The sequence below is a fragment of the Bos indicus genome, chromosome 15, assembly GCF_029378745.1.
Source record: "Bos indicus isolate NIAB-ARS_2022 breed Sahiwal x Tharparkar chromosome 15, NIAB-ARS_B.indTharparkar_mat_pri_1.0, whole genome shotgun sequence".
In the NCBI taxonomy this organism is placed as follows: domain Eukaryota; kingdom Metazoa; phylum Chordata; class Mammalia; order Artiodactyla; family Bovidae; genus Bos; species Bos indicus.
Window position 1 is genome coordinate 25,373,108 of NC_091774.1, and position 72,089 is coordinate 25,445,196.

General features: G+C 39.8%; 1 pseudogene; it reads right to left on the bottom strand.

Moving 5' to 3' along the window:
* Positions 1 to 42,542: 42,542 nt before the first annotated feature.
* Positions 42,543 to 53,357, bottom strand: LOC109568797 (NXPE family member 1-like; annotated as a pseudogene).
* Positions 53,358 to 72,089: the final 18,732 nt, after the last annotated feature.

Consider the following 72,089-nt stretch of genomic DNA (forward strand, 5'->3'; position numbering starts at 1 on the left):
GCTAGGCCAAAGGGAGATAAATGCAAGCATTAAAGAGAGGAGCTATTATAGTAATACGAACCTAAATAAAATTTAAGATAAGATGACTTATAAGGAGGATGTATATATTTTTTTTTCTTAAGGAAAAGTATAATCCCCAGTGAAAATATTTTAGTTATGAAACTTTGGATGTCAAATAATAGAACCCTGAAACATATAGAGCAACAGTAAAACTGTTGGACATGTAGGAAGTAATTGAAATATAGTGGTAGTTTTTTTTGTAAACAGCCTTATTAAAGTATAACTGCAAGGAGATCCAACCAGTCCATTCTGAAGATCAGCCCTGGGATTTCTTTGGAAGGAATAATGCTAAAGCTGAAACTCCAGTACTTTGGCCACCTCATGCGAAGAGTTGACTCATTGGAAAAGACTCTGATGCTGGGAGGGATTGGGGGCAGGAGGAGAAGGGGACGACAGAGGATGAGATGGCTGGATGGCATCACTGACTCGATGGACGTGAGTCTGAGTGAACTCCGGAAGTTGGTGATGGACAGGGAGGCCTGGCGTGCTGCGATTCATGGGGTCGCAAAGAGTCGGACACGACTGAGTGACTGAACTGACTGACATATAATAGACTGCACAAATTAAAAAATATAATTTCATAAGTTTTGATATATGTCTATACCTCTGAAGTCTTTACCACAATCAAGATAATGAACGCATTTATCACTCCAAGATTTCTCCTTGCTTTATAATGTGTAGTTTTTCCTTTCGCTCACTTGCTGGTCCTTTTACCAATCTTTGTCAACTTTTGATCTACTTTCTATTATTATAGATTAGATTGCATATTCTGGAGTTTTTTTTGTAAGTGAACTCATACAGTAATTACTTTTTTGGAGGGATATGTTTTCTATCATTGTTTATTTCATGAATCATCCTTGTCATTGCATATATCAGCTGTTTATTTCTTTTTATTGATAGATGGTATTCCATTATGTAGATACACAATTTGTTTATCCCATTCACCTTTTGATGGACATTTGGTTATTTCCAGTTTGGGGCTATTACAAATAAAGATGCTATAAACATTCATGAACAAGTCTTTGTATGAACAGTTGCTTTTGTCTCTCGGGTAAATATCTAGGAATGAAATGGCTGGATCATATGGTAAGAATATGTTTAATATTTAAAAAAACTGCCAAACAGTTTTTCAAAGTTATTGTTCCATTTTACATTCCCACTAGCTTTGTTAGAGAGTTCCAGTTGCTCCACTCCCTCTCCAGTATTTGTTTATGGTGTGTCTTTATAAAAATTTCAGACATTCTAATAGGTGTGTAGTTATCAGTGTGTTTGGGCTGCTGTAACAAAATACCATAGACTGGGTAGCTTATAAACAGAAGAAATTTTGCTTGTCACAGTTCTGGAGGCTGGCAAGTCTAAGATCACATCCTGGGCTCTGGTGAGGACGTGATTCCTGGTTCATAGACGACTGTATTTTCACTGTAACTTCACATGCTGAAAGGGGTGAGGGAGTTCTCTGGGGCCTCAGAGCCCTATTGCCATTCGTGAGGACTCTACCCTCATGACCTGAGTACCCAAAAAGTCCCTACTATCTAAAATCTTTACCTAAGGGTTAGGATTTCAACATCTGAATACTGAGAGAACACAAACATTCAGACCATACCAGGAGTGGTATCTTGTATTCTCTAATGTAAGTAACTGGTGATGTTGAATATCTTTTCCTATGCTAATTTATCATTGATATATCTTGTTTCATACAATGCCTGTTCAAATCTTTTACTTATTTTCAAATATATAGATGTATTTTTGTTGTTATTTAGACAGTTGTGTCCGACTCTTATGACCCCTTATTCTCAGAGAGATTGAGATTGATATAGGGAACTGGTTCAAGCAGTTTTGGAGACTGAAAAATCCTATGATCTGAAAGCTAGAGACCCAGGAAAGTCAGTGGTGTAGTTCCAGTACAGGCCCAAAGTCTTGAGAACTAGGGAGTCAGTGGTATATTTCCCAGTTGAAGTCTGGAGGCCAAGAACCAGGGCAAGTGATGATGTAAGTCCAGTAAGTTCTGAGTGCAGAGAAGACCAATGCCCCAGTTCAGCTAGTCAGGCAGAGAGCCAATTGTATCTTCCTCTGCCTTTTCATTTTATTCAGGTCCTCAATAGATTGGATGATGCCTACTCACATTGAAGAGGGCAACGTGCTTTACTCAGGCTACTGATTCAAATGCTAATCTCATCCAAAGAAACCCAGAAATAATGGGTCAGTGACTAAATCAGATTAAATCAGGTGTATCTCATTTTCTTGCTTCCTTACTGAGCAATTTTAGCTTTTCATTTTCTCAACATTTCCTTTTTCAGAATAGGCTCTTTGCCCCACCTTTGCAAAACCAGAATGTTTTTGTCAAAACAACCAGTGTGTTAAAAGTGAAGTAATCCACTATTTCTGGAGAAATGGAAAAAGTTCTCACAGTTTTAAAATGGCAAATTTTCTTAATCCCAGTCCTTAGGATTTCCTAAAAAATTGAAGTTTGATTTTACTGAGGGCACTTTATTATGATGGGTAAAACATTTCAATACATTTGAATTAAGAAAGCAAATTCAAAAAAGAGAAAAGATATTCTAATTTTTAAAAATTATATATACCAACACAAAGTTTATAAAAGCGAAAGGGAAATTCCATTACAGACTGTTAAAGCTGTCTTTTGGCCTATAAAGCTATGTTTGGGTTTACAAAACTATGTCTTATGTTGGGTGTACATTTGTTTTCTGAATTGCCTAGTTGGAAGAAACTGCTAGAAAATGATGATTTTTGTCTTTATCAAAACACTCTTGAAATTAGACACCAGGTTTTTTTTTTTTTTTTGGAAATCTTGATGTCTAGAGGTGAGGAAACTTCCCATTTTAAAACTCTTAAAGCTAGCCTGCTGGTGGTGATTTAGTCACTCGGTTGTGTCAGTGTTGTTGGGACCCCATGGACTGTCACCCGCCAGGCTCCTCTGTCCATGGGATTTTCCAGGCAAGAACACTGAAGCGGGTAGCCATTCCCTTCTTCAGGGGATCTTCCCAACCCAGGGATCGAACCTGGGTCTCCTGCATTGCAGACTGATTCTTTACCAACTGAGTCACTAGGGAAGCCTACCTGGGTATAATCCCATTTCTACAACTAATTAATTGCATGGCTTTGGAGAAGTACATAACTTTTCTGTGGCTCAGTTTCTTCATCTGTAAAACAAGGATAATTCATTCTAATGGTTGGAAGGTACTAGGTTGACAGAATATGCTGATGGCTTTGAGAAGGAGTGTGAGTGTGTGAGTGTGTGTGTGTGTATGTGTGTGTGTGTGAGAGAGAGAGAATGCTAGCAAAGGAAATCAGTCTGCATGGTAGGAGGAAACCAGTAGAGTATGGCCTTTAGAAATTAGTTTGTGATTAATTGAATTAAATGCTGCTGTTTAGTATATTAAGATTTAGTATATTAACATTTAGTATATTAAGATTTACAACTGCTGTTGGGTTTAGCCATTCAGCCGTGATTGGTGACTTTGAGGACAGTGATTTTAGTGGAGGGGTGTGGACAAAAGCTTGGTTGGAATGGTTCAAGAGATAAGGAGAGAAATAGGATCAACAAATACAGACATTAAAATGTTTTATATTAAAAGTGATAAACAGAATGTAATGTCTTTGAAATAATAGGTTGCATTTATTGAGTACTTCTGTGTGACAGATGGTATTTTAGGCACTTGTACTAACTTGTTTGAAAAGTGGAAGTGAAAGTGTTAGTCAAGTCACTCAGTTGTGTCGACTCTTTGCAACCCCACGGGTCTGTGGGATTTTTCCAGACAAGAATACTGGAGTGGGTTGCCATTTCCTTCCCCAGGGGATCTTCCTGACCCAGGGATTGAACCTGGGTTTCCTGCATTGTAGGCAGACTCTTTACCATATGAGCCACTGGAGAAGCCCAACTTGTTTAATGAGAAACAACAAATATAGCAGGTCTTTGGTTTGCATGATAATATAATACCACACCCGCTAAAACCATGTAAAGCAATCTTGAAAATCAATGGGAAAGATTATGATGTTCTGTGACCTTTAAAGTTTTTGTCAAAACATTCAACATTTTAACTAGCTCTTTTAGTTATTAATGTATTGGGAAATGAAATAAATGAGTGAAGCTAATATTTATAGTACACTGTAATTAGAAACATTAAAGATGAAAGTGTTTGCTAGTTTCTCTATAACGTACCAAGATTAGTTTGAACAGTGCTTGCCTTCTTCTCTACATTTGTGAATCAGCTTCCAACCTTCCAGCCTTTCCTCTTTCTATGTTGTGAAATAGTTCTGAGGGTTCATTTAATGTGAAGTTTTTGTGGTTATCAGTCCCTCTGGGACATCTTATCCTTTTCATCATAACCACTTCCTTCACTAAGTCCCTCAGGCTGCTTATCTGCTCCTCTGTGGATCTGGGTCTGAGTGCGCCCTGCCTGTTATTATATGCCAAAGTTTAAAAAAAAATTTTTTTTTTTTTCTGAGACCAGGAGGGAGAAGTCAGTGGAACAGGAGTATAGTGAGCAAGTAACCTGCAAGTGGAAAAGACTGGTTCCTAAGGGCAGGCTATCTCACCTGAACTCAGCTCTGTAGGGCCCTCTGGGTGCACAAGATCTGAAGAAACTCATAAGCAGCTTCAGTTTGCTTTCTCTGCTGGTATACAGTTTTTCAGACACAAATTCCCCATCTTTCATTTGGTCAGTCTTGCTGGTGGTTGGTACTGTTGGGAAAATAAGAGTTGAAAACAAAATCTCGTGCCACACCAGGAAACAGTTCCACAAAACTGTTCCACAAAGGCTGAAGATGAAAAAGTTTTATTATTTTATTTTTTAATTAATTTTTTAATTGAAGTCTAATTGCTTTACAATGTCGTGTTAGTTTCTGCTGTGTGACAATGTGAGTCAGCCATGAAAGTGTTAGTGGATCAGTTGTGTTCAGCTCTTTGTGAACCTCATAGACCGTAGCCTACCAGGCTGCTCTGTCCTTGGAATTTTCCAGGCAAGAATACAGAAGTGGGTGGTCATTTCCTTCCCTAGGGAATCTTCCTTACCCAGGGCTCGAACTAAGGTCTCCTACATTGCAGGCAGATTCTTTATCGTCTGAGCCACTAGGGTAGCTGATGTTAGTCAGTGATCAATAAACATATATCCACTCCCTCGTGAGCCTCCCTTCCACTCTGCACCCCCATCCCACCCTTCTGCTGCTGCTGCTGCTAAGTCGCTTCAGTCGTGTCTGACTCTGTGCGACCCACCCCACAGACGGCAGCCCATGAGGCTCCCCCGTCCCTGGGATTCTCCAGGCAAGAACACTGGAATGGGTTGCCATTTCCTTCTCCAATGCATGAAAGTGAAAAGTGAAAGTGAAGTCACTCACTCGTGTCCGACTCTTAGCGACCCCATGGACTGCAGCCTACCAGGCTCCTCTGTCCATGGGATTTTCCAGGCAAAAGTACTGGAGTGGGGTGCCATTGCCTTCTCCCTCTATTCCTACCCCCAGTTTATTATTGAATGAGGGTTTAAGCAGAATCGAATGCACATCACAGGCAGTCAGCTAAAGAGAAAGTATAGGCAGAAGGAAGTCTCCCCCTCTCATCTAGCCAGGCAGATACAACCCTCCACATCCATGTTCTCAAGATAAATGGTAAGCAGTCCTCAGGTTAGAGGACATGCCAGCACCATTGATCACCAACCGTTCTTCCTAGATTCACTTGTTAATTGGGGTGACCACCTGTGTTTGTTAATTATCTTCATCTGGAAGAATAATGAAGTTTCTCTTCTCTCTCTGACAGGTAGGTAGGTAGAATTTGGAGCCAGAGGGCTAAATTGAACTCTCATGGAGACTGGGAGATGGGGGCCCCTCTTTCCCTTGATGTTTACACTTTAAAAAGGTGGCTCCTAGGTCCTTGAGAAAGACATTCCAGAGTTGTAAAACCGGCAAGAAGCTTATTTAGCTTTTAAAAGGATTTACATATATCTCAAAAGGACAGAGAAAGAATTTATGATTACAAGTTTTCTGAAAGGGAACTGGAGGGGGGGATGTGTCTTCCCCTATGTGCCGTTACAGTACTTAGGATCAGAAAGTCTTTGAACATAGTCCAAAGCTTCTTTCTTTTCATTTGATCTCACTGGAGACAGGAGGAGAGCTTGTTATCAACCTCCAAATAATTACTTTGATTTCGAAGATTAAACTTTCTCCTTTAGGCCACTAATTAATTACTCCAGTCATTGTTATCTGAGCCCTTTCTTTTCTTGGTCTGTGCACTAGATCAACAAATGAAGATGTTTTCAGGCATGTTTAACTAACCATGCTTAAGGAGAAAGTCCTTTACACTAAATTCTCTTTGATTCTGAGTGGCAATGAATATTAAATGGCAGATGCTGTGCCCCCACTGTCCTGGGCACTAGGGATAAATGGTAAACACAGCAACCACAGTATTTTCCCTCCTGGAACTTACTCTCTGGCAGGGCCTCAGTTTAACACGTAGGAATCAATGCCCTTGAGTACAGGTCTAGAAGTATTGGGGTAGTCGGTGAATAAAGTATGTATCTTAGCCTGATACCTCAAGGGGTCTGATTACAGAGGGCCTGTAAACTTTAGTGAGGATTTGGGATTAAGAATTCAGTGTCTTGGACCTATCCCTAGAGATTTTGAAAATTTTATTTGTTTATTTTTGGCTGTGCTGGGTCTTTGTTGCTCTGTAGGCTTTTCTCTAGTTGCGGTGAGAAAACTCTAGTTGTGGTGTGCAGGCTCCTCATCGTGATGGCTTCTCTTATTGCAGAGCACAGGCTCTCAGGAGCATGGGCTCAGTAGTTATGCATGTGGGCTTAGTTGCTCCATGGCATGTGGGATCTTCCTGGACCAGGAATCGAGCCCATATCTCCTTCATTGGCAGGCGGATTCTTTAACACTGAGCCACCAGGAAAGCCCCCCTCGAAATTTTGATTTTTGGGGGGTTTGATGCAACTCAAGTACCAGTGTTTTAACAAGCTCTTCTATAGGACTCTGGGGCCCTGAATCCCTTTCTTTCCTTTTTCTCTCACGCCCATGCACACGCACATGCACACGCACACGTGCCGTCTCTCACGTACACACGTACATGCACGCACTCACACACACAGTCACCAGCTCAGCTTTTCATGGGTTCCAGGCAAGTGTCAGAGGAGGGAAAACTGCTGGGGTCCGAAGTAGGCCGCCGTCCCCACCCCACCCCACCTCACCCCACCGCAGTGAACCTCCATGCCCTGTGGAGTGTTTTGGATTCAAGTGACTTAAGAGCTGGCCAGCGCCAGAGGAACGCTCTGCCCTTCCCTCCTTTTCTGTCTCTCTGAAGGCAGGCAGGAATGAAAACCTCCTCCTACGGAGGGGAAGATGTCAAGGGACGGTGGCTGCTTCGACGCACATCCGTGATCCTCACATGCATGAGCGGGGTTTCCTGGGTTACAAAAAGGAGGAGACTCCTTTGGCCTGACACGAGGCGAGTTTGTCCCTTGGCCTCCCTCCCCACCCCCCAGCCCCCTTCCTCTGCGTGGTCTGGGGCCGTGAATCCCAACACATGCCTTTGAGACTCTCTGGACTTCATTACCTTTGAAAAATTTTAAAGGCAGAGATTGATATAACTGGATTTGATATAACTGGAGGGAGGGGACAAGAAAGGTTGTAGGGTATTTAGGTGGCTACTGCAGTAGTTAAGGAAAGAATGATGGTGGCTTGGGTAGAGAAGTGGATGGTTTTGAGAAATTTACAAGATGGAATAGGATTTTGTAATGTTTGAATGTGAAAGGAGATGCTGGAGAAGAAGGAGGTATCAAGGATGACTCCCAGATTTCATATCCCGGCAATGGGCTGGAAGGTCATATCATTACTTGAGGTAATGAACATTGGAGGAAGAGCATATTGGAGTTGAGGGGTAGTGTTGAGAAGTTTATATTTGGACCCAGAGACAGGCGCAGGGAGATGTTTAGAAGGCAGTTGGACACAGTAGTCTGGAACTCAGGATCTCTTGGCAATTCTTTGGGGGTTTGAGTGTGGTCAGGTCAAGGGTATGGTCTTCCCAGCAGTCATTATGGTTGTGAGAGCTGGACTGTAAAGAAGGCAGATGCCTTTGAACTGTGGTGCTGGAGAAGCCTCCTAAAAGTCCCTTGGACAGCAAGGAGATCAATCCAGTCACTCTTAAGAGAGATAAACCTTGAATGTTCACTGGAAGGACTGATGCTAAAGCCCTTAGCTCCAGTATTTTGGTCATCTGATGCTAACAGATGGCTCATTGGAAAAGTGCCTGATGGAAAGATTGAGGGTAGAAGGAGAAGAGGACATCAGAGGATGAGATGGCTGGATGGCATCACTGATGCAGTGAACATGAACTTGGGCAAACTCCAGGTGGTGAACGACAGCATTACGCCTGGCATAATGCAGTCCATGGGGTCACAAGCAGTCAGACACAACTGGATGACTGAACAGCAGCAACAACAAGGTGATAGATGGTAATTGAATGGAAAGGATGAAATCACCCAAAGAAAGGCTCTAGATGAGAAGGGAAGAAGGTCTGGAACAAAGCGTGAGCAATGTCAGGGTGTTTCAATATACAGCAGTTGATATTGCAAGGAATGGCCAGGGTGATGGTAGGTGAACTGGGAGCCTGTCGTACCCATGTGGACATCTGTGGCTAGTAGCCCTTAGTGATTTCTTAAATTTGTAATTTGGCAAAAGCAAGTTAAAGAAATTTCAGTCTTATTTCCAATCACACAATCCAGAGGGTGGATATTCTTAGTTCCACATACAATGGTTTTATCCCAGTGAGAAATTAACTATTGCATGCCATATCAGTAAACAAGGATGTCATAGTCATCAGTGATTACAGCCCTCTGATGTGAGATGGTGAGCCCTAAGGGCACTCAGAAAGAAGAACAATACCTGTAATCTACCAGCCATCAGATTGCAGCCACTCTCTAAGGTAAGCCCCAAGGGAGCTCAGGATGTGAAAAACACAGGGTTCCGTCACCAGATAGGTGGGAGTGCATATGAAAGGAATGATTTCAGGGAGCCCAGACTCTTCCATCTTCCCATATGTAGAAAAGCACTACATTCCTTAGTTTGAAATATCTGGCTTCTTTTAATTGATCATAACATTTTGATGTGCAGACTACCTGCCCTTTGTTGTAAAACTTCTATATAACCCTGCTCCTCCCCGGCCTCCTTGGAGTTGTTCTCTCAGGGTTACTTGAGATGCTGTCTCTCGGGCTTGAAGTCCTAAGAATTCTCACTCGATAAAATGTAACTCTCAACTTTTAGGTTGTGATTATTTTTTAAGTCGACACCAGGCGTTAGTCACATTCACATTGAGATCTTAAAACATGTCCTTCAGGATAAGTGAGTTAACACAGCCACCAGCAGTCCAAGTCTCAAGCCATATGCACATCATTGATATTTTCCATCTCATTTTGGTGTCTGGACTTCTCCAGAGCAGACATTCAATGGCTTTTTGACCCTGTAAATGAAAACATTGATAGGAAAGGATCTGAAGTGCTGGCCAAGGGGGATGATGATGACTGCATTATTTGCTGCTCTTGGGTCTGTTTCTGGGTGATGTTTATCCTTTCCTGAGACATTCTTCAGGATGATAAGTCCTTATCTTTCCTCCTGCATGTGGATTTTTTCCCCCCTGCATCTAGAAGCACATATTTCTTTTCTTTTTTCTTTAAAAATATTTTTTATATTTTTATAGTCTGCCTGACCCCAAGCTCTTGACCAGGCCCACCACTTGCTCTGGTGGGAATGGCCCACCAGCCAGGAATGGTTTTTACACTTTTAAATGGCTGTGTTTTAAGAGATTACATAAATACCTACCTAACCATGATTTTGCCTCTTGGCCCACAAAACCTAAAATGTTAACTACTTAGCCTTTTATGGAAACATTTTCTAATCCCTGATCTTAACTACATAAGACTGAAAAACAAATCTTTTCACTCAAATAAGAAAGACAGCTAGGTCTGTGGTTCTCAAACTTTAGTCTAGGTCAGAACCACCTGGAAGGTTTGGTCCAATACAGGTTGGTGGGCCACACCTCCAGTATCTGGAGTGGGACCAGAGAAATGGCATTTCTTCCTTTCTTTTTAAATTAATTTTAGAATTGAGGCATATTTGACATATAACATTAAATTAGTTTCAGGTGTGCAATGGAATGATTTGATATATATGGCAAAATGATCACTGCAGTAAGTCTGGCTAATATTGGTACCCATACATAGTTAAAAAATTTTTTTTTCTTACTATGAGAACTTTTAAGATCTACTCTATTAGCAAAATAGTAGCACTGTTAACTATAGTCACTGTGGTACACGTTATATCCCCATGACTTACTTATTTTACAATTGGAAATTTGTACCTTTTGATCCCCTTCACCCATTTTTCCCAGCTTCCTCCACCTCCACCTACTTCTGGCAACTACCAGCCTGTTTTCTGTATCTATAAAATGAGCTCAGGGTTGGTTGGTTTCTGGCTTGCTTTGTTTTTGGATTATACATGTACATGAGATCATATAGTATTTGTCTTTCTCTCTCTCACTTACTTCACTTAGCATAATGCAGTCAAGGTCCATCCACGTTGTCCCAAATGGCAAGATTTCATTCATTTTAATGGCTGAAAAAGATTCCATTGTGTTTATATACCACAGGTTTTTTTTTTAATCCATTCACCTGTTGGTGGACATTTAGGTTGTTTCCATTTCTTGGCTATTGTAAGCAATGCTGCAGTGAACATCGGAATGCATATATCCTCTCAAATAATACCCAGAAGTGATATTGCTGGGTGATATGGTAGTTCTTTTTTTTTTTTTTTTTTTAATTTGATCATACCATGTGGCTTTCAGGGACTTAGTTCCCCTACCAGGGATCGAATCCAAGCCATTGGCAATGAAAGAACAGAATCCTAACCACTGCACTGCCAGGAAATTCTCAGTTTTTAGTTTTTGAAGAACCAACAATTTATATTCCCACCAACAGTGCACAAGGGTTCCCTTTTCTTCACATCCTTGTTATTGCCAGTGCTTGTTATTGCTTGTCTTCTTGGTAATAGCTATTCTAACAGATGTGAAGTGATGCCTTACTGTGGTTTTGATTTGCATTTTCTTGATGATTAGTGCTGTTCAGCACCTGTTGGCCATCTGTAAGTTGTCTTTGGGAAAATGTCTATTCGGATTCTCTGCCCATTTTTTAACCAGGTTGTTTTCTTTTCTTTTTTTTGCTGTTTTTTCCCCCTGAGTTTTTAAATGTATTTTGGATATCAGCTTCTTATCAGAAGTACACATTTCTTAAGTAATCTACTTCCATGACAGTAGAAGCACACACATATGAGTAACTGTTGCTGATCATAGATAAATAATAGATTTTTTTTTTTAGGATAGCATTTATCACTTTAAAATGTTTGACTGTAGTAGCCTTATATCTGCCAAGTCTGACTTGCTCAAGGAACCAGTCCCTCGTTATTTCACCGGGTGAGCTGTCGCACTGTCAGTGCATCAGGCCTGGTGCTCAGCCTCCCCACCACATGGCTTGTGGACACGTGGATAGGGTCCGCTAGGCCAAGTATTGGTTTAGGGATGGACACATGGCCCATATAGATTCCTTCCTATAACAGGTATGTGGATGTTAGGGGAAGAACATCTTTTGCTCCTCTTGTGGTTGCTAAGCTAGAAGGATACATCTGGGTCTGTGGGTAACTGCCTTTGCTGCTGCATACATGGTGAGGGGCTTCTCTGAAGGACACTGGCCCACAATCAGAAGCAAAATTGAGAGTTGGAGAGAGATGAACTTCGAAAACAGTGTGAGCCTTGAGTCCAGCTCTCACTTTTAATTTCTGCATCCCACTTAACATGATAATACCCTTCCTTAAACTGATAGGAGGTGGACTGTTGTCATTAACAACTGAGTCCTAATTAATTCAGTGACCTGGTAGATGAGTATTCATTCTATAATGTTTTCAGAGGTATTTATTAAACATCCTTTATGGGCCTGAAGCCCACTACTGTATTCCCCTATGCTTAACAACAACAAAAAAGGGATTATCAAATTATAACTTAATTTTAAGTTACTTAAGAACAGTATGCTCCTTTTCAGGAAAATAAATGATATTTATTACAATAAGAGAATATACAATATTTGCTAATTATTTTGAGAAATCTCTCTCTAGAAATGATGTTTGCTTGCTGTTTTAATGTTTAAGTAGAGATCAGACAGGGAACTCTGCCCACTGAACTTGCCTCACATGAAATTCTAGAGTTATGATTGGATTAACTAAGGACCATTTATTTCTGTCCCAGGGGATGAGCAAAAAAGTCAGAACCTTTACCTTATAGTGTGCACAGAACTTGGGTATCTGACCCTTGGTACCAAGTGAGTTCCCAGCTTACTGTGGGAGTGGGGGAAATGTGTCACTGTGGCAGACAGCTGAAAGCTGTGAAGTAATATTTACTATTGCCTAGTCCTGCCTTGGAAATGAATGAACATTGCCCTTTGATTGGTGTCCTGAAATTTCCACCTCGTTGCTTAACAAATTTCAAAGTAAGCCCAGCACTGAAAAGAAACTCATCTCAGATTTTGGTAAGGTTTTAAAATACATGATAAGATAATCAAATTTCGAGCATGTTGCCTAAAAAGGGCAGAACCCTAGCTCTGAAGAATTAAAACTACAATGACAGATATGTTTATTAGAACACTTGAAGAGGAAGAATATATTTAATGTTTCTTGTGACAGGAGAAGTGATAAAAATAATTCACAAGTTGAAAAGGTGGATGAGCCCAAATAAGACAAATAGCATAGAAAGATCATATTTAAAGAAATTAAAAAAAAAATCTTTGAATTTTAAAGTTGAGATAGAAGAAATGTACTTTCAAAAACTCTTGGGAAGTAGTCAACCCCCTGGGGTAGAATCTCATAAGAGGTATAAATTGATTTTTCTTTCGGAGGGTTGTTGATGGCATTTAATTCAATCTGTTTGCAGATTTCTGAAGTCTGTCCTCCCTTCCACAGAGCCACCACTGGGAGCCAGTAACTTACCTCAATCTCCTTGCTCCCATCTTTTCACTCTCTGGTAAAACAAACACCTATCATAAACAATATTCAGCACCGCTGTTTTTGTTACAGACCTTCCTGTACAATTGCAAGTATCAGAAAGATCAATGATGTGTTTTTCCTACCTTGGCATGTAGAGGAATGTAGCACAGCTACTGTTTTAAGAATATTTATGCATAGATTTCAGCTGAAAGACACATTAAATAACATGTCCATTTGTGCTTATTGGCAAGTGGTGGTTGCAAGCCTGCTTTTTCCTCACCCATTTGTCAAGTGACTGCCCCATCGCTCTGCAAAAAGTATCTCCTGCCTTTAAGTAGACCACAGCCTAGGGTAACTCCAAATGTGAAAGACAATACTGTCCAAACTCTTCACCACTGACTCTGAGGTTAGGAAAGCAAACTTCAGCTCTGAAACAAGGTAGTTCACAGACCTGGACACTCACAACACTGGCCTTGTCAAAATTATGGTTTAGCAAACTGAGTTAAACAACTAGAGGCCACGTCATCTCTGAGTGTCTGCTTCTGTCCTTTCTGCAGCTGCTGTTGATGGCTTTGTGGCCAGTGTAGCTTGTTTTCTATCAAGGGAAATGCAAGATGGTTGCTCTTGGGAAAGTTCTGCACCTTGTCTCACTGATGCCTGAGCCCCTACTTGACTCCTATTGATGTTGATGCTCTTATGTGACCCCACAACACTGGTCCCCTCTCCCTCCCCCATCTCTTGGTGGTGTTTGCCTATGTCATCATTTTCATTCTACTATATGTTGGCACAGTGCACCTGCAAGCTATCCTTTTATCAGAGTTCCACACGGAAAGGAAATTTTGAGTCCTCCCTTTGCTTTTGGTGTGACCTCAAACTATCTGGAGTATTTTTATTGCAAACCTTATCCAGGGTTAGACTGTGGGAGGTATGGGGCAGAACTGATTTCTCTCCTTGATAACTTCTCTCTCTCTTCTCTCCCAGCTGCTTTTCCCAGTGGCCAAAGGGCTTTCTACTTTTCCTCTCTAGGTGATAGGAATGCTGTATCTTCTTTCTTGCCTATTCTATGGATTTTGTAAGACTTCGATCAAGTTGGCTAGACTTGAGTCTCTTCAAATATGAAAGATATTAAATATCCTTTTGCAGGTCCACTCAAAAAACAACGAACCAAACCTAGCTTTCAGGTCTTCTTGTTAGTATGTTAGAATTCTGGTTTGAAGATCAAAACTGAGCAATACTTCTTTTCCTCCTCAGAATGATGAATGCTGTTGATGAGCCAGGATAACACAACAAATGGGAAGTGAAATTTACATCAGTTTAACATTTCAAACATATCATCCTTATTATTGTATTATAGAAAGGGATCATCACAAAGTAGGAAAAAAATAATCATTTGTAATCTCATCTCCAGAAAACAATAACAGTAATGTTTTTAGCTGGGTACTTAATGGGTTCAGTTCAGTTCAGTCACTCAGTTGTGTCCAACTCTTTGCAACCCCATGAACCGCAGCACATCAGGCCTCCCTGTCCATCACCAACTCCTGGAGTCCACCCAAACCCATGTCCATCGAGTTGGTGATGCCATCCAACCATCTCATCCTCTGTCATCCCCTTCTCCTCCTGCCCTCAATCTTTCCCGGCATTAGGATCTTTTACAATGAATCAGCTCTTCGCATCATGTGGCCAAAGTATTGGAGTTTCAGCTTCAACATCGGTCCTTCCAATGAACACCTGGGACTGATCTCCTTTAGGATGGACTAGTTGGATCTCTTTGCAGTCCAAGGGACTCTCAAGAGTCTTCTCCAACACCACAGTTCAAAACCATCAATTCTTCGATGCTCAGCTTTCTTTATAGTTCAACTCTTACATCCATACATGACTACTGGAAAAACCATAGCTTTGACTGTACTGACCTTTGTTGGCAAAGTAATGTCTCTGCTTTTTAATATGCTGTGTAGGTTGGTCATAACTTTCCTTCCTAGGAGTTAGCGTCATTTAATTTCATGGCTGCAGTCACCATCTGCAGTGATTTTGGAGCCCAGAAAAATAAAGTCAGCCACTGTTTCCATTGTTTTCCCATCTATTTGCCATGAAGTGATGGGACTGGATGCCATGATCTTCGTTTTCTGAATGTTGAGCATTAAGCCAAATTTTCACTCTCCTCTTTCACTTTCATCAAGAGGCTCTTTAGTTCTTCTTCACTTTCTGCCATAAACTTAATGGGTGACTTAGAGCAAATAACTTTACTTTCTGATCCTCAGTTTCCTCCTCTGCTAAATGGGGTTAATTCCTTATTTTCCTTCCATGGAGGATTGTTTTGATTCAAGATGGCATTTTTACCATAGAGGAAAATTATTATATTTAATTGATTCTGATTCTTTCTGTATTTTCCTGTTGTAATGCTCTGTTATTCTAATTTCTGTATCTTTATAGTATATTTTAATACTTGCTGAAACAAGTATTATACATCTTTTACTATTGTCCTGTTATCTTTTAAAATAATTTTTGCTATTAAAACTTGTTCCTTCTTTTAAAATGAACATTGGAATTATTATGTTAACTTCTTAAGCACCTTTTAGTATTTTCATTTGTTGTTGTCGTGTCAGACCCAGTCGTGTCTGACTCTCTGCAACCCCATGGACTGCAGCAAGCCAGGTCTGTCTGACCCTCATCATCTCCTGAAGTTTGCCCAAGTTCATGTCCATTGCATTGGACATGTATTTTCATTAAGATACCCTTTATGTTTATGATATTAGCCATTCATATAAACAGGTTTTCTTTTCTGGACCTTGGTAAATTAAATTTGGTAGTTTTCACCACATAAGTTGTTTCACATTTCTTATTAAGACGTTTCCTAGGCCTTTTATGTTTCTGACTGTTGTTGAAAATGGGACTTTTTTCCTATAAAATTTCTTAACTGATTACTGGTGGTATATTAAAAAAAATATTGTGGACTTTTTGTCTACAATAAGTCCACAATAATTATTTTAAATTATTTTGTCCACAATAATTATTTTAAAATTAATTATCTTACTGAGTTCTACTAATCAGTTTTCCTTTGATTTTCTTTGGCTTTCCATTTAGAGAAGCATGATGATTTGGAAGCAGATTAATTTGGACCCATGTTTCCAAAATTTACCAACTAAAAAAATTCTTCTGTTCTTTATTGCATTGACTAAAACTTCCAGAAAAGTGCTAAATAATAAGCAACACACTGTTCTTCTTGATAAATTTAATGGGAGTGGGCTCTAGTATTTCATCATTATTGCTAATACTGGCTATCCTTATGCAATAACTATTCTCTAATAGATTAAGGTTTTCTTCTATTATAAGGAAGCTTTTGTATTTATTTTAATATTTCATTTATTTTAATTATTTTTAGTCTTTGCATTTATTAAAAGAATTATTTTTTAATCTTCTGAAGTATTGAAGTGACTAATTGATTGGTATATTTAACATGCTACTGGGTTAGAATGTTACTTATATTAATAGGGAGATTAGTTTGTGATTTCCTTTTTTGTGCTCTATTTGTTGGACTTGGGGATTAGAGTTCTGCTGGCTTGGGAAAATGAATTGGGAAGTATGCCATCTTTTTCTGTGCTCTGGAACCATTTAAATTGTATGTGAATTATTTTTCCTTGAAGCTCTGCTAGAACTCAGTAGTAAAATTGTCCAGACCTGGTACAGCATTTGGAGTTATTTCTAGGCCAATATTTCCATTTCTTCCATGGTTATTAGTACCCAGATGAACTACTTTCTCAAATCATCTCTGGAAGTTAATGTGTTTTTTAGAAAATCATTTGTTTCATCCTTATTTTCAGGATGTTTAGCTTAGAGCGGTGCATTTAAATTTCTCATGGTATAACAAAGTACTTGTAATATCTGTAAATAAAGCCTGATTCTCAGTTTTAATGATTGGAGTGTATTTTCTGTTGTCTAAATCTGTAAGAGCTTTGCCTATTTTGTTGATATTTTTAAAGAAATTATTTCTGGGAATTATTTATCAAATCTGTTTTTATTTTCTAATAATTTTTACTTTTGTATTATTATCAATTCATTTCTACTTACCTCTTAGGTTTCTCTTCTTTTTTTTTTTTTTTTGACATTTTTTCAAGTTTATTTTCATTTTCTGATTTTAAAAATAAATATTTAAGGCTGTGAGATTTCTTCTGAAGTTGTCCTCATTGTATCAGTTTAAAAAATCTTTTTATTTTGTATTGCCGTATAGCTGATTGACAATGTTGTGATAGTTTCACATGAACAGCAAAGGGACTTAGCCATCCATATACCATGTATCCATTCTCCCCATCATATCAATTTTGATTTGCAGATTTTGTTACTTTTATGTTTAATGTTCTATAGATACACTGTTTTTTTGTTTTTTCATTTTTTTTAAGCTTTTGTAAAGTTTGAGTATAATTTACAAACATTAAAATGCACATATTTGAGACTTCCCTGGTGGCCCAGTGGTTAAGACTCCATGCTTCCAATGCAGGTGGCACAGGATCTATCCCTGGTTGGAGAAGTACTGCACAGGGCATGGGGAGGCCAAAAAAAAAAAAGAGAGAAATGCACGTATTTGAAGAGTACAATTTGGTAACTTTTTAATTGAATTTTTCATGTGCTGTGCTGTGCCTAGTCATTCAGTCATGTCCAACTGTTTGTGATCCCATGGACTGTAGCCCTCCAGGCTCCTCTGTCTGTGGGGATTCTCCAGGCCAGAATACTGCAGTGGGTAGCCTTGCCCTCCTCCAGGGGATATTCCCAACCCAAGGATCGAATCTGGGTCTCCCGCATTGCTGGCAGATCCTTTACTGTCTGAGCCACCAGAGAAACTCATGAATACTGGAGTGGGTAGCCTATGCCTTCTCCAGGGGATCTTCACGATGCAGGAATTGAACTAGGGTCTCCTGCATTTCAGGTGGATTCTTTTCCAGTTGAGCTACTAGGGAAGCCCAAATTTTACATACAGTGAATACATTTCTTAACTGATGAATTTTCATAAGTCTGTGTAACCAGTACACCAAGTAAGATGCAGAACTTTCCTGTCCCCTGAATGTTCCTTCTGTCCCCTTCCAGTCAGTCCTCCCTGAGGCAACCACTGTTCGGAGTCCTGTCACCAGAGTCATTTTGTTGATTCTTGAATTTCATATGAATGAAATCATACAGTAGTGCTCTCTGTGTCTGACTTCTTTCCCTCAGCATGATGATTTTTAGATTAATTCATATTGTTGCTGGTATCAACGGCCACTTTTCTTTTTAAACTGCTGAGTTTTAAAATTGCTGAATTTTAGAACTTGTATCATATGACTGTACCACAATTTGGTTATCCTATCTCCTCTGGAGGGGTTTTCGGGGTGTTTCCAGTGTTGAGCTATGATGAATAAAGCTGTTTTTGTTTCCTCTGGGTAAGTACTTAATAGAGTCGGAGGGTCAAGGGCTAGTGTTCGTGTCTGCTCAGTCTCTCAGCCACGTCCCCCAACTCCTTGCAGCCCCATGGGCTACAGCCCACCTATTATCAGTCTTTAATTTTTGTCATTTTGGGGGGATTATAAAATAGAATCTCATGTGATTTTAATCTGTATTTCTCTGATGGCCAATGACTATTAGGTTTGCTTCTTCTTGGCCATTTATATAACTTTTTTTGTTAAGCTTTGTTCAAGCCTTTTGTCTGTTTTTAAACTGAGTTGTCTTTTTGTTACTGAGTTATAGGAATTCTTTATATATTCTGGATATAAGGTCTTTGCCAGATTTATGTATTATAAATATTTTCTTCTAGTCTGCGGTTTATCTTTTTTTTCTTTTTTGCAGTGTCTTCTGAAGAGTAGGAGGTTTTCGTTTTAATGAAAACCATTTTTGTAATTTCTTCTTTTATGGTTATTGCTTTTTTATTGTTTACATACCTGAAATATTGCAAATATATGCTATATTTTCATCTACAAGCTTTACAGTTTTAACTTTTTATGATTTTATCATTCATTCCAAGTTATCATTTGGGATGAAGTATACAGGTTAGGATTCATTATTTTTTTCTCATTAGCTATTCAATATTCGATTGTTTCCACACCATTTGTAGAAAAACTCTCCACTTCCTATTGAATTATTTTGGTGCCTTTGCTGAAAATCAGTTGAATGCATTTTGTAGGTCTACTTCTAGTCTTTCTAGTCTGTTTCCATAATTGCAATTTTGATATCCTCTTTGACCCATGAGTTGCTTAGGAATATGCTGCCATCTTTAACAACAACTCTAACTGTGACCTGGAAGACCATTTCATTGGGGTCAGGTCAGGACTGAGGCTCAATGGTTATAATCCTAAGAATGTTTGTTTATCCTAGAACACCGTGGTTCTCAATTTTAGCAGCATTACACAGGGAGTTCACAAACAAGAACAGTTTTTGGGACTCTATCTCAGGCCTAATTTTCAGTGTAAAAACTGGGAAATTTCTGTCTTTAAAAAGCCCTCCAGGTAAGACATCCAGTCAATTTGAGAACCATTGCCCTAAGCTTTGCCTCTTTCAGCAAAGAGCAGATTTATGGTAACACACTGAGACCTCAGAGGGTTCAATGTGTTCCATTATTTCAGTGTATAGACTCGACCTTCCAAAAAAAGGGAAATAGAAAGTTAGCCTGTCATTTCTTCGGGCGTTGAAATGAACATGAACTTCAGATCATCTTTCAGTGACCTTTTTTTTTTTTTAATTTGGAAGTATATAATATCTATTATCATTGTCATATACTTAACATATTTTTCCTGTTAAAAAACTATTGGATTCTAGATGACTGTTTTGCTGTTCAAGTATGGGAACTTAAAGTTTTAGGGAGGAATCTTTGGTGCATGGAGACAAGTGCCTTATTTACTCAAGAGCCAGTGGATCAAGAAAGCTGAGAGCTGTCAGATCAAGTGCACTACATTCAGGACCAGAGGGAGCACTTTTGGAGAGACTTACAATCTCAATATATTGGTGAGAATATGAAAAAAAAAAAGTTTCTCAGTAGATGCTATATTTTAAAAATCACAGTCTTACTTTAGATAGGTGCTTCTCAACTGGGCATGGTTTTTTGTTCTAGGGGACTTCTGGTAGTATCTAGAGACATTTTTTGTTGTCACAACTGGAGGGGGTGCTATTTGGCATCTAATGAGTAAAGGCCAGGGATGCTTCTTTTATTTGTTTGTTTATTTACTGATTTTATTTCTGGCAGTTTGCACTGTGGTGCCTGGGCTCTTCAGTGCTGTGTGTGGGCTTTCTCTGGTTGTAGAGCATGGGGCAACTCTCTTGCTGTGACGTGCAGGCTCCAGGACAAGTAGGCGTCAGAAGTTGTGGTTCATGGGCTTAGTTGCTCCATGGCATGTAGGATCTTACTTCCCAGACCTGGGATTGAACCTGTGTCCCCTGCATTGGCAGGAGGACTCTTAACTACAGGACCACCAGGGAAGTCCCCCAGGGATGCTTCTAAACACTCTATATGCACAGGGCAGCATTCCACAGCAAAGAATTATCCAGTCCAAAATGTCAGTAGTGCTATAATTGAGAAACCCTGTCTTAGACAACGAGAGAGAAGATTTTCCTACAAGTGACTACTTGGCAGCTAATGTTGATGGTCCAGAGATTTCTCAAACCAACATGTCCAAAATCCAGGTCATGTCTTTTTCCACCAAATTTTGGGCTTCTTTCAGTGTTTTTTATCTTAGGAAATGTTACCAGAATTCATTCTATTGTGCAAAGCAAAAACCTAGGTCTAATACTTTATGTTTCTTTTGTGCTCTGTCACAGCTATGGAGATGTGGATTTAGTTTTATTTATTTAAGTCAAGATTTGCATTATTTATATATATGTTTTAAAGTTTTATTTATTTATTTATTTAACTTTGGCTCTGATGGATCTTTGTTGTGAGGGGTGGGGACCACTCTCTAGCTGTAGTATGCAGGCTTCTCATAGAGGTGACCTCCCTTGATGCAGAGCATGGTTTCCAGGGCATAGGCTCAACAGTTGAGGCACGTGGACCTAGTTGCTCCTTGACATGTGGATCCTTCTGGATCAGGGATCCAACTCACATCTTCTGCATTGGCAGGCAGATTCTTCACCACTGAGCCACCAAAGAAGACCTACTTTTATTTATGCTGCATGGGATTCACTGGGCATCTTAATCTGAGGAGTCATACCTTTCACTTATTCTAGGAAGTTCTTACCCATTATCTCTGTTGATTGTATCTTTTGATGCATAGAAGTTTTAAATTTTGATATAGTCAAATTCACCTGTTATTGCTTTTGTTGCCTGAGCTTTGGGTGTTATATCCAAGACGTCATTGCCAAATCCAATGGCATAAAACTTTCCTTGTTTTCTCCTAAGAGTTTTATAATTTTAGATCTTATATTTAGGCCTTAGATTGATTTTGAGTTAATTTTTTCCATGGTGTAAGATAACTTCATTGTTTCTGCATATGAATATCCAGTTTTTTCAACACTTTTTGTTGAAAAGACTGCCCTTTATCCATTAAATTGTCTTGGCACCCATGTCAAAAATTATTTGACTATATATGTGAGGGTTAGAAGTATATTCTTGATCCCTCCATCTCATTGACTCTCCATTAACTACATTTGCTCTATTTTGCCTACTATCTTATGAATCTGTCTGCTTCTTTTTATTTCTGTCACTGTCCACCCTGGCTTATATTGTCATTCAGGTTGTAGGAATAGCCTAAAAACTTTTTTCCTCACATGTACTTAAAAAAAAAAAAAAGCAAGCAGCTATATTGCGATATAATTCACATACCATAAACTTACCCATTTAAGGTGTACAGTTCAGGAATTCCCTGGGGGCCTAGTAGTTAAGATTCTGGGCTTTTACCGGCAGGGCCCAGGTTCAGTTCAGTCCCTGGTTGAGGAACCAAGAGGTGTGGCCAAAAAAAAAAAAAAAAGAAAAATGTACAATTGAATGGTTTTTAATATATGCAACCATCACTACAATCTAACTGTAGAACATTTTCCTTCTACCGCAAATCACGAATACTCTTGACCCCCTCTAACCTGTTATCTAATTTGTAGCTCGATTGATCTTTTTTTAAAGAAAGCTTATCTGATTATGTTCCCTTCCCCACCTTCAGTGGTCTACTATGTCCTTGAAAAGTGAAAGTGAAAGTGAAGTCGCTCAGTTGTGTCCCCATGGACTGTAGCCTACCAGGCTTCTCAGTCCATAGGATTTTCCAGACAAGAATACTGGAGTGGGTTGCCATTTCCTTCTCCAGGGGATCTTGCTGACCCAGGGATCAAATCCAGGTCTCCCACATTGTAGGTAGACACTTTACCAAAGTCTTTGATGTGGCTTTGATTCCACACCCCTCCCCCAAGATCTCTGTATCTTCATTTCATATCACCCCTGTAATATGACGCTATGCTATAACCACAGCCATGTTCTTCCATTTTCATGAGTTTTTACACACTTTGCTTTTCTCTGCCCCAGTCCCATCTCTATCATCTACCAAACTTTTCTATCTCAGCTCAAATAATGCTTTCTCAAGGAAGGCTTCCATGAATCCTCCCCCTTCCTCCCTGGCCCCAGATACCCCAATGAGCTTGGGGTCCCTCTGTTTGCCTTGGATTCCTCCTTTAGAATATAGGCTCCATGAGGCCAGGTGCTGGCTCACTACTGTATCTGCATTGCCTAGCATTTTGCAGACATTTCATTTATTCAGCTGATATTATTGGGTGCCCACTATTTGTCAGGCATCCTTCTAAGTGAAGACATGCCAAAGAGCATGGCTGGAAGTCTGAGTCCTTGACTGTAACAACTTCCAGAAACTGCAAAACACGGGCTGTGCATCAAGTCTGGTGTGGGAAGGAGGGCAGCTCTCCCCATGAGACATGTTAGATAAAGCCTTTGTAATTACCTATGGTTGGGCCTGAAAGATCACACATAGGATTTTGGACAGGAGCTGGATCCCTCAGAGATTAGAGGATGTTTTTCTCTTGAGAAACTGAACAGGCCAAGAGAAAAGCTTTCAGATACTGGTATTTGTCTCTGTGTGTGTTTCATTGAATAGGCCTATTTGCTACCTTATCGCTGCACAGTGAGATTGCCTTGTTGACCAGCCCCGTCCATGCATCTAGAGCATCCCTGTTGGTTTTTAAAGTGCACGAAGAAAAGATGTGATCAGACATCTAAGAATTTCAGGTATTTGATGAATACCTCCTACTTGAAAGAGAGACTGAATAATTGCACAGATAAGAAAAAAAAAAAAACACACAGAAGAAACAGAGACAATTTAAAGAATGAACTAAAACCTAAAAAAAATTATCACATCATCTGAATATTTCCATTATGTAAGAGAAAACATGGCACCCAGGAAATAATGGGATGCTGTGAAAAAGCATATCCAGAGAGAACAATTAGGAACTCTAAAAGGAAAAAGAAAATATGACTGAAAGAAAAATCAACAATAGGTGTGCCAAAAGATAAAGTCAAGAAAATCTTGCAAAAATATAGCAACAGATATAGTGGTATAAAATAGAAAATTTAAGAAGTTTGGAAGATAAATCTTTGAGATGTAATATTAGACTACTAGAATTTTAGAAGGAATATAAAGAAAATTGCAGGGAAATACAATATTTCTGAAATTAAAGAGCACTTGTCTCCAGTTTGAAAAGATCCAGGGTGTGTCCAGCACAATAAATGAAAAAAAGTTCCCTACTCCTACCCACCTAAAATCGAATAATCATAACACTGGGGTATAGAGATTATTTGAAGAAAAGGGATGAGAAGAGAGAAACAGATGACACAGCAAATATTATGAATCATAATGGCACCAAACTCTGTAGTTAGAGAAAACTGAAAAATAATGGACTTTAAAATTCTAAAGGAGAATCATTGTTAGCTCAGAATTCTAAATCCAGCCAAACTATCCAACTAATGTCAAGGTAGAAGAAAGCTATTTTAGATATGCAGGAAGTAAAACTTAAATTTTCTTCTTCTTTTCTAAGAAAGTTTTTGAAAGATATGCTAAAGCCAAATGAGCAGTAAATTCAGGAGACAGTAGATGCTATGCAGGAAATGGTGACGGGCTTCCTAGGTCATTTTCTTCCCTGTACAGCAGGTGGAAAAGTCATTTCTGACCAGAATAGATGCACAAAGGGCTCTGTGCAAGAATTCTGCAGGGCTAAAGATAGACTTGAAAGCTTATTTGATTCTGTCAGTGTTTTGGAAAATAAGAATGGAAGAATTTTGACAGTTATTATGGAGGATGTGGCCAAATTAAAGATAAATACCTAGAAAACTAAACAGATGAAATTTCAGCTAAACCAAAAAGAATTTTTTTTTTTTTTTTTGAAGGAGGAAAGGAAAGTGTACTACTTGGCTGAGCAGATAGCAGAATTTAATTAGCCATACTAAGCGCTACTAAGTTAACTTAAAATGCCCTTGTGTGTATTTAGACTAGGTAGTAAAGTATGAGCTGTGATGTAAGAGAACAAAATCTTTTACAGCCAACTCAAGGAATTAATATAAAATGTCAAAAAGGAAAAAGTGAGGCATATCAGTGCTACAAACACTGCTAGAGACCTGACTGGGGCCCTTTCTTCTTTCCTTCCTAACAAAGCATAGGATAGCAACATGCTTGGCAAAAAGATTTTATTACCTGACCTTTCTTGTCAGTAAGAGTGGCCATTTTATACCATTCTGGCCAGTGATCCATGATCAGAAGTCATAGGGTGGCAGATGCAGTCGAAATGTGTTCTTTGCCCCTTTTTTCTTGTCTGGAATACAGTTGAGTTGCTGGAGATGCATCTCTCTTGAGACACTGAGGTGACAAGGATGAGAGAGATAGTCACATGCTAATAAGAGGAGGCAGAGCAGAAAGATCTCAGATGGGCCTTTGCTGGCATACTGGGTCATGTGATAGCCTGGCTTTGCCTCTGGGCTTCTTCTACCTGAGAAAAATAAGATTCCTTACTTGTTCAGAAAATTGAGTTGATCGAGTTGCATAAGCATAGTATTTTAAAAATACGGTGGTAAATAGAGTTTAAAACAGTTAAAAAATTTGGAGTGGTTGTTTCTGGGGGTGGTGGGGAGAGTGTCATAGAAATTTTTGGATTTTGGTATGCTTGATACTGTAGTGAGCTCAATCTGATATTTTGGACAATGCATATACATAGTTTAATAAAATTTTTCATTGTTCAGTTGCTCAGTTGTGTCCCAACTCTTTGTGAACCCATAGACTGCAGCACTCCAGGCTTCCCTGTCCTTCACTATCTCCCAGAGTTTGCTCAGACTCATGTGCATTGAGTTGGTGATGCCATCCAGCTATCTCATCTTCTGTCATCCCCTTCTCCGCCTGCCCTCAGCTGCCCTTTTCCAGCATCAGAGTCTTTTCCAATGAGTTGGCTGTTTGCATCAGGTGGCCAAAATATTGGAGCTTCAGCTTCAGCCTCAGTCCTTTCAATGAATATTCAGGGTTGATTTCCTTTAGGATTGACTGGTTTGATCTCCTTTCTGTCCAAGGGACTCGCAAGGGTATTTACCAGCACCACAGTTTAAAAGCATCAATTCTCTGGCCCTCAGCCTTCCTTATGGTCCAGCTCTCACATGCGTACATGACTTCTGGAAAAACCATAGCTTTGACTATATGAACCTTTGTTGGCAAAGCGATGTCTCTGCTTTTTAATATGCTGTCTATGTTGGTCATAGCTTTCTTCCAAGGAACAAGTGTCTTTTAATTTCATGGCTGCAGTCACTGTCCACAGTGATTTTGGAGCCCAAGAAAATAAAGTCTGCCACTATTTCCCCATCTATTTGCCATGAAGTGATGGGACTGGGTGCTATGATCTTAGTTTTCTGAATGTTGAGTTTTAAGCTAGCATTTTTACTCTCTTCTTTCACCTTCATCAAAAGGCTTTAGTTCCTCTTCGCTTTCTGCCATTTGGGTGGTATCATCTGCATATCTAAGGTTATTGATATTTCTTCTGGCAATCTTGATTCCAACTTGTGCTTCATCCAGTCCAGCATTTCATATGATGTACTTTGCACATAAGTTAAACAAGGTAACAACATACAACCTTGATGAACTACTTTCCCAATTTTGAACCAGTCCATTGTTCCACATCTGGTTCTAACTGTTGCTTGTTGACCTGCATACAGGTTTCTCAGGAGGCAGGTAAGGTGGTCTGGTATTCCTATCTCTTTAAAACTTTTCCACAATTGGTTGTGATCCACACACTCAAAGGCTTTAGCATAGTCAATAATAAAATACAGATTAATAAAAAAGACAGATATCTTCTTGTATGGAACACTTTGATAGCTTCCCATTTTACTTAAGATAAAATCCATCTTAGGGCTTCCCTGTGGTCCAGTGGTTAAGAATCTGCCTGTCAATGAAGGGGACATGGGTTTGATCCCCGGTCCAGGGAGATTCCACATACCATGGAGCAACTAAGCCCAAGCACCACAACTACTGAGCCTGTGTTGTAGAACCCACAAGCCACAATTACTGAAGCCTGTGTGCCTCAAGCCTGTACCCCACAAAAAGAGAAGCCACCGCAGTGAGAAGCCTCACACTGCAATGAAGAGTAGCCCCTGCTCACTGCAACTAGAGAAAGCCCGCATGCAGCAATGAAGACACTGTGCAGCCAAAAATAATAAACACATAAAAACCCATTTTAGCAGATTCTTTGTGATATGGCTGGCACTGGCCACCTTCTCTCTTCCGCTTTCATCCTCTTCCTCCTTGACTAACCCCTAGCCACATTATCTTCTTTCAGTTTTGTGAACACCCTTTTGGTAAGTTTGCTCATGGAATTTCCTCTGGTTCCATCAGGAGCCCAGGAAAAACATGGCAGGTGCAAGCTTGGTGACCCACGAGAGTTCAGTAAAAGGTGAGATGTAAGGGAGCCAACCAGGCATGCTGCAGGGAGCCATCCATTTCTGGCCCCACAGGACCTGTGTGGAGACAGTTACTGATAGAATGGTGGCTTTTAGGAGGTCAAAGTTGATAACCAGTAGGTTTGTGGACACTGAGAGTGCAGGGCTCGCTATTCATGAAGATGACTGGAGTGGTTAGTATACGGCAATGCCTCTTTGCACATTAGCCTGAAGACTTGCTTGCCTTATGCAGAAGTCTGCTTCTCTTCAGAGTCACTGTTGGTCTTGTGGTCAGGGCCTCGCAGAGCATGTGTTGAGGCCTCACATAGTAAAAGACTTTTTTTTTTTTAAATGTTATTGAAGTATAGTTAATTTACAATGTTGTATTAATTTCTGCTGTACAGCAAGGTGATTCAGTTATATACTCTTTTTCATTATGGTTTATCACAGGGTATTGAATATATACCCTGTATATTCATACAGGGAGTATTGTGTAGCTCCCTGTGCTATACAGTAGGACTTTGTTGTTTTTCCATCCTATATTTAATAGTTTGCATCTGCTGATTCCAACTCCCAATCCTTTCTTCTATGCCCCCCGTCCCCCTCCCAAGCAACCACTAGTCTGTTTTCTATGTCTGGGAGTCTGTTTCTACTTTGTAGATATATTCATTTGTGTCATATTTTATATTTCTCATATAAGTGATATCATATGGTATTTGTCTTTCTCTTTCTGACTTACTTCACTCAGTATGAAAATTTCTAGGTCCATCCATATTGCTGCAAATGGCATTATTTTGTTCTTTTTTATGACTGAGTAATATCCCATTGTGGTGTGTATGTATGTGTGGGTGTGTGTATACATTTACACATGTGTCTTGGCTATTGTAAATAGTGCTGCCGTGAACATTGAGGTACACGTATCTTTTAAAATTATGACTTTATCTGGGTATGTGCCCAGGAGTGGGGTTGCTGAATCATATGGCAACTCTATTTTTAGTGTTTTGAGCAAACTCCTTGGTTGTTTTCCATAGTGGCCACACCAGCTTACGTTCCCACCAACAGTATAAGAGGGCTCCCTTTACTCCACAGTCTCGCCAACATTTCTTATTTGTAGACTTTAGTAGAAGGCTTCTTGGTCTCGGGTATGCAGGTACTCACACAATTCAATTTTGAATTTAAAAGCAAGACACAGGTGGTTTAGTGGGTAAAGAATTCGCGTGCAGTGCAGGAGATGCAGGTTTGATCCCTGGGTCAGGAAGATCCCTCGGAGGAGGAAATGGCAACCTACTACAGTATTTTTGCCTGGAGAATCCCATGGACAGAGGAGCCTGGCGGGCTACAGTCCATAGGGCCACAAAGAGTCAGACACGACTGAAGCAACTGAGCATGCATGCATAATCAGTATTGACTTGGGAGATGCCATTGGCAAGCTGGCCTATGAAGGTCACCCTGTCGTAGCCTTGGTTCCTGGCCCTCCAGAGAGCCGTCACCCCTTCACTGGGGTGGATGAGCAGGACAGACAGGGACACCTGGCCCTCCCAGAACAGGGTGAGGCTCACAAAGTAGGTGCCATTGTTGAAGTCTGTCACCTTTCCAGAAGCATGCCTTCAGGGCTGGGGAGGACATCCTGGCCCTGAGGAAATCCCCGCCATATTCCTTCCTGCGTCCCAGGTGGTCCCCCATCTCCAGCAGGACGTCCAGCCGGTCCCCCCTGCAGTATGTGTCCCGAGGGCTGAGGACGGTGGCTCTGCTGTGTGTGGCGCTGGTGGTGGAGCTCACGGTGGTGAAGGGTCTGGGTGGGACCAGCTGGTCTAGTTTCTCCATGATCCTTTTTATTCTCAGCTTAGTCTCTGTTGGTGAAACTGCTGGATCGAGTGGTACTGCATGGTGTCAGACCATTTTGAAGGTATTTCTGTGATGTACAAAGGTAGGCAGCTCTTATTCATACCAAAATTGAAATGACAAAGGCAGTACACAACTGAACTTGTCTCTGTTAACCTTAAGGATGTATTTATATCTTTATTAACACATTGTCACCAAAGAGTCAAATCCAGGAACTTCCATAATCAAAGTGCAGAAAGCTTTTGGTAAAACATATGTGTCGATTATTCCATTTTTTACTTCTATCACTTCTATCCATAGGATATTAATGTCCATTAGAAATTAATGATCCGTGGCACCCCACTCCGGTACTCTTGCTTGGAAAATCCCATGGACGGAGGAGCCTGGTAGGCTGAAGTCCATGGGGTCACTAAGAGTCAGACACGACAGAGCGACTTCACTTTCATTTTTCACTTTCATGCATTGGAGAAGGAAATGGCAACCCACTCCAGTGTTCTGGCCTGGAGAATCCCAGGGACGGGGGAGCCTGATGGGCTGCCATCATGGGGTTGCACAGAGTTGGACACGACTGAAGCGACTTAGCAGCAGCAGGTACATATACACAATGGAATATTACTCAACCATAAAAAGGAACATATTCGAGTCAGTTCTAAAGAGGTGGATGAACCTAGAGCCTATTATACAGAGTGAAGTAAGTCAGAAAGAGAAAAACAAATGTCGTATATTAACACATATATGTTGAATCTAGAAAGACAGCACTGATGAACCTATTTGCAGCGCAGCAGTGGAGATGCAGACATAGAGAACAGACTTACGGACATGGGGCAGGGCAAGGGGCAAGGAGAGGGTGGGATGAATGGAGAAAGTAACATGGAAACATATACGCTGCTGCTAAGTCACTTCAGTCGTGTCCGACTCTTAGCAACTCCATGGACGGCAGCCTACCAGGCTCCTCCATCCATGGGATTTTCCAGGCAAGAGTACTGGAGTGGGGTGCCATTGGCTTCTCCAAACATATACGATACCATATATAAAATAGATAGCCAATTGGGAGTTTGCTGTTGACTCAGGGAACTCAAACCAGGACTCTGTAACAACCTAGAGGGCTGGGATGGGGTGGGAGATAGGGGGTAGGTTCAAGAGGGAGGGGACATAGGTATACCTCTGGCTGATTCATCTTGATGTATGGCAGAAACCAACACAGTATTGCAAACTAGTTATCCTTCAATTAAAAATAAATTAAAAAAATAATGATCCTAAAAAATACATGACTAAGACATTTTGATTAAGTGGTTACAACTGTACATTGAAAGAAGTAAATATTAAGAAATATTTCACCATGTCCAAGTACTAATAAAATGAAAGGAAAAATCATAATAAACAATAAGTATTTTTAACAGTGAAATATCAAGTTTTTTTGTAAAAATTTACTAATTTTTAAATAGGTACCGTGTAAACATGTAGCTCAGTTGGTAAAGAATTGCCTGCAATGCAGGAGACCTGGGTTCAGTCCCTGGGTCAGGAAGATCCCCTGGAGAAGGAAATGGCAACCCACTCCAGTGTTCTTGCCTGGAGAATCCCAGGGACGGGGGAGCCTGGTGGGCTGCCATCTATGGGGTCACACAGAGTTGGACACGACTGAAGTGACTTAGCAGCAGCAGCAAACATGTAGTTCAGTTGGTAAAGAATTGCCTGCAATGCAGGAGACCTGGGTTCAATCCCTGGGTCAGGAAGAGCCCCTGAAGAAGGAAATGGCAACCCACTCCAGTATTCTTGCCTGGAAAATCCTATGGATCAAGGAACCTGGCAGGCTACAGTCCATGGGGTTGCAAGAGTTGGACACAACTTAGTGACCAACCCATCACCAAACATGGTACAAAATTAAAAAGATACAAAGTGGAAAGAGGTATGAAAGAAGCCTTCCTCTTTCATTCCTTTCTCCTGTCACACAGTTTTACACCCAGCATTAGTCACTCTTATAAATATCTTTCCAGAGCCTATGTATATATTCACATGTGTGCATGCAAGCACACTACATATATTCTCTGTTAAAATAAATGCTGGCATTATATGCATTGTTCTGTGCCTTGCTTTAATGTCAGGATGTATTCTGAATCTTTCTTCATCTCAGAACATATTGAGCTATGTTCATTAAGATGGACACAAAATATTTCATTCATTCATTAAGGTGGACACAGTATCTTTCATTGAATGGATGATGGACACAAAATATTTCATTGAATGGCTGTATCAATCTTTAACCATTTGCTTGTTGGTGGACATATAGATTTCCTCAAATTCTGCTAATACAGTGTTGAAATTAATAATCTTGTACATATATTCTGGAAATGGAGTTACTGGGTTGAAATTTAAGGGCATTTTTATATGTACTAAAAAATGGAAACATTTATGCTTTTGTTCTAGTATTATCTTTAACAAATATGTGCAGGAGGTTTATGTAAGACATTTAATCTTCTTCAACATTATCTCTTGATTTGTGACCTCATGGATTGTAGCCTCCCAGGCTCCTCTGCCCATGGAATTTTCTAGGCAAGAATACTGGAGTGAGTTGCCATTTCCTACTCCAGGGTATCTGCCTAATCCAGGGATTGAATTTGAGTCTCTTGTATCTCCTGCACTGGCAGGTGGATTCTTTACCACTGTGCCACCTGGGAAGCCTATATATTATCTATAATGTGTAGCATATTATACTATAGTTTAATTCAGTTCAGTCGCTCAGTCGTGTCTGACTCTTTGAGACCCCATGGACTGTAGCATGCCAGGCTTCCTTGTACATCATCAACTCCTGGAGCTTACTCAAACTCATGTCCATCGTGTCAGTGATGCCATCTAACCATCTCATCCCCTGTCGTCCCCTTCTCCTCCCTCCTTCAGTCTTTCCCAGCAGCAGGGTTTTTTCCAATGAGTCAATTCTTTGCATCACGTGGCCAAAGTATTGGAGTTTCAGCTTCAGCATCAGTCCTTCCAACGAATATTCAGGACTGATTTCCTTTAGGATTGACAGGTTGGATCTCCTTGCAGTCCAAATAACTCTCAAGGGTCTTCTCAAAACCATAGTTCAGGAGCATCAGTTCTTCAGCACTCAGCTTTCCTTATAGTCCAACTCTCACATCCATACATGACTACTGGAAAAACCATAGCTTTGACTAGACAGACCTTTGTCAGTAAAATAATGTCTCTGTTTTTTAATATGCTGTCTAGGTTGGTCAGAGCTTTTCTTCCAAGGAGCAAGCATTTTTTAATTTCATGATTGCAGTCACCATCTGCAGTGATTTTGGATGCCTCCCAAAATAAAGTCTGTCACTGTTTCCATTGTTTCCCCATCTATTTGCCATGATGTGATGGGACCGGATGCTATGATCTTAGTTTTCTGAATGTTGAGTTTTAAGCCAACTTTTTCACTCTCCTCTTTCACTTTCATCAAGAGGCTCTTTAGTTTTTCTTTGCTTTCTGTCATAAGGGTGGTGTCATCTGCTTATCAGAGGTTATTGATATTTCTCCCACCAATCTTGATTTCAGCTTGTGCTTCATCCAGCCCAGCATTTCACATGATGTACTTTGCATACAAGTCAAATAAGCAGGGTGACAATATACAACCTTGATGTACTCCTTTCCCAATTTGGAACCAGTCTGTTGTTCCATGTCTAGTTCTAACTGTTGCTTCTTGACCTGCATGCAGATTTCTCAGGAGGCAGGTCAGATGGTCTGGTATTCCCACCTCTTGAAGAATTTTCCAGTTTGTTGTGATCCACACAGTCAAGGCTTTGGCATAGTCAATAAAACAGAAGTAGATGTTTTTCTGGAACTGTCTTGCTTTATCGATGATCCAATGGATGTTGGCAATTTGATCTCTGTTTCCTCTGCCTTTCCTAAATCCAACTTGAACATCTGATGTTCACGGTTCACATACTGTTGAAGCCTGGCTTGGAGAATTTTGAGCATTACTTTGCTAGCTTGTGAGATGAGTGCAATTGTGTGGCAGTCTGAGCATTCTTTGGCATTGCCTTTCCTTGGGATCATAATGAAAACTGACCTTTTTCCAGTCCCGTGGCCACTGCTGAGTTTTAAAAATTTGCTGGGATACTGAGTGCAGCACTTTAATAAAATCACCTTTTAGGATTTGAAATGGCTCAACTGGAATTCCATCAGCTTCACAGCTTTGTTCATGGTGATGCTTCCTAAGGCCCACTTGACTTCACATTCCAGGATGTCTGGCTCTGGGTGAGTAATCACACCATCGTGGGTATCTGGGTCATGAAGATGTTTTTTGTATAGTTCTTCTGTGTATTCTTGCCATCTCTTCTTAATATCTTCTGCTTCTGTTAGGTCCATGCCATTTCTGTCCTTTATTGAGCCTATCTTTGCATGAAATATTCCCTTGGTATCTCTAATTTTCTTGAAAAGATCTCTAGTCTTTCCCATTCTATTGTTTTCCTCTATTTCTTTGCATTGATCACTGAGGAAGGCTTTCTTATCTCTCCTTGTTATTCTTTGGAACTCTGCATTCAAATGGGTATATCTTTCCTTTTCTCCTTTGCCTTTAGCTTCTCTTCTTTTCTCAGCTATTTGTAAGGCCTTGTTAGACAACCATTTTGCCTTTTTGCATTTCTTTTCCATGGGGATGCTCTTTATCCCTGTCTCCAGTACAATGTCACAAACCTCTGTCCATAGTTCTTCAGGCACTCTGTATATCATATCTAATCCCTAGAATCTATTTGTCACTTCCAGCGTATAATTGTAAGAGATTTGATTTAGGTCATACTTGAATGGTCTAGTGGTTTTCACTACTTTCTTTAATATAAGTCTGAACTTGGCAATAAGGACTTATGATCTAAGCCACAGTCAGCTCCTGGTTTTGTTTTTGCTGACTGTATAGAGCTTCTCCATCTTTGACTGCAAAGAATATAATCAGTCTGATTGGTATTGGCCATCTGGTGATGTCCATGTGTAGAGTCTTTTTTTCTGTTGTTGGAGGAGGGTGTTTGCTATGACCAGTGCATTCTCTTGGCAAAACTCTGTTAGCCTTTGCCCTCCTTCTTTTTGTAACTTACCTCAAGGGCAAATTTGCCTGTTACTCCAGGTATCTCTTGACTTTCTACTTTTGCATTCCAGTCCTCTATAATGAAGAGGACATCTTATCCTTATCCATCAGAGGGCAGACAGAATGAAAACCACAGTCACAGAAAAGTATCCAAACTGATCACATGGACCACAGCCTTAGCTCAATGAAACTATGAGCCATGCCATGTGGGGACACCCAAAGATGGGCGGGTCATGGTGGAGAGTTCTGACAAAACGTGGTCCACTGGAGAAGGGAATGGCAAACCACTTCAATATTCTTGCCTTGAGAACTCCATGAACAGTATGAAAAGGCGAAAAGGTGTGACACTGAAAGATGAACTCCCCAGGTCAGTACATGCCCAATATACTACTGGAGATCAGTGGAGAAATAACTCCAGAAAGAATGAAGAGACGGCGCCAAAGCATAGCAACACCCTGTTGTGGATGTGACTGGTGATGGAAGTAAAGCTGATGCTGTAAAGAGCAATATTGCATAGGATCCTGGAATGTTAGGTCCATGAATCAAGGCAAATTTTAAGTGGTCAAACAGGAGATGGCAAGAGTGAACGTCGACATTTTCGGAATCAGTGAACTTAAATGGACTGGAATGGGTGAATTTAACTCAGATGACCATTATACCTACTTCTGTGGGCAAGAATCCTTTAGAAGATATGGAGTAGCTATCATAGTCAACAAGAGAGTCCTAAATTCAGTACTTGGGTGCAATCTTAAAAACAACAGAATGATCTCTGTTTCCAAGGAAAACCATTCAATATCACGGTAATCCAAGTCTATACTATAGTATAATGTAGTATATACCATGTATTGTCATATATAATATGTAGTATAATATATATAAATAGTATATGTAATAAATAAATACCAGTGTATTATGTATAACTTGTTTATTAAAACATATTTATAATATATGTGTATGTATGTGTGTGTGTGTGTGTGTGTGTGTATGTACTCACTAGCTTTAAAAAGTATCTTTAAATACCAGGCTAAAAAATGATAAGGAAATCTCTCCTCCTCCATCTTTTGCTATTTACATTTCTGTGTTATTGCAATTTATTTATAATATTTGTGTGTCAGAACACACATAACATTTATGGTTTCCCAACCATAATTTCTATAGTTTTTTTTCCTTTTTTTGGCAGGTACTATATAGTTTAGTGGATTCAGTAATTGTCATTCTTTTTGTAAGTGATTTTATCATGTGTCTCTTTTTTAAGCTGGTCTTCAACATTTTAAAAAGAAGGGTTTAGAGAGACTAAATCCCCTGTGTTTGTTGTAATAGTTGGATTAAAAAAAAGTTTGAATCTATAAATAACTTGAGATTCATTTGATATGTGGTATAAGGTGAGAATACAAATTAACTTGTAACCTCCAGGATGATATCTAGTGAACCATTTTGCTTATTACTTCTGTAACCTTCAGAAAGATGAAACTGTCCAAGGGACAAATGAAAAATTAAAATATGCTTTCCTTCTAGGAAACTCAGACTTCAAACAGCAAAACATGTGTTCAATGATTTTGAGGATTTAGGGAAGAAAACAGTTCAAGTAATTAGCTACAGAACCTGTGTTGGGGAGAAAAGGAAATTGGGGCCAGATAGGGTCTTGTGAGTTGAAAGAAAATGAAAAAATCAAGGAAGCAGTGCCTGGGACATAAAAGGCATTCAAAACATTTCTGTTTGCCGCATTTGTGTGATTTCAAGGATTTTGGGAGGTGGAACAAACGTTGTTGTTGTTTAGTTGCTAAGTCGTGTCTGGCTTTGTGACCCGTGGACTATAGCCTGCCAGGCTCCTCTCTCCTTGGGATTTCCTAGGCAAGAATATTGGAGCGGATTACTAGGTCCTTCTGCGGATGATCTTCCCGAACCAGGGATCAAACCAGCGTCTCCTGTGTTGCAGGCAGACTCTTTACCATCTGAGCCACCAGGGAAGCCCTGAGTACAAGCATACTGCATACTTTGGAGATACTGTGGGTTTGATTCCAGATCCCCACAATAAGCAAATATCAAGTTAAAGTGAGTCACATGAATTTTTTTGTTTTTCCAGTGCATATAAAGTTACCTTTACACTATAGTGTAGTCTATTAAGTGTGCAGTAGCATTATGTCTTAAAAAAACCAAAGTCCGTACCTCAATTAAAAAATACTTTATTGCTGGAAAATGCTAACCATCATCTGAGCCTTCAGAGAGTTATCTTTTCGCTGGTGGAGTGTTTTGCCTTGATGTTGATCTCTCTGGACTAATGAAGGTGGGCTTATTTTGTTTTATATATTTTTTTTATTTTTGGCTGTACTGGGTCTTCACTGCAGCATGGACTTTTCTCTAGTTGCAGAGAGCGAGAGCTACCCTCTAGTTTTGGTGTGAGGGCTTCTGATTGCGGTGGCTTCTCGTCGCAGAGCACAGGCTGTAGGGCCCGCGGGCTTCAGTGGTTGTGGTTTCTGGGCTCTAGAGACAGGCTCAATAGTTGTGGCACACAGGCTTGGTTGCTCTGAGGCATATGGGATCCTCCTGGATCGGGGATTGAAACTGTGTCTCCTGCATTGGCAGGTGGACTGCCACTGAGCCACCAGGGAATCCCCAAGGTGGACTTATTAATTGTCCTAATTTCAATATTGTTGTGTCTCAGAACAGAGAGGTCTGAGGAGAGGAAGAGAGGGAAACAGCCGGTCGGTGGAGCAGTCAGAACACACACAACACTTATCAGTTAAGTTCATTGTCTTACATGAATGCAGCTTGTGGTGCCCCCAGACAATTATAAGAGTAATATAAAGATCACTGGTCACAGATCATCATAACCAGTAAAATAATACATAAATGTTTGAAATATTGCAAGAATTACCAGGATATGACACAGAGATACAAAGTGAGCAAATGCTTTTGGAGAAATGGCACCAATAGATTTGTTCAACTCAGGGTTGCCACAAACCTTCAATTTGTTAGAAAATGCAATATTTGCAGTATCTAAAAAAAAAAATGCGATAAAGCAAAGTTCAATAAAACAAGATATGCCAGTGAAAGAAATGTGGAAGATTTGTGGAATGTGGAAGAAGTGTGGCTGTGGTTAAAAAGTGTGAGATGTCAGTTGGGTGGTAACAAGGTTCAAGGTGTGACTTTTAAAGTGGGTTGTCAAAATATATTAGACATGAAATTTCCTGGTACTTAGAAAAAATTGCCAGAAGGCTTGAAGTTTGAATTGGTTTGAATGTGAGATCTAAGTTGTTTCTGGGCAATGGAAGGATTTGGGGAAGATGAAGACTTAACCAGCTGCATAATTATTTTGTGAATATGGGGAGCCAATCAACTTTATGAGGTAGGTCCTATTTTTATTTATTCCATAGATTAAGAAATGAAGTGTATAAAGTAATATCAATATTACTAATTTCACTTAATCGATATTAAATAATTTTCCTATCGCCATAGAATGAGTAACTGCCAGAGTCAAGATTCAAGTCCAGCCAGTCTGACTCTCAAGCTTGTTATCTGACCATTCTGTAGCCCCACTTCCAGGTGTCTGGGTGGGGAGGGTTTATGTGTGTATGTGTGTGTGTATTGGGGCTGGGTTGTTAGTTTATGTGACTACAACCCTTGGGGATGGTACAGAGGCTGAGCAGGACTCAGAACCTGTCTTATGGGGCAACTCGGGGAGCTCTGGAGTCTATTTCGAATCTATAAGAGAATGGAATGGAATGCATTGTGGGATGGAAGGGGAATTTTCCATTCCATGGTTACCCTCATCCTCCAAGACTGAGGTGGTTCCCAAGGAGAAGAGACTTAATTAAAAGAAAAAGCAAACCTTTTAAGCACTTCAGAAACTATGATATTTCTTTAAAATATATTGAGCAATTTATACATTTGTTCAACACACACTTTAGTATCTGTCTTGTACTAGGCAGAGTATGTGTGTGTGTGTCTGACTCTTTGAGACCCCATGGACTGTAGCCCATCTGGCTCCATTGCCCATGGGATTTTCCAGGTGAGAATATTGGCGAATACTTTTCCACCCTCAATACATCACCAGGTAATTTAATGCTATGTTCTTAGTCTGACCTGGGATAGATTGAATTCTGAGAGAGGTTTTATTGAATAAGTGGAGAACTGAAATTTAAAAATAATTGTGGAACACTTGCAGTTATAAAAACAATCCATGCATTTAGCCCTAGCATAGGTGCTAGCAGTATTTTATGAATCATCTTATTTGAAAACGAGAGAGCAGACTAGGGAGGGTCTGCTCACTAAAGTGAAGTGAAATGAAGTTGTTCAGTCATGTCCGACTTTTCTTGACCCCATGGACTGTACCCTACCAGGCTCCTCCATCCATGGGATTTTCCAGGCAAGAGTACTGGAGTGGGGTGCCATTTCTTCACGCAGAAAATGAGCCCTTTTGTACACGCTGTGCCTTCCAGAAGGCTTTACCTCTAGGTTGCTCCCTTTGTGCATCCTCTGCTGTGCCCTTGAATCCTACTCATTTTTCTCTGTCTTGTTTCAGATATCACTTCCTTCAGAAGTTTTCTCTGGACTCAATGCTGGGGGGTTGGCATCCTTTTGTGGCAGGTATCACAGAGTGTTGCAGTAGTTTGATACTGATTGGTATTCTTTCTCGTTTAACATTATGTTCCCATCCTGAGGTCACCATATAATAGTTGTTGAGTGAACAAGTGTTGTTTCATGAATGATTCTCAGAACAGAGCCTTCTTCTTTATAATCACTTTAATATCTTCTCCGTGGGGATCTTTGAGGTTCTCAGTATGTGTCATGAGCATAAACAAAAAGGAAGGAAAGCAAAAACAAGGTGGCTAGTGGCTGCATGTAATGTTTTGGAGACCCAGGCTTCCTTCTCCTTCGATTGTTTCTTCTTTATACATTCTACATTATAATGTCAGCTCCATGTCCCTCCTCCCTCACCCAGAAAACAGGTGTAAAGAAGTGTCAACAATTATTCTCATTGTGAACACAGAATTTTGACCCTCACCCCCTTCTTCAGGCTTCCCAGGGGGTCCTAGTGGTAAAGGATCTGCCTGCCAATGCAAGAGAGGCAACACAGGCAGTTTTGGTCCCTGTGTTGGGAAGACCGCCTGGAATAGGAAATGGCAACCCACTCCAGTGTTCTTGCCTACAAAATTCCCTGGACAGGGGAGCCAAGCTATAGCCCATGGGGTTGCAAAGAGCTGGACATGACTGAGCACACACACATACACACACTCACTCTTCTTCACAGATGATCATGGATCTTTGTTTTATCTTGTTTCTTCCTCTTCTGGGCTTATAGAAGGTTTCTTATTGATTGTATTTTTAATTTTTTTTTGTATTCTTGCTATAATTTTATTTTATATTTTTTAATGTGGGATTGATCTGTAGCTTTAGTCTTAATTGAGGTATAGATGATTTACAATATTGTGTTAGTTTTAAGTGTACAGTGTATTGATTCAGTATTTTTGCATATTATATTCCACTATAGGTTGTTACAAGATAAGACACTGCGTATAATTCCCTATTACGTATCAGCTTTATATATAGCAGTTTGTATCTGTTAGTCCTATACTCTCAATTTGTCCCTCCCCACCTTCCTTCTCCCTTTTGGTAACCGCAAGTTTGTTTTCTGTATCTGTGAGTCTCTTTCTGTTTTACATGTATATTCATTTGTATTATTTTTTAGATTCCACATGTAAGTGATATCATACAGTATTTGTCTTCCTCTGACTTACTTCACTAAGCATAATGTTCTCTAAGCCATCCATGTTGCTGCGTTGATTAGTTTTTAAAATGTGTTACGTCCCTTTTCTGTGTACACGACGAGTTAGCTCCTGTTCTATGTCACGTCTGCATATATAGGGATGTGCACCATTCATTTGGCAGGTGTGGTTTGGATGCTGCTATGCGCCTGGTCCTGTTTGATAAACTAGGGATGGGTTCCTAGGAGGCAATGGGGTCATGGCTGGCATCTCCGTGGAGGGTGGAGAACACATAAACCAGGGGTTGGGGAGTGGGAAATGGGGGAGAAGACATCTTGGGCAGGAGAGACGTTGGTACCAGAGCAGCATGCAGGCCCTTAGGGGCCTCTGAATGCCACACCCTGGCCGAGGTCCCAGCTGCACCCCTGGCGGCTCTACTGCAGCTTTGTCTCTGTTCATCCTCTTCTTTGTCATAATCATGCAAGTGCCAGGAGAAGGACCAGACTGTGGAAAAAGAATGACAAGGATATTTCATGAGTGGTGATGTGGACGTTCCATTCTGTCAAATCTATCTTGTCATTGTCTTGTCTAACCATCTGTTGCTTGTATGAGGGAAGCTGGGTTAGGGAGTGACCCTTAAGAATACTGGGAGTGAGGTGTATAGGTGTGCCTGTTCACAAGGTGTGTAGGTATCTGAAAGCCTTAGACCTCCTGTGAAGCCAGATAGGCTCTGCTAGTATGCAGTGATGGAACCCACGTGTTCCTGCACTCCAGTTGTAAACCTTTGGGTTAAATATTGCTCTTAGCTATTTGGTGTATATCTTCTCATCGACATCCCTTCTGTTAGGAAGCACTGCAATCAATATGATTGAGGCTTTGCTACCAGGACAGTGGCGAGAATGACTGTGCTGCCCAATAGCAGCCAGCTTGCCACAATCTTCCCAGAGTACAGGGACCGTGGGAGTAGCTTTGCACATTCAGCCCTACAACAGTGGGGCCCTGGATCTACATTTTATGCTGAAAAGTGTAAAAGCCTGAACATACCTAGGTAGCCAAAGAGCCAATAATCACATTTTTAATTTGAAAATACACCTGTGAGATCTTAAAAAATACAGACACAAAAACACGTCACCTTTATATGCAGTAAAAAGCATTCCTTTTTTAAAACCAAAGTTTACTTTTTTCAATCTTCCTTGAAAGTTGCAACTAGCAGGCTCTTCTTTAAAGATAGACATTTTCTTCAATGAAATATTCCATTTGGTTCTTTGGGAGTCGTTGGATGAGAGCCTGTAGGGGAAAATGTATTGCAAGAATACTTGATGAGTGAACTTTCATTCCATCAAATCATGCTGTTGTCAATGTCTTGTCTAATCACCTAATGCTACTGTGAGGGAAACTACTGGTTGTTGTATGTGGCACTTCTGTTAGGTCATCTTCCAAATTTTTATGTTTAGCTCTTTTTTTTAAATAAGGAGAACATTTCTTAAATGAGAAATTTTTAAAACAGAGAATATTTCTTAAAGTGAAAGAAACAGAAAAAATAACCAGAACAGTTCTGTTCTTTCTGACACAAACTGCCACTACACCATTGAACAGAAGCAGTGACAGGCATTCAGGTTTTCTTCCTGATATTAGTAAGAAGTTTATTATATTTCATTCATTAAATGATATTTGTTACAGTCTTCCGATAGGTAAACTTTCTCAAGTTATGGGAGCTCTCTTCTCTCCCAAGTTTGTTTCTTTTCTCCTCCAAAGATGTTGTGTTCAAGTCTATCAAGATTTTTGTTTTAAACTAGGTGTTGGCAAACTGTGGCCTAGAGGTCAAGTGTAGTTCACCCCTCTTTTTGTAGGGCCCATCAGCTAAAAGTGGACTTTGCACTTTTTAATCATTGGCCAAAAAGGTCCAAAGAAGAGTGAAACTATATGAAATTCAAAATTCCACGTCCATAAATGAGGTTTTATTGGAACAGCCAGATCTTTCATTCATGTGTTGTCTTGGCCGTTTTCAGGCTACCATGGGAGCACTGAGCAACTCTGACGGAGGAAAATGGCCAGCAAAGCCTAAAACATTTGTCTTCCAGCCCATCTAACTTTCAAACAGTTTCGATGATTCCTGTTTTAGATCATCATTATGATCATGTTTATTCTCTTTTGCTCTACTGAAATATCAAATAGGATGCTTTCAGCCACAAGTAATAGAAATCGTGATTCAAAGGGCTTATTTAAAAAAAAAAAAAAAAAAACTAATTTTTTAATTTATTTGGCTGCCCCAGGTCTTAGTTGCAGCATGTGGGATCTTCTAGTTTTGTTACAGCATGCAAACTCTTTTGCTGTAGCATGTGGGATCTAGTTCCCCGAACAGGGATCAAACCCACCTCCCTTCATTGGGAACATGTAGTTTTAGCCCCTGGACCACCAGGGAAGTCCCAAACCAAACTTAGCTAAACAGTAAAAGCATTTACACGTAGACAAGCTCTGGACACAGTATAATCATTCTTCACATCTGATTCTCTCACTTTTGTATCTTATATTGGTTGTCTTTGTTCTTAAGTGTCCTGCTTGCCCAGATGGAATCTTTTAAATTTGATTTTCTTAGTCCCTAAAATAAGTAAAACTTTGCTGATGATACAACTAGGATGATTTGTAGAGACTGGTCTGTAGGGATTTTGTAAACTGCTTTAGCAAATAGAGTTTGAACACATGCTAATTTGCTTTTCAATCACATGGTCACGTGTGTGGTTACTCTGGGTGCCATATGCAAAGATCATGGCTCAGGTATCAATGATACCTACACTGAGACTTAAAAATGTCCTTCATGGTAAGATGTTGAATGTCACCCTAGAAGTCTCCACCTCTCTGTGTCAACGTGTATCTCCCTGATGTTCTCTTTCTTAAAGAGTCATTTTAGTGACTGAGCCTCTTAGGAGTAGTCATTCTGTAGCTTTTCTGACCCTGATGACCTGAGAATGAAAATGTCAAAGGGGAAGGGTCTGAAATGCTAGCCAAGTGTGATGATGATGGCTGACATTTGGTCAGTTGTCTGGGGGATATAATCTACATCTATCAGAGAGTAGGAAAATCATAAAAGAGGACCTGAATTTTCCCCACTAATGCCTAGTCTTTCTGCATCCAGAAGGAATTGTTTCTTAAAAACTTTAGTTCCATGAAGATAAAAAATTTTAGTGCTGATAAAAAATAAATAAACCTTGGGACTTCCCTGGTGGTCCAGTGGCTAAGACTACATGTTCCTAATGCAGGGTGCCCGGGTTTGATCCCTGGTCAAAGAACTAGATCCCACATGCTGAAACTAAGACCTGGTACAGTTAAATAAATAAATAAATAATAAATAACCCCTTTAACTGGAAGGAAATGATGAATATTTCTAAAAAGAATCAGTTCAGTTCAGTCACTCAGTCATGTCTGACTCTCTGTGACTCCATGCACTGCAGCACGCCAGGCTTCCCTGTCCATCACCAGCTCCCAGAGCTTGCTCAAACTCATGTCCATTGAGTCAGTGATGCCATCCAACCATCTCTGTCATTCCCTTCTCCTACCTTCAATCTTGCCCAGCATCAGGGTCTTTTCCAATGAGTCAATTCTTTGCATCAGGTGGCCAAAGTATTAGAGCTTCAGCTTCAGCATCAATGAATATTGAGGACTGATTACCTTCACGATTGACCAGTTTGATCTCCTTGCAGTCCAAGGAAATCTCAAGAGTCTTCTCCAACATCTCAGCTCAAAAGCATCAATTCTTCAGTGCTCAACATTTTCTTTGGTCCACCTCTCACATCCATACACAGCTACTGGAAAAACCATAGCTTTGAGTAGATGGACCTTTGTCGGCAAAGTAGTATCTCTAGTTTTTAATATGCTGTCTAGGTTGGTCATAGCTTTTCTTCCAAGGAGCAAGTGTCTTTTACTTTCATGGCTGCAGTCACCATCTGCAGTGATTTTGGAGCCCAAGAAAATAAAATCTGTCACTGTTTCCATTGTTTGCCCATCTATTTCCCATGAAGTGATGGGACCAGATGCCATGATCTTAGTTTTCTGAATGTCAAGTTTTAAGCCAGCTTTTTCACTCTTCTCTTTCACTTTCATCAAGAGGCTCTTTAGTTCCTCTTCACTTCCTGCCCAGGGTGGTGTCATCTACATATCTGAGATTATTGATATTTCTCCTGGCAATCTTGATTCCAGCTTGAGCTTCATCCAGTCTGGCATTTAGCATGATGCACTCTGCATATAAGTTAAATAAGCAGGGTGACAATATATAGCCTTGACGTACTCCTTTACCAATTTTGAACCAGTCCATTTTTCCATGTCTGGTTCTAACTGTTGCTTTTTGTTCTGCATTCAGATTTCTCAGGAGGCAGGTTAGATGGGCTGGTATTCCCATCTCTTTAAGAATTTTCCAGTTTGTTTTAATCTACACGGATGAAGCATTTACCGTAGTCAATGAAGCAGAAATAGATGTTATTTTGTAATTATCTTGTTTTTTCGATGATCCAACGGATGTTGGCAATATGATCTCTGGTTCCTCTGCCTTTTCTAAATCCAGCTTGAACATCTGGAAGTTCACAGTTCATGTACTGTTGAAGCCTGGCTTGGAGAATTTTGAGCATGACTTTGCTACTGTGTGAGATGAGTGCAATTGTGCGGCAGTTTGAACATTCTTTGGCATTGCCTTTCTTTAGGATTGGAATGAAAACTGATCTTTTCCAGTCCTGTGATCACTGCTGGGTTTTGCAGATTTGCTGGCATATTGACTGCAGCATTTTCACAGCATTATCTTTTAGGATTTAAAATAGCTCAAATGGCATTCCATCACCTCCACTAGCTTTGTTTGTAGTGATGCTTCCTAAGGCCCAGTTGACTTCACATTCCAGAATGTCTGGCTTTAGGTGAGTGATCACACCATCATGGTTATCTGGGTCATGAAAGATGTTTTTTGTATAGTTCTTCTGTGTATTCTTGCCACCTCTTCTTAATATCTTCTGCTTCTGATAGGCCCATGCCATTTCTGTCCTTTATTGAGCCCATCTTTGCATGAAATGTTCCTTTGGTATCTCTGATTTTCTTGAAGAGATCTCTAGTCTTTCCCATTCTGTTGTTTTCCTCTATTTCTTTGCATTGATCACTGAGGAAGGCTTTCTTATCTCTCCTTGCTATTCTTTGGAACTCTGCATTCAGATGGGTTTGTATTTCCTTTTTTCTGTTGCCTTTCACTTCTTTTTTTTTTCTCAGCTATTTGTAAGCTCCTCAGACAACCATTGTGCCTTCTTGCATTTCGTATTCTAAAAAGTATATCCTATCATTTTAAAGGTTCAACCATCAAGATTATTTCTTACTGGATCTTCCCTAGGGTCTGGGGTAGACTACCTGTTTGTATGTGTGAAGTATCAATCAAAATGTAGAGTTTTCATTGGAATTTATAAATAAGAGCAGCATTTCTCATGAAAGAGGGAATACAATATATTTTAAATTAAAAGCCTCAAATCTAAAAGTGAAGTTGAAAAGAAAACAGTCAAAAGGAGAGAGTAGAGACCTCATTAAAGATATTTTAAAATCAGCCTAAATTTCTATAAGAATATAAAATAATTACATGCTTTTTTACAACTTGGAGTTAAGTAGTGCAGTTATTGCCCCAGTATAGTCTCCCAGGAGGTAAATGAGTTTTCCTTTCAAGCAGTCATTTATGTTAATTGTATTAACTGAATCTGGTTGTGAAATGTAATCCACTTCCTTCTAAAGTATAACCACCAGGGACGGGAGTCTTCATTCCAGCTTAACATTTCTCTTTTACCTTTTCACTCTGTGGTAACAGACAAACTGGTGGTAGGTGATTCCACTGGGATAAGTTAAATATCCAGACTTCTCTCTTCTGCTGACTCCTACTTCCTAATTCCTCCCTTTCGAGTACTATCCTTTGATCATTCGATTTGTTTTAGACCCTTCTCCTCTGTCTTTCTTTTAAGAGATTCTGAGTCATCTTGACTCCTTCCTGGTCATTTTCTCCCAAATCTGGTTATTAGCTGAGTCCTGAGGTTCTGTCATTTCTTTGGCATCTTTGCTGATGCTGTGCTGACATAGACCTTGGTTTCTAACCTGAGTATCACTCGTCTGACAGTTGGTGTCCTTGTATCAAATCACTTACCCTTGTTTTATTAATGAAGCAATAATTTTATTTTTTCTATGAGCATTTTTATAGGAATTTTTTAAAATTTAAAAAATAGCTTAAAAATAGCACATCTACATTTTAAAAACTTGAAGAAGTTTAAAATCTAATTGAATTCATGTTTTAAAGTAAGATTTTGCTAAAAGTGACATGCAGCAGCCAGTACAAACTAATATTCTGAGATTTTTTTCAATGAGTTCCACTAGAATCACAACTCTCTTGGCACGAGGTCTTCCTTCCAAGGTGTATCAGGTAGCAGGCACCATGATTTTTGCTTTGAGGTAAATTTAATCATCAAATTCCTCACCTGTCAAGCTTCCTTGCCACTCGCTATATCACTCTCCTACCGTTAGACTAATGCATTGTATTTTGGTCTGGTTACATTAGCACTTCTGTACTCATATCACATTCTGTATTAGGTAGGAAGAAAATAATGATGACCAAAAAATGCAAATGTATTTATCTCTCACATAACAGTCATAGGGTGAGCAAGCCAGGGCTAATATGATGTTACGTGGTGTCAGGGATTCCAATTCCTTCTATATGCTTGTTCAGCTGTTCTTTTTTTTAAAGAGGGGCTAGTGTGATGCTCTTAATTTTATTATTTCTGGAATAGCTCTTCCATGATGACCTGGAGGATTGTTAAGTCCTGGTCATTTTGGTCTGTTAAAGAGAGTTTTCATAATCCTATAATTATGTTGGAATTTCCATGTGACAGGGTTGGGCTTCTGTGATGTTTGACAGCATCACATCCTGGATAGTTGAATATTCTGACCCTGGAAACTTAACATCGCTACCCCCATCCTAATAATGCACTGCTATCCTTTGGTGAGGATACAGTCTTTGAGTTTATTATTATTATAAACCATATCTTGTATAATAGTAATGTGTCAGGATATTCATTTTGCTAGGTGTCAGAGGAAGTGCTCTGCAGGACCCTTTCGAATGTAAAATAAATCTCATATGATTGGTCTTACATGTTTATTTTACTTGATCATTTTAGAGTAGTGAAAGTGTTAGTTGCTCAGTCGTGTCTGATATTTTGCGACCCCATGGACTGTAGCCCGCCAGGTTTCTCTGTCCGTGGGATTCTCCAGGCAAGGATACTGGAGTGGGTTGCCATTCCCTTCTCCAGGGGATCTTCCCAACCTAGGGATTGAAACCGGGTTTCCTGCATTGCAGGCAGATTCTTTACCATCTGAGCCACCAGGGAAGTCCTAATTTTAATTTTTATTTAAAAATTAAAAAAAAAAAACAATTTTGGTTGCACTACATAGCCTGTGGGGTCTTAGCTCCCCAAGCAGAGATTGAACCAATGCCCCCTGCACCAGAAGCTCAGAGTCCTAACCACTGGACCGCCAGGGAAGTCCTAGGCTTGAGTATTTTAAACAGTATGTTAATAATGTTATTAAGATTCCACTGTATCTATTGATTAGTTTAGAGATTGCAGAAAGCAAACTAATGATTCCCCAAAGGTTTCTTTATAATCCCTGGGGCCTGTGAATCTGTTACCTTCCATGACAAGGGGGCTTTCCAGACATGATTAAGGGAATGGATATTGAGATGGGAGATATCCTGGATTATCTGGGTGGGACCAATCTAAATCACCTTAGTTCTCAAAAGTGGAAGAGGGAGGCAGAGGAATGGTTCAGAAAGATGCGGTGTGATGACTTGACCCATCATTGCAGCTTTGAAAACAGGAGGAAGGGGGCTTTGACGAATGTGGGCAGTTCTAGAAGCCTGAAAAGGCAAAGAAACAGATGCTCCTCCAGAGCCTTCAGAAAGGAATTTGGCCCCTGCCACACGTTGGTTTTAGCTCATTAAGACAGAGGTTGAACTACTGAGCCACAGAACTGCAAGATGATCCACTTGTTGTTCAAGCCACTCTGTTTCAGCAACAATAAGAAAATATTAAAGAGATAGTTGACCTTTTTTCAATATTAAGTCATCCCACCCAGAAACAATAGTATTTTTTCTTCTGTTTATATAAATTTTATTTTATATCACATGTAACTTTTTAAATTGTCTTTCTATAGATCATGCACATCTTGTTAAATTGTGAATTTGCTCTTTAGAGCACAAAGTGGATTGCATCACTCTCTTCCTTTAATTGGCTTTTGTAGCTTTCAAAAACTTACTGAATAAACACTAAAATCCTCAGTTTCATACTCGAGAGCCTCCATAATTTAGTTTCTTCCTCTTCTTAGCCTCATTCTTCCCTGCATTCCACCAATTGCTCTCACTCCTTTGGACCGGTGAACAAAGTTCATGATAATTTTGTTCCTGATTAGAGTTATCAGATAAAAATACAGAATACTAAATTAAATTTGAATGATTTCTAATGAGCAATAATTTTTTAGTATCAGTAGTTCCCATGCAATATTTTCCCTTTATCTCATGTAATATGCATAGGCAATTAGAAATTACCGAAATTGAACTGATACTTTGTACTATTGTTTGCTAAACCTGGCAACCTTATTCATGATCTTTATGAGTTTTCTCTTTCACTCCATTCCCTGTCTACAGATATCCTTAGGGGCTAAGTCAAATACCACCTTATCATAAGCCCTTCTGCATTTTTACTTCCTTCATAGAATTGGTAGGTTAAATGTCTTTCAAATTGCAACCGTGCTGAACATTTATTTTTCTCCATTTGCCCTTAATGCCTCATATCTGTTAGAATCTCAATAAACATTTGCTGAATAAATGAATAAATATTAGGCAATAAATCAGTTGAAGTAAATCTCAAAATGATTGTTATTGGTAAACTCATAGGCTTTAAAGAAAGTTCTATTAAAGCTAAGTATAAACATTGTTCTTTCCTAAGTAACGTGGCTTTGTGTTTGCCACTAAAACACATTTAATGAAATGGAAAACACCATATAAAACTTTTAAGTGCATCTACTAAAGGTTAGGAAGTTATGCCTACAGAGAATTAGGCTAACTAAATCAAAATGTTCCTACTCTAAAGCTGTTGGTATCCATCAAAGATTTGCCCAGAATGTTCCCCATATAGAATCATTGACTCTAGGAGATACACTCCTGGGTTTAAATCTGGAGATAGGCTATGAATCCTTTCCCCTTTGGAAAAAATTGAGATGAAACCTGTTATCAAAGGATCTTGAAATAATTTCCTGGAATTGATTTTTCTCTTTAAAATTCAAGGTGATTGACCTCAGAGACCCCCTGCTAGGAATTGTGCCCTCGGAAAATCCTGATTGCTAGGGTTGATGCTGATGAAGTTTGCTCTGCATCAGAATGTCTCTTAGAAGACACATGCTACACACCACCTACCACAGGACAAAGCAAACTTACTGTCACATCAGGAGGGATCAATGTGGTTAAGCTGTATCATTATTTCAGCTCCACACTGGACCTTCACAGGACAACCAATGACTGTTCACACAATATAGGTAATGGAAGCTGCTTGCTTGTGAGTGAAGGATAATTTAAAATTTTCTAGAACTGGAAAGTATTATCATTGTAAATTTTGCATCTATTGGGCATTTTTTTTTTTTTTGGTGTGTGTATGAATTGGGATTGTGTGTGTGTGTGTGTGTATCCACTGTATATGCTTTAGGGAAAATACCTTTCTGAGAGAGCCTTGAGTTTAGGGCAGCTCTGCTGTTCTGTCACATGGATGGATTCATGGTGTCTGGAATTTTAGATTCAAAGTATTTATCTAACCTGCAAGTTCTCTGCTCTTTTGCTACTTTTGCATCACTTATTCAAGTTCATATAATATTTTTCTTAGATTACTATAAGCCACTAGCCAGATTGTCTCTGTTTTATTCCATCTAAATTCTTCAACACAACCGCCAGAGTATCCTTTTGAACTGCAAATGCAACTTCATTACTGCTTAAAATCCTTTATTTTAAAGTCCTTTATTTAAAATTCCCCTCACGAAGGAGTTCAGGCTCCTCAACATGGCATGAAGGCCTCTTATCACAGGGTTCTCTATATATGTTATTTTTTATGTTTACCTTTCATTTTCTTCTAGAAACTTGCTTTCTGAGGATTGTAAGCTTCCTCAAGGAAGGTAATGCATTTGCTTGATCCACTGCTGTGTCCCTAATACCTCTCAAAGAGCTGGCAGCAAGTCCTGCTTAGTCTGTGGGCATGCTAAGTCGCTTCAGTCGTGTCCTACTCATTGCAACCTTATGGTCTGGAGCCTGCCAGGCTCCTCTGTCCATGGGATTCTCCAGGCAAGAATACTGGAGTGGGTTGCCATGCCTTCTCCAGGGCATCTTCCCAACCCCATGTCTCTTATGTCTCCTTCATTGACAAGCAGGTTCTTTACCACTAATGCCACCTGGGAAACCCTGCTCAGTCTGATGCATGAATAAATATATATTGCATTTCTTTCCTCCGGTTGATGAAAGGTGTCCTGACTCTTCCTGCTTCAAAGCTCTTATCTTCCCTTTGATTCACTGTTTGTTCCAATCCTGTGTAGGTAAGTGGTAGCAGGCAGAAAGGGAACATGGTTGAATGGGGACCCAGGAGTACAGCAGATATAAGTGGTACCCGATTTGGTGCTATGGATGTCTCATCAGGTTCATTCTAGAGAAAGGAAGGGATCAGCACATTTTCATCCTTCCTGGGACCCAGGCATAAGGACAATTAGTGGACAGGAGGAGATCTGGTGAGGTGTACCATCAGAGATCAAAGGGAAAGAGCAGAAACCCAACTGTGCTTTTACTTGTTTCAGAAGAGAATCAAGGACTATGGATCAGGAGCCAACATTTGGATAACTGTGTAAGATCTGGAATGCATGTTTTTTCTCCATGTTTGCTATCCACACTTTACTTCCTCTTGACATATTTTTTTGGAAACTTAAGGGAAAAGAACTCGAAGCTTGACTTTGAAAACTGCTATGATTCTACTCAATACTCTGTAATGACCTATATGTGAAAAGAATCTTAAAAAGAGTATATATATATATATATGATTCACTTTGCTGTACATTTGAAATTAACACAACATTGTAAATCAACTATACACCAACAAAATTTAAAAATTAAAATTAAAAAAATAAAACTGCTTAGAAAGGGGCTGCTGCTGGGAACCTAGCATTCCACTCTGTGGCCAAGCTTAGAGAAAGTGAATCCATGGGGAAAAAATGGATCCCTAAGGGAAAAAAAGAGTAGAAAGGGAAAGGGAAATGGATTGAGCCCTCAAGACTTAATAGTAAAGTAGCAAAACAGCAAAAGAGTCTGAAACTGATAGGTGGTCTCAGGGATTGGCCCCCAGGTTCTGGGGTTTGTGGTGGCATATAAGTTACACTTTGCAAATTCCAAAGTGGCTCAGGAAGTATTTTGCTGCTTAGTGTAAAGCTGGCAGACCAGGAAGTGAACATCTGTTTGTTAGCAAGGGGAGAGAGCTTTGGCATTGACGTTGCTGTGATTGATATGAGAAACATGCTTACACCCCAGTGTAAGCTGAGGCCTGCTCAACTTGTGGTTTCTGAGAATTGCTAGATCACAACTCAGGGAATATGAAGGACTCCTCCAACCAGAGACCTGAGAATAGCTGACAATACCTGATCTTGAGATCAATTTGAGATGGGTTTTGCAGGTGGCCCCAGTGGTAAAGAATCCATCTGCCAATGCAGGAGACTCAGGAGATGCAGGTTTGATCCCTGGGTTGGGAAGATCCCCTAGAGAAAGAACCAGCAACTCACACCATTATTCTTGACTAGAGAATCCCATGGGGAGTGGAGCCTGGTGGGCTACAGCCCATGGGGTCAAAAAGGAGTTGGCTTTGACTGAGTGAGCACACATATCGTAGGAAGAAGTTGAATTTTTGGAAACATGACTCAAGCTACAGTGTGAACAGTGGATTAGAGACGGTAAGAGAGGCAGAAAGGAAGCTATGACAAGTAATCTAGATGAGCTAATGATGACCTGAACACAGGTAAGAACACTAGGCATGGAGAGAAATGGGTAAATGCGAGATACTTAAGAGGTAGTCTACAGAAAATGATATGAGATGAAGCATAGATGTCATACACTTATCAAGGAGAACTTGTCCAGTATAAAATCTATTAACACATAGCAGAATACTTCTCCACTAAACATATTTTGTAAAACCTAGGTCTACAGTAAAAGAGATGACTAGATCTGAGATTACCATAGGGCATGATGGAAAAGGACATATATAATACACAATTCCACCTTGGGCAGTCCTTTTTTTATTGAACATCTGAGTGAGAATGCCAACCTTGGTGGGGGGAGTCATGAGTAGGGGGCTCAGGAAGACACCACATACCTAGCCAGACCTTGAGTAGCAGAGGCATCTGAGAGGGTCATGCCCATTATTAATTGAGGTGGGCAATGTAGTTTGCTCTTTGGAAGAAAAGCTATGACCAACCTAGACAGCATGTTAAAAAACAGACACATTACTTTACCAACAGAGGTCATCTAGTCAAAGCTATGGTTTTTCTAGTAGTCATGTATGGATGTGAGGGTTGGACTGTAATGAAAACTGAGTGCCAAAGAATTGATACTTATGAACTGTGGTGCTGGAGAAGACTCTTGAGAGTCCCTTGGACTGCAAGGAGATCTAACCAGTCCATCCTAAAGGAAATCAGTCATGAATATTCATTGGAAGGACTGATGCTGAAGCTGAAATTCCAACACTTTGGCCACCTGATGTGAAGAACTGACTCACTGGAAAAGGCCCTGATGCTGGAAAGACTGAAGGCAGGAGGAGAAGGGGACAACAGAGGATGAGATGGTTGGATGGCATCATCGACTCAGACGTGAGTTTGAGCAAGCTCCGGGAGTTGGTGATGGACAGGGAATCCTGGTGTGCCGCCGTCCCTGGTGTCACAAAGAGTCGGATACTACTGAGTGACTGAACTGAAGTGTATGTAGCGGTGCCTGTTGTCACCTCTCAGGTATCTAAAGGTATACTTACCTGTGAAAAATGGGTTTTCTTCCTTGACAGTAAGAAAAGAAATTTCTCAATTACTGGTGGTCATACTAGTCAGGACCTCACAGGGTACATGTTAAGGCCTCAGACAGTAGAAGGCTTCTCTCAAGTGTCACAGTTCAGCACTTGGGCTTAGAGTTAGGCCACATTCAAGGAAGGTATGGGTGGGGCTATTAACAGCCCTGCCTTTGAAAATAACCCTGTCACAGTCTTGGTTCCTGGCCCTCCAGAGAGCCAAGACCACTGGAGTGGATGAGCAGGAGAGACAGGGACACCTGGCCCTCCCAGAACAGAATGAAGCTCACAAGGTAGGTGAAGTCCCTCACCTTTCCTGAAGCACCTGCCTCCAGGCCTGGGGAGGACATCCTGGCCCTGAGGAAATCCCCACTATATTCTTTCCTTCATCCCAGATGGTCCCTCATCTCCAGCAGGACGTCCAGCCGGTCCCCCTGGCAGTATGTGTCCCGAGGGCTGAGGACGGTGGCTCTGCTGTGTGTGGTGCTGGTGGTGGAGCTCACGTTGGTGAAGGGTCTGGGTGGGACCAGCTGGTCTAGTTTCTCCATGATCCTCTTTATCCTCAGCTCAGTCTCTGTTCATGACTTTAACAGGCTTGCTGGTATTTTAGGGTCTGGGGAATTTGTGGAGCTGTTCCAGGGCTTCCCTGGTGGTTCAGATGGTAAAGAATCTGTCTGCAATGCAGGAGACATGGGTTCGATCCCTGGGTCAGGAAGATCCCCTGAAGAAGGGCATGGAAACCAACTCCATTATTCTTGCCTGGAGAATTCCATGGACAAAGGAGCATGGTGGCTGAAGTCCATGGGGTTGCAAAGAGTTGGACATGACTAAGCAACTCACACTTTCACTCCAGTAGTGGAGGGAAATGGCTAAGTTAGAGTGGACCAAAACTGAAATGGCAAGGAATGTGACATACTCTGAAATGAACCCATCCAAATCATTTTTACTTATTATGTATTTGAATATTTATATACATATTATCATCAGTTTTAAACTCTGGCAATTTTAAATAAGACATAAACATTTATCTTTAACCTCATTGTTTTAGAGAATGCCTCAACAGTTTTAGATAAATATATTAAATCCAAAATACAGCACTCAGAGAACACTTATGAGTAATGAATTGATTATACTGCATTTGCTCTTCCTCTTCTTAGACATCTTATCACCAGTCATCATTACTATCTGTTAGTTCTACTTATATATATATCTTTTCAGTTCAGTTCAGTTCAGTTCAGTTGCTCAGTCATGTCTGACTCTTTGCGACACCATGAATCGCAGCACACCAGGCCTCTCTGTCCATCACCAACTCCTGGAGTTTACTCAAACTCACATCCATCAAGCCAGCAATGCCATCCAGCCATCTCATCCTCTGTCATCCCCTTCTCCTCCTGCCCCCAGTCCCTCCCAGCATCAGGGTCTTTTCCACTGAGTCAACTCTTTGCATGAGGTGGCCAAAGTATTGGAGTTTCAGCTTTAGCATCAGTCCTTCCAATGAACACCCAGGACTGATCTCCTTTAGGATGGACTGGTTGGATCTCCTTGCAGTCCAAGGGACTCTCAAGAGTCTTCTCCAACACCATGGTTCAAAAGCATCAATTCTTCAGCGCTCAGCTTTCTTCACAGTCCAACTCTCACATCCATACAAGATCACTGGAAAAACCATAGCCTTGACTAGACCGACCTTTGTCAGCAAAGCAATGTCTCTGCTTTTGAATATGCTATCTAGGTTGGTTATAATTTTCCTTCCAAGGAGTAAGCGTCTTTTAATTTCATGGCTGCGATCACCACCTGTAGTGATTTTACCTACCTGTAATTGTATTATAGTTCAAGTTACCAACATTTATTGCCTGAATTGTAGTAGTCATCCCAAGGGTCAGGGCTTCCATCTTGCTTTCTCTCCAATTAATTTTCTCCATTGTTACTAAATCAGTCCTTCTCTAGCAAGCAAGATTCTACTCATGTCCTTCCCTGCTGAAACCCTTTCAATGGCTTCTCATTACTCTTGAGGTAAAGTTCAGTCTTAATATGGCTTTATTCTATGGCCTCTGTTTTAACTCTCTTGTTCCTGACATTCCTTTTCTGCATTTTACATTTTCATGAGTAACTGTTTGTATTTTTCAGGAAGTGACCTTCCTTTCCTTCAGCTCTTGGTTTTTACTAATATGATTTCCTCTTCTGGGATGACTTACCATCTACAGATTTTTCCCCAAGCCATCTAAACATCTGTCAACTTCTTACTGAGAAATCATTAGAAGCTTAGAGGTTCCTTTTTATCCTTTTCACACTAGACCATGTTTTTATAGGTACTCAAATTCAGTGATTTCTAAATCCTGTTGATGGTCAGAGGTGCCTGCAAACTTCAAAAAATATGGATTCTCAAGCTGCAGCCCAGACAAACTGAATCATAATTACCAGATGCCTTGTCCAGGAGCTTGTTTTTGTTTTCAAAAGCCTCACTTGCAATCAAGTCCGATAAGTATGAGAACAATGGTTATAGACTGGTGGTTGTCAACCCTCTTGTACTTTGGAACACACATAAAGCTTAAACAAACAAAAAAATAGGTGCACTGCGCCCCAGCATCAATCAATCAAGCCCTTGTGGTTTGTACAAAGCAATAGAGTAAACCAAAATAGAGCAAAAGAGACAAGAAAATGAGATAAAATTAAAAATAAAGATTAATAGAGCCCAAGTTCCTTTCAAGGTCAGGAATAAGACAAACATGTTTGCCACCTTAAAAGTTCTGAACACTAAAACAAAATGAAACAAACAATTAAGTGTATGAGAATTGTAAGGAAAGAAGCAAGCTGTCTTATTTTTCATTTTTCTTCTCTTTTTCATTTTATTTTTTGCAGATGTTGTTATTGTCCACCAAAAAATCCCCACCAGAGTTAGCAAATTATTAGTATTAAAAGAATGAACAAGGAGCTGGATACAAAATAAACTTGTAAAAATAGCATTTGTCTGTAACAGTGATAATCATCAGAAAATACAATAGAAGATTATCTCTGACTGTGATGAAGGCATTTTGAAAACTCTTTTGAAGAACATTTTTAAAGACCTTGAGTGAAAAACTTTAACATTTTTAAAAGTATTAGAGCTTAATATTATACATTTATTAATTTTCCCACAAATAATTTAATATTCTATGTATTTCTTTTCAATTGAATTATAATTGATTTATAATATTGTATTAGTTTCAGGTGTACAGTAAAATGATTAGGTTATATCCATATATATATATATTTCTGATTATTTTCCACTATAGGTTATTACATTATATTGAATAATGTTCCATATGCTATACAATGGGGCCTCCCCAGTGGCTCAGTGGGTAAAGAATCCACCAGCAATGCAGGAGACACAGGAGAGACGGGTTCAGTCCCTGGACTGGGAAGACCCTTGGAGGAGGAAATGGCAATCCACTCCAGTATTCTTGCACAGGAAATCCCATGGCCAGAGGAGCCTGGCAGGCAATATATAGTCCATGGAACTACAAAGAGTCAGACACAACTGAGCACATGGCATGCGCATTAAATCTTTGTGGCTTATCTACGTGATCTATATCTGTTAACACCATACTTCTAATTTATCCCTCCCTCCATCCCTCTTTCCCTTTTGGTAACCATAAGTGTGTGTTCTATAATATGTCTGTAAGTCTGTTTCTGTTTTGTGTATAGATTTGCTTGTATTATTTTTTAGATACTACATATAAGTGGGATCATATAAATTTGTCGTTATCTGACTTCACTAAGCATAATAATCTCTAGGTCCATTCATGTTGCTGCAAGTGACAATATTTCCTTCTTTTTTATGGACGCTTACTCCTTAGAAGGAAAGTTATGACCAACCTAGATAGCATATTCAAAAGCAGAGACATTACTTTGCCAACAAAGGTCCATCTAGTCAAGGCTATGGTTTTTCCAGTGGTCATGTATGGATGTGAAAGTTGGACTGTGAAGAAAGCGCCGAAGAATTGATGCTTTTGAACTGTGGTGTTGGAGAAGACTCTTGAGAGTCCCTTGGACTGCAAGGAGATCCAACCAGTCCATCCTAAAGGAGATCAGTCCTGGGTGTTCATTGGAAGGACTGATGCTAAAGCTGAAACTCCAGTACTTTGGCCACCTCATGCAAAGAGTTGACTCACTGGAAAAGACTCTGATGCTTGGAGGGATTGGGGACAGGAGGAGAAGGGGACAACAGAGGATGAGATGGCTGGAAGGCATCACCGACTCGATGGACATGAGTTTGGGTGAACTCTGGGAATTGGTGATGGACAGGGAGGTCTGGCGTGCTGCGATTCATGGGGTCGCAAAGAGTTGGACATAACTGAGCGACTGAACTGAATTGAACTGAATACTCTATTGTGTACTTATATTCCACCTCTTCTTAACCCATTCATCTGCTGATGGGTGCTTGGTTTATTTCTGTGTTTTGACTATTGTAAATAGTGCTGCTATGAACATTTTCTAATTAGAATTTTCTCAAGATATATGCCCAAGAGGGAAGTTGCTGGATTGTATGGTAACACTATATTAAATTTTTAAGGAACCTCCATACTATTTTTCATAGTGGATACACCAATTTACATCACCACTAACAGTGTACTAGAGTTCTCATTTCTTAAATCCTCACCAACATTTGTTATTTGTAGACATTTTATGATAGCCATTCTGATACGTGTGAGGGGATATTTCATCATGGTTTTGATCTCCATTTCTTTGATAATTAGTGGTATTGAACATCTTTTCACGTGCCTGTTGGCCATCTGAGTCTTCTTTGGAATAAAATCTGTTCATGTCTTTTGTCCATTTAAACAAAGTTTTTTTTTTTTTTTTTAATATTGAGTTGTATTAGCTGTTTATATATTTTGGATATTAACCCCTTATCACTCATATCTTTGTAAATATTTTCTCCCATGCAGTAGATTGTTTTTTGATTTTGTCGATGGTTTCCTTTGCTTTTAAGTTTGATTAGTTCTGTTTGTTTTTAGTTTTGTTTGTTTTCTGTTTGCTTTTGTTTCCTTTGCCATAGGGGACAGATCCAAAAAATACTGTTCTTATGTCAAAGAGTGTTCTGCCCATGTTTTCTTGTAGGAATTTTTTGATTCCTTGTCTTGTATTTAGGTCTTTAATCCATTTTGAGTTTATTTTTGTATATGGTGTGAGAAATGTTCTGATTTTATTCTTTTTCACATGGCTTTCCAGTGTTTCCAACACCACTTACTGAAGAGACTGTCTTTTCTCCAATACATATTTTTTTCCCCTTTGTTTTAGACTACCTGGTAATTGCTGTGTGGGTTTATTTATGGGCTCTCTATTTTGTTTCATTGATCTATATGTCTGTTTTTGTGCCAGTACCATACTGTTTTGATGACTGTAGTTTGTAGTATAATCTGAAGCCAGTGTGATAACTCCAGCTTTGTTCTTTTTTCTCAAGATTGCTGTGGCAATTCTGGGTCTTTTGTGGTTACATATAAATTTTAGGACTATTTGTTCTAGTTCTGTGAAAAATGTCTGGGTATTGATAGTGAAAGTCACTCAGTTGTGTCTGACTCTTTGTGACCCCATGGGCTATACAGTTCATGGAATTCTCCAGGTCAGAATACTGCAGTGGGCAGCCTTTCTCTTCTCCAGGGGATCTTCCCAACCCAGAGATTGAACCCAGGTCTCCCCCATTGCAGGCAGATTTTTACCAGCTGAGCCACAAGGGAAGCCTGTGTTTTGATAGGGGTTGCATTAAATCTGTGGAGAAGGCAATGGCACCCCACTCCAGTACTCTCACCTGGAGAATCCCATGGATGGAGGAGCCTGATAGGCTGCAGTCCATCTGCAGCGGCTGCAGTCCGCTAAGAGTCGGACACGACTGAGTGACTTCACTTTCACTTTTCACTTTCATGCATTGGAGAAGAAAATGGCAACCCACTCTAGTATTCTTGCCTGGAGAATCCCAGGGACGGGGGAGCCTGGTGGGCTGCTGTCTATGGGGTCGCACAGAGTTGGACACGACCCATGCGACTTAGCAGCAGCAGCAGCAGCATTAAATCTGTAGATTGTTTTGGGTAGTATGGCCATTTTAATGATGTTAATTCTTCTAATCCATGAAGATATATTTCCATTTCTAATGCATGGTATATATTTCCATTTATTTGTATTGTCTTCAATTTCCCTCATCCATGTCATAGTTTTTCAGAACGTAGGTCTTTCACCTCCTTGGTTAAGTTTATTTCTAAGGCTTCATTGAATGTATTGGGAGTGTTTCCTTCCCCTTCAAGTTTATGGAATTGTTTGAGAAGCATGGATATGATCTTTCCTTTATATGTTTGGTAAAATTCCCCTGTGAAGCTGTCTGGTCCTGAACTTTTGTTTTCTGAGAGGTGTTTTTTTTTTTTTTTTTTTAATTACAAATTCAATTTCACTATTAGTGATCAGTCTGTTCAGATTCTATTTCTTCCTGATTCAGTCTTGAAGATTGTATGTTTCTAGAAACTTGTCAGTTTTTCCTAGGTTTTCCAATTTATTGACAGATAATGTTGTATTCTCTTAGGATTGTATGTCTGTGATATTGATTGTTATTTATTCTCTCTTTTTCTTCTTGTTTAATTTTTTTTTGGATCTTCTCTATTTTTTTCTTAATGAACCTGAGTAAAGGTTTATCATTTTTTTATGTGTTCAAAAAATCAACTTTTGGTTTCTTTGATGTTATCTTTTATGTTGTTGGTTTCTGTTTTATTTATTTCCTCTCTTATCTTTATTATTTCTTTCCCTTTGTTGAATTTGGGCTTCATTTGTTTTCCTTTTTCAAATTACTTTAGATTTGGTTGGTTCTTGATGTAGGCCTGCATCACTATAAACTTCCCTCCTTGAACTGCTTTTGCTGCATCCCATAGAATTTGAAGACTTGTGCTTTTATTTTCGTTTGCCTCAAGATATTTTCTGATTCCTATTTTGATTCTTCATTGATCCATTAGTTTTAAGTGGCATGTTGTTCAATCTCCCAATATTGTGTTTTTCCCACTTTTCTTCCTATAACTAATTTCTAGCTTCATACTGCTATAGTTGTAAAAAATGCTTGATATAATTGCTGTCCTCCAAAGTTTATAGAGACTCGTTTTGTGGCTACCATGTGATCTGTCCTGGAGAGTGTTCCACGTGCACTTAAAAAGAAGGTGTATTATGGTATTTGGGATGGAATGTCCTGTAGATGTATGTTGAATCCAATGGGCTAATGTGTCATTTATGACTGCTGTTTCCTTATTGATTTTCTCTCGGGTGATCTGTCCATTGATGTAAGTGGGGCATTAAATTCCCCTACTATTATTGTCCTTTTGTCATTTTTTCATTATGTCTGTTAATATTTGCTTTATGTATTTAGGTAATCCTATGTTAGGGGCTTCCCTGGTGGCTCAGATGGTAAAGCCTCTGCCTGCAATACAGGAGACCTCGGTTCAATCCCTGGGTCGGGAAGATCCCCTGGAGAAGGAAATGGTATTAATGAGTGTTGTATCTTCTTCTTATGTTGATGCCTTTATCATTATATAATTCCCTCTCTGTCTTTCCTTACAGCCTTTCTTTTTAGAGTCTATTTTGTCTGATGCAAGTATTGCTACCCTGCTTTGCTGTTTCTGTTTGCATGACATGTCTTTCCCCAACCTCATGCTTTCAGTCTGTCTCTTTAGCACTGCAGTGAGTTTCTTCTAAGCAGAATATGGCTGGGTCTTGTGTTTTTCTTTTTTTCTATCCAATCAGCCACCTTATCTCTCTTGATTGTAGCCCATTGACATTTAAAGTGATTATTGACAGGTATGTCCTTACTTCCATTTTGTTACTGTTTTCTGGTTGTTCTTGTAGTTCTTCTGTGTTCTTTTCTTCTTCTTTTAATTTCTTCCTTTGCAGTTTGCCAATTTTCTGTAGTGATATGAGTGTGTTTCTTTCCCTCTAGTATTTGTGTATTTATTATGGGCTTTTAAAAAAGTGATAAGTTAATTAATTTTGGGCTGCACTGGGTCTTCATTGCTGTACTTGGACTTTCTCTAGTTGTTACCCGAGAGGGCTACTCTCTAGTTGTGCTCAGACTTCTCATTGTGGAGCCTGGGCTCTAGACTGTGGGCTCAGTAGTTGTGGTATACAGGCTTAGTTGCTCTGTGGCATGAAATCTTCCTGAATCAGGGGTCAAGCCTGTGTCCCCTGCATTGGCAGGCAGATTATTAACCACAGGACCACCAGGGATGTCCTATTGTAGATTTTTGATTTGTGGTTACCATGGGGTTTAATATATGTTGACCTATAGCTTTATCTACTAATTAAAACTGGTAGTCATTTAAGTTCAAGCACATTGTAGAAGATCTATAGTTTTTACTTTCCACCATGTTTTGTGCTTTTGATGTCATATTTTAATCTTCATGTTTACCCCTTAACTCTTTCTTGTAGTTATAGTTGATTTTATAGATTTTTGTCTTTTAATTTTTGTAGTAGCTTATTTAAATTGTTGACCCACAACCTTTACTATATATGTGCCTTTAGGAGCGGGATTTTTCTTTCCTATAGATTCTTCTAGTTGTAGCCTTTTCTTTCCCACTTAGAGATGACCCTTTAGCATTTCTCTGAGGATAGCTTTAGTATTGATGAACTCTTAGTTTTTGGTTCTCTGAGAAGTTCTTTATCTCTTTCAGTTATAAGTAATAATATGCCTGGGTAGAGTATCTTAGGTTGCAGGTTTTTCCCCTGTTAGTACTTTGAATATATCCTGGCATTCCCTTTTGGCCTACAATGTTTCTACAGAAAAGTCAGCTGATAGCTGTATGGGGCTTCCTTAGTATGTGATTGTATGCTCGTCTCTTATTGCCTTTGGAATTCTCTATTTCTAACTCCTACTGTTCTACTTATATCCCTTTTTGTGAGTCTGTTTGGGTTTGTCTTGTTTGGGACCCTCTATGCTTCCTGTACCTGGATATGTTTCTTTTTTCACATTTTTGAAGTTTTTCAGCCATAATTTCATCAAATACATTTTTGACCCTTTTTTCTCTCTCTTCTTTCTGGGCCCCTTAAAATACCAATGTTAACATGCTTGGTGTTGTACCACAAGTTCCTTAAACTGTTCTCATTTTCTTAATTTGTCCTTTTCTTCTTGTTCTGATTGGGCTATTTCCGTTCTTCTGTCTTCCAGATCACTTATGCATTCTTCTTATCACCTGCTGTTAATTGCTTATAGTGTGTGAGTGTGTGTTTTCATTTCAGTTATTGACCTCTTCAAGTTTGATTGGTTCTTTTTTCTTAATAGTTTCCAATTCCTTGTTACAGTTTGGTGCTCATTTATTCTCTAATTATATTAGTGTTTTAATTACTAATTCTTTGGCTTCTTTATTTGGTGAATTACTTATTTCTGTTTCATTAGTTTTTTTCATTGCTCCCTATATTTTAATAAAATATTTTTTAAAATGTTCATTTATTTACTTTTAAAAACATTTTTAGTTGCACTGGGTCTTCGTTGCTGCACACGGGCTTTCTCTAATTGTGGAGAGAGGGGATTCTCTCTGGTTGCAGTGCACAGGCTTCTCTATGTGCTGTCTTCTCTTGTTGCGGAGCACAGGCTCTAGGCACACAGGCTTCAGTAGGAGTGGCCTTTGGGCTCAGTAGTTGTCTTGCCCAGGCTTAGATGCCCACAGCATGTGGAATCTTCTGGGACCAGGGATTGCAGCTGTGTCTCCTACACTGGCAGGCAGATTCTTATCCACTGTATCACCATGGAAGTCCCTGTTTCATTAGTTTTTTTAAAAGTAGTTTCTCTTGTTCTTTCATTTGAAACAAATTCTTGACTTCTCACTTTCCTTATCTTTCTTTATCTCTATGAAATTAGGTGAACCAGTTAGCTATTTTGATCTTGAAGCACTGTCCTTTTGTGGAAGTAACCTTATACGGTCTGTGTGTTCCCAGTGGCTTTGGTCAGAGAGCTGGATCTGACATAAGCATGAATCATGTTTTCCCCCAGGGTTTGTTGGCAGCTATCACCTCGGTAGGAGGCGGGGCTAGAGATGGAAGGGCTAGAGCCAGAACCCTCATGAATCGGGGTTTCTCCTCTGCTCCATGGCCACCACCTCCTTATTGTGTGTGTGGTCTCATCTCTTGATGCTGGAGCAGAAGCTTTCAGGACTGGGTGTGTGAGCTGGCTCTATTCCCTCTAAGAGTGTGTTTCCCTCTCTCAGTACACTTGCCCTAGAGGTGAGGGGATATTGCAGGCAGCTGGTGTAGGTAGGGGCATGCGCTGTGGTTCTCCTGGCCCCGGTCAGAGTTCTGCACAGCTTCATATATACTGCCTCCACACGTGCCAGCAGTGGCCATCCCTGCCCCGTTCAGATGGCATTCTGGGTCTGTGGTGGCTCTGTTCTTCACAACTGCACACTCTTCTCAGCTGCTGCAGCCCCACGCCACTGTTGAGATTTGCCAGAGAACAAGGATGGCTAGAACGGGTGCTCAGGCTGGGGCTCACACTGGGGCTTGTTGGACACTGGCCAGAATCCTGGGCAGTTTGAGCCTACTTCGTCCGCCTAGTTTTGGGAGTAAGCAAGTGTATGCATGTGTGCTCTTTACAGAGTCTAGGTTTCTTACAGTCCTCCTGTTTGTCCCACTGGTTTTCAAACCAGCTAAGGGGACTCATCTTCCTGGTGTCAGAGCCTAGGTTTGGGTTGCCCAATATGTGGCTCTACGTGCTTACCCCCAGGGAGGATTTTTGAACTTGTGTAATCCCACTCCTCACCTGTGTCCTCTACCAGGGGTGCTGGTCCCAACTTGATCGCTTCTCTTCCCTCCCTACCTGACTCCACACGGATCTTCCTTACAGCCTTGATTGTTCAAGTATCTTTCTGCCAGTCTCCAGTTTGTTTTCAGTGAGAACTGCTCCATGTGTAGAGGTATTTTTGATGTGTCTGTGGGGGGAGGTGAACCCCACATCTTCCTATTCTGCCATCTTTATCTCCCCCTGATTAGAATTCTTAATCCTTAGACTCTTTAAGTCCTCTTGGAAACTAACAAGTTAGCAATTGTGGACTGTCTGTTACATTAGCACTCTATTGATTGCCAAATTTATAGATACATTTAATAATTTCTAGAAGTATATTCTTTCTTATAGTAATTTTTTTAATGTCTCAAAAACATGTTTGCTAATAAGCTCAAATATCTTTAGTTCCTCTATAAAATGAAGCCAAAATGAATAAACCTATGTTCAGTAATTAATATTTCAGTGTTTTATCTTAGTTGAAAATGATCTAGCTATTCAGTGAATAGCCATCATTTAATTTATATCAATATAACTTTAAGATTTCAAGTTTTTAAAATGATTTAGAAACCATTCTTATGTAGACTTATCATAAAGCATAATTATTGTTGAAAAGTTCATTTATAAAGTTTTCCCTTACTTATATCTTTTTAACTTACTTATTCTTGACAGTGATATTTAGATTGCTCATACAAGCCTTATGAGACATTAAACGCTAACTATCAGTTTAAGTTATCTTTCTTGCTGGCAAATTATGCAACAGAGATAATGTGAGCTTATTTAGCTTTCAGTAAACTTAAGCAGGAGGAGAAGGGGACGACAGAGGATGAGATGGCTGGATGGCATCACTGACTCAATGGACGTGCGTCTGAGTGAACTCTGGGAGTTGGTGATGGACAGGGAGGCCTGCCGTGCTGTGATTCATGGGGTCGTGAAGAGTCAGACACGACTGAGCGACTGAACTGAACTGAACTGAACCTTAAGTAGAATAAAAGTTATATGTCTGCATTATATTTGAACACTGAGAACTCTAAAGATAGTCCTCTTTTAATTGAACCAACACTTAAACTAGCTTTTATTTACTAGATCACGTGAACTTGAAAAACATTCTAGTTTCTATATTCCTGAGAGTATACTTAATTTAAGTCAATTAAATAGAGCTCTTTACAAATTAAGTTTGGCAATACCTCTCAGAGTAGAAACAATATCACATATCTATAATATGTATACATAGACATACATAAGCATACAGACAGATTCCAACAGAGATCTTACAGCTTTTGATGCCAAAAGCTCAGCTTCTCTGTACACTAGTGCTGAATCAAATCTCAGAGGCAGAGTTTTGGGTGGGTAGAAAATGGTGTGCGAGAAAGGGGATGTGAGACCAGGCCAAGGGGGACACAACAGGCTAATGCCCTCAAAACTGTGTCCCAACTTAGGGAAGGTAGTGAGAAGTTTTATATTAATGAAAGTGAAAGTTGCTCAGTTGTGTCTGACTCTTTGTGACCCCTTGGACTATACAGTCCAAGGCCAGAATACTGGGGTGGATAGCCTTTCCCTTCTCCAGGGATCTTCCAAACCCAGGGGTCAAACCCAGATCTCCCACATTGCAGGCAGAGTCTTTCCCAGCTGAGCCACAAGGGAAGCCCAAGAATACTGGAGTGAGTAGCCTATCTCTTCTCTAGTGGATCTTCCCAACCCAGGAATTGAACTGGATTTCAGATGGATTCTTTACCAACTGAGCTATGAGAGTTATAATATTTATATTAATAGTAGTTGTTTAAAGAGGGTGTGATCGGCTCCTGGTCATTCTTCTGATGGGTTGGTGGTGAGGTAAGTAGGAATCAGTATCATCAGCTTTCAGGTCTAACTGATCTGGGGTCTACATGCTTTTGGGCAACATGCCATCATTAATCATTAGCTTCTCCCACCTGGAGGGGCTTTCAGTTTCTGTAAAGTAGCTCAAAGATATTGTATATATACACTGATGGGGAAATAGGACCTTGCCCCAGGGCCGCTCTTGATTGTTTCTCCCTGGTATCATATCCCGTCCCTTCCCTAGTTAACAACTGCTTGAATCTGCCCACTGGAAATCAGGGAAGGTCATGGAGGCTGAGTGAAGGCTGTTTCCTATAATGGGGGGACACAGAAAGCCTTTGTGCCCAGGAGGCCTAAGGGGCCCTGCACAGTATCACTGTCATTTTAAAATTTTAGCCATGAGACAGATATGATAATGCAAAATTTTTATAAACTTTAGTTTATAAAAGGACAGATCCCAAATGTGTATCTGGCAGATGGAATAATTCAGATTACTTGTTCAAGAGGCTTAGACTTTTTGCTAACATTTGTAGAGAAGATTTTTTAAGATTTTTCATTTACTTAGCTTATAAATAGCCTTTTTTCCCTTTTTTCCCCCTTCTGATAAGGATGACCCCCTGAAGTTTGCATTTTAAAGAGATGACCCTCAGTTCTTAGAGAAGACAGAGTAGAATATTTATATCTCAAGGAAACAGAGAAAGAAAACAAGTTCCACCTAGAAGGACTTTGGTTTCCTAAAGGCAGAGGTTTTTCAATACCTACAAGCCTTTTGAGATGAGTAGGGGAGGTTTGGGGATTGGTAAAAAGGATAGGTGATCTTTTTTGTTCTTGCAAAGTCTCAATTTGTAGGACAAGTTGTACAAGTTGTCCTCAATTTGTTGGAGAGTTGTTTTAAATTCCTCAAAGATTTGGGTTGAAAACTGAGTGATATCAAGGTGGTAACCTACCCATATAAGTACATTATATTCAGTTTACTTCTTTATGTCTCAGAGAAGGTCTTTATGAACTCATTATTGACACACCTTTTGTTACCTGAACCTTATTCACCAGAGACATTTCAATATTCACTTATGTAGCAAATCATTAGCCACAGGGATTAGGTTTCTGCAAAAATCCTTGGCAAGTAATGTGCTAAGAGAGAAGTGAAAAGATTCCTGTGTTCTAGATTTAGAGGTGTTTGTCTTTGGAGTATTTCATTAAGTCCTCCCACAAAGGGTTCAGAATGTTTTTCTTTCTGGGCATATAGTTTCAATTTAGCTTAGGGGGATGGCCTAAACAGAAAGTTCCTCTTAGGTTCTGAATATCAGCCTTTAATTTGGCCAACTTCTGACCATAAAGCTACTTTAAAGAATGCTTTCAAATAACTTGTCAGATTTCAGTCAAGACAAATAGTAAATACTCCTGACAGTACTGAACAACTCCTCGAATGTAAGAGGTGTCCCCAAAGAGGATGCAAGATACTACTTTCCCAATATCCAAAGATAACCAAGAGAAAGAAAGACTTAGACAACTGCCCTAAGAGCTGGCAGCAGTTGGTTGGACCCTAGCTCTAATGCAAACCCATGCTTCTGTCCAGTCGTATCTATTCAGTGGAGTGTGAACCACAATTCTGTCTGTCCATATTTTTGGGGCCCCAATCAGACAGTTGCTAAGCCAGGTTCTCAGGACACAAAACAAGGGACAGGACAGGTACTCACGACACAAAGCAAATATGAAGGCTCAAGCTCTTCCTGGGAGAGAAAGGATAGACAGTGAACAAATTGTTTAGTTGCTAGGTCATGTCCGACACTTTGCAACCCCAAGGACCGTGGCATGCCTGGCTCCTCTGTCTTCCACTGTCTCCTGGAGTTTGCTCAGATTTATGTCCATTGAGTCTGTGATGCTGTCTAACCATTTCATCTTCTGCTTCCCTCTTCTCCTTTTGCCTTCAGTTTTCCTCAGTATCAGGGTCTTTACCAGTTGGCTTTGTAAATGAATCAGTTCTTCACATCAGGTGGCCAAAGTATTGGAGCTTCAGCTTTAGCAACAGTCCTTCCAGTGAATACTCAGGGTTGAGTTCCTTTAGGAAATTAAATTCATAAGCCACAATCCAAAGATCTAATTCTTTTTTTTTTTTAATTAAAAAAAAATTATTGAATTTGTTACAGTATTGCTTCTCTTTTATGTTTTGGCTTTTTGGCTGTAAGACATGTGGGGTCTTAGCTCCCTGACCAGGGATCAAACCTGCAACCCCCTGTGTTGGAAGGCAAGGTCCTAACCACTGAGCCACAAGGGAAGTCCCTAAAGATCTAATTCTTACAAATGTTTTTTTTGCCTCCAATCTGAATTTGGAAAGAAAGGAACAGTGTGAAAATTTATGTTTCTCTTGACCAGGTACCACAGATAGAAATCTGGGAGAGCTAACTTTGGGAAGAATTCTCATCCTTTGCTGGTTTCTGCCAGTTTTCCTAGGATCCCATCTGCAGGCTCTAGAGTGAGTGGGGTGTTCCAGCAGATCTCATCCTGGCCATCAGAAACTGTGGAGGAGGAAAACTAATTTCACCTCTACCTTTTTATGCTTATTGCTTGTCTGAGACCGCTTTTATCTAGTGTACCTGAAAAACTTATGTAGATTTAAAGTTTTCCATGGTTGCCACTGTAATTCAAGATTATCCTTGGTAGGGTTAACCTGATCAGCCTTAAAACAAAATATTATTCACCTGAGGCTTCACACACAGGGCTCAATCTAGTTTAAATTGAAACCAATCTGACCCCATACCTAGTCCAATTTTAAAATCAGACCTAGTCTAACTCTTGTCAGTTTCCAAACCCTGTCTGGAAGAGGAAATGCTCAAAAAAGTCTAAAAGTTCAATACACAGAAGCCAGGGAGCCAGGATGCTAATGTGTGGTATGTTACCCTCCACCTCCAGGCAGCAGGAAAGTAATGAACCCCAGGGTCTCAATGGGCACCTTTGCCTTTCCCTAGCTGCTCCTTGCACTTGGAGGCCATCAGGAGTCTCCTTTGGTTCCCTCTTCTGACACTAGAACTGTCGAAAGATAAAGGAGGCATATTACAAACTTTTAAGATTTTATTTGAGCAAAAATTGTGAGTTGAGCAACATCCAGTCTAGCAGATAGGAATTCTGAGGAGCTGTACCGAATGAAATTTTCAGACAGAAGGGAGAACAGGGGAAGTTAGAGTAGGCAAAAAAAAAATTAGGTTGGTTATTGCAAGGTTACTTTTCTTTAGGGATGGCAGGGTCTACCAAGCATATTACCTAACTAGTGCTAATCAGGTGGTTCCTGATTGACTGGTTTAAGAGTTCATTTCTGAGAGAGCTGAAAATGTAATTAAGTTTATATAGATTTAAAACAAAAAATAATATGTCAAAGTATAGTTATCAATATTTGAAATAACCTAATTTGTTTTGTGGGCCTTCCCAGGTGGTGAAGTGGTAAAGAATCTGCCTACCAATGCAGGAGATGGGGGTTCAATCCCTGGGTCACAAAGATCCCCTGGAGAAGGAAATGGCAACCCACTCTGGTGTGCTTGCCTGGGAAATCCCATGGACTGAGGAGCCTGGCAGGTTTGGACATGACTTAGCCACTAAACAACAACAGTTTATTCTATAGTGTTTTTGTAAGTTGGTATTTTGTTGTTGTTGTTCAGTCGCTCAGCAGCCAGGTCTAATATTTTATAATAATTTTAAGTGATGTTAAGTATGAGTGATATTTGCAGATTCTGTAATGACTCTATTGTGATATGAGAATTCATGATTTCCATTGACTGTTGAGCCACAGGTAGTGTTAATGCTACTGTGATTTGTCACTATTCATAATTGAAGAGATGACTAAACCTCATGTAAGAGCTAGTGAACATAAAGGTGTAATTTTTTTGCCATTCAAGTTCACAGACTTCCTAACTTCTGTCCATAGGTCCATTTGAGGGTCCATCAACCCCACGTTATGAACGCAGGCAGAGGGTGACAGAGCTTCCATGATGGATGCCTGGCTTCTTGCATAATTATAAGGAATAGAACCTAATGCCATCTCCCAGTCAACCTGTCCCCCTCCCTGCCACCTACTGTGCTTTTTTATTTTTATAGTGTTTTTGTGTTAGCACTATATTGAGAACAAAGACAATTAGAAGTGACCATATTGGGCAGCTTTGATTCGTTCCCATTGTTAATTTTAGTATTTCACTGTGCTGACTGAATGTATAATGTTTAATATTTGCTGTTTTTTAAGTGTCTTCTATTAGATTAAGGAAGCTCTCTTCTAAAAATCAGTTTGCTAAGTGTTTTTTTTTTTCTTGTCATTAATGGAAGTTGAGTAATTGTCAAAGGCTTTTTATGATTTATTGAGGTTATATAATTTTTCTCCTTCATCTTTTATATTTTTAAAGCTAAACCACACTACCTTGCTGGCTTACACCCAGCCGGGTCATAATATATATTGCATTTTTATATGTAACTCTGTTATACTGCTGATGAAAATACAAATGCACAGAATCATTTTTTTTTTTTTTTTTTTTAGCTTCTTTCCTGTATTTTATTCATCACCTTCATTTTTTTGTTCCAAAGATTTTGGTTTGGGGCATTTTTAAAAAGCATCAGCATTAGCTTTTATACCAGCATAACCATATAATGAATACTTAAATGGTTTGTTACAGAAAGAAAACATTTTAAATTATAATAATGAGTGTTAAAATAATAGTACAGTATAGTCATCATCAAAATAACATGTATATAGACAATAGTAAGCAACTCTGACAAAATTTACAACTAAACGGGTACCAGCAATTTGCTACAGTCAAAACATGAAACACAATTTAGAGTCTACCCAGAGAGCCAACTGTGATGTTTGGGCATATTTTTTAAAGATTTGGAAGCCAAAAAATATTGAGAGGCCAAAACTTGAGTGTTATGTGTTGTTCAAGGCTAAGTTCATGTAAAATGTGACCTCATTAACTCTCTTTATCACTCATTTGGCACAGAATAGAAGGCCTTCATTATTCTAACTGCCAAATCTCCTTAGGTGTACTAGAAGCTTTCTTAAATCTTTCATCTTTCTTCCTCCTACTATCTGTTTCCAGCTCCCTCACTTCCAGGATATATTACAATGCTCTGTCTAGGCACAGTGTTTTGTTCAAAAACTATCCAATCTGTTATAGACAATTACCTCTTTGAAGTTCTACAATACTCAAAGCAAATGCTATTTATGTTATAGTATAATGTGGTGGTGGTGGTTTAGTCACTAAGTGGTGTCTGACTCTTGCATCTCCATGGACTGTAGTCTGCCAGGCTCCTCTGTCCATGGGATTATCCAGGCAAGAATATTAGAGTGGGTTGCCATTTCCTTCTCCACAGAATCATTTTTGAAGGCAACATGATGGTAGTTTTTGTTTCTGTTTGAAATTACGTATACCTGTGTCCTAAATTCAGTCAGTTCAGTCTGGGCACATCGCAGAGGACTTCTTAGGTCTACAAAGAGTTGCGCACAGAAGTTTTTCAGTTGCTTGTATATCTATATGTGTAGTTTTACAAAATTAGATGGGGTCTTTTAAAATCAGTGTCAAGTGAAGAAAATAGAAATATTATACATATTTCTATTTATATAAGTGACAAACATACACACAAAATGTCCTGTAAGGATACATGCATATTCAAAGACAATAAAAAAATCTTGCTTTTCTGACTTGCTATGACGTATCCAGCTTCCCACCTGGGGTGGCTTGTCCTGCACCCATCCAAACTCTATATAGTCACACGGTCCCAACTTAGGACCCATCTCCACAAAAACCTTTCCAGGATAACCTGAGACCACATTGATTTCTCCCATATTCTGAATTTCTGTGGCATAATCGTATGTTTTCCACCCAGACAATGTCACACATAGATGGCAGTATAATTCCACAGGCTCTGCTAACTGGGTGTTTTCCCAGAAATTCTTTGAGATTCCTGTTTCTCTCCTCATACATGACCAGACACCCTCGAGAATGGAAATCTTATTTCTAAGACAGCTAAGGTCCTTGTGGTCATAGTATAAAAATACTCCCAGTGGTTCTACTGTATGAGTAGACTTTCCTCTGAAAACCTGGGGTATTTTTTTTTTTTTTCCTTTGGCTGCACCGTGGCACATAGGAGCTTATTTCCCCAACTAGGGATTGAACCTCTGCCCCTGCAGTGGAAGCATGGAGTCTTAACCACTGGACTGCCAGGGAAGTCCCCTGAAAACCTGAGTCTTGAAACAATCCCAAATAAGAGGACATACTGTCTGTGGACACCATGCAGAAAGCTGATGGATGGTTGAGATAGCTCTACCAGTTTGAGAAGGACCGAATAAAAGGGGAAGGATTACGTGCTCTGTAGGTTAGTGAAGGGGGGTGGTGTGGTTCACTTTTCTGCTAAGTAGGCCTTTCCTACCTTAGTGCCTTCAGTTTTGTCATGAGACTATTACTTCAACTCTCTTTCTGTGCCTGGGTACCTAAACCATGAGCCACTTTCTAAGATTTGGTTTCAAAGATTACAAGTGACATTTATTTAGCAAACAGCCTATGTGTAAATCCTCTCAAACTACCTGTGGTGAAGGACAAATTATTTGTTTATTTCCAAACTGTCATCTACCATGACCTAAAAAAAAAGATCTATTTGTTTATAATTAATTAGGCTGTGTTGGGTCTTAGTTGCGGCAGGCAGCATCTGCGTTGCATCATGCGGGATCTTGCCACTGGGGCACGTGGACTCTTTACTTGTGGCTCGTGGGCTCCAGAGTGTGTGGATTCAGTAGTTGTGGCATGTGGGCTCTAGCTGTGGTCCACAGGCTTAGTTGCTTCATGGCATGTGGGATCTTAGT